Below are 72,089 nucleotides of genomic sequence, written 5' to 3'. Positions count from 1 at the left end.
CGTGTATGGGACGCTGAGACCCAGGCTATATATGCGTATAATGTGGATTGGCAATAGGTGTGTATGGGGAGGGTTCACAAACGAAAAACTACTAACATTAAGGAATAACGTTTGGAACTCCATTCTATGTCTGAACTGGGTGCAAAAAACCTAAAAAACATCACTATGGGGAGATAAGGTATGCACACCAGTGACTATGGAAGGGGAATACATGGAATAGCAGAAACTGCTGTGTGAATACTGACATGAAAAATTCAATAGCTATTTGTAAGAATGAAATGTGAAAAATGGAACCTGCATTACTGCCATGAATATATGAATAAAGAGAAATTTAGCTACTGAATTGATCAATGCAGAAGAGCCCCAACACTACGCCAAAGTATTTCTCTACGTTGGGGTCCCTAGCTTGTGTGTGTCCTCTCATGCAGTTAAAAAACTTACCGTGTATGGGACGCTGAGACCCAGGCTATATATGCGTATAATGTGGATTGGCAATAGGTGTGTATGGGGAGGGTTCACAAACGAAAAACTACTAACATTAAGGAATAACGTTTGGAACTCCATTCTATGTCTGAACTGGGTGCAAAAAACCTAAAAAACATCACTATGGGGAGATAAGGTATGCACACCAGTGACTATGGAAGGGGAATACATGGAATAGCAGAAACTGCTGTGTGAATACTGACATGAAAAATTCAATAGCTATTTGTAAGAATGAAATGTGAAAAATGGAACCTGCATTACTGCCATGAATATATGAATAAAGAGAAATTTAGCTACTGAATTGATCAATGCAGAAGAGCCCCAACACTACGCCAAAGTATTTCTCTACGTTGGGGTCCCTAGCTTGTGTGTGTCCTCTCATGCAGTTAAAAAACTTACCGTGTATGGGACGCTGAGACCCAGGCTATATATGCGTATAATGTGGATTGGCAATAGGTGTGTATGGGGAGGGTTCACAAACGAAAAACTACTAACATTAAGGAATAACGTTTGGAACTCCATTCTATGTCTGAACTGGGTGCAAAAAACCTAAAAAACATCACTATGGGGAGATAAGGTATGCACACCAGTGACTATGGAAGGGGAATACATGGAATAGCAGAAACTGCTGTGTGAATACTGACATGAAAAATTCAATAGCTATTTGTAAGAATGAAATGTGAAAAATGGAACCTGCATTACTGCCATGAATATATGAATAAAGAGAAATTTAGCTACTGAATTGATCAATGCAGAAGAGCCCCAACACTACGCCAAAGTATTTCTCTACGTTGGGGTCCCTAGCTTGTGTGTGTCCTCTCATGCAGTTAAAAAACTTACCGTGTATGGGACGCTGAGACCCAGGCTATATATGCGTATAATGTGGATTGGCAATAGGTGTGTATGGGGAGGGTTCACAAACGAAAAACTACTAACATTAAGGAATAACGTTTGGAACTCCATTCTATGTCTGAACTGGGTGCAAAAAACCTAAAAAACATCACTATGGGGAGATAAGGTATGCACACCAGTGACTATGGAAGGGGAATACATGGAATAGCAGAAACTGCTGTGTGAATACTGACATGAAAAATTCAATAGCTATTGTATGTTATTCATATATTCATGGCAGTAATGCAGGTTCCATTTTTCACATTTCATTCTTACAAATAGCTATTGAATTTTTCATGTCAGTATTCACACAGCAGTTTCTGCTATTCCATGTATTCCCCTTCCATAGTCACTGGTGTGCATACCTTATCTCCCCATAGTGATGTTTTTTAGGTTTTTTGCACCCAGTTCAGACATAGAATGGAGTTCCAAACGTTATTCCTTAATGTTAGTAGTTTTTCGTTTGTGAACCCTCCCCATACACACCTATTGCCAATCCACATTATACGCATATATAGCCTGGGTCTCAGCGTCCCATACACGGTAAGTTTTTTAACTGCATGAGAGGACACACACAAGCTAGGGACCCCAACGTAGAGAAATACTTTGGCGTAGTGTTGGGGCTCTTCTGCATTGATCAATTCAGTAGCTAAATTTCTCTTTATTCATATATTCATGGCAGTAATGCAGGTTCCATTTTTCACATTTCATTCTTACAAATAGCTATTGAATTTTTCATGTCAGTATTCACACAGCAGTTTCTGCTATTCCATGTATTCCCCTTCCATAGTCACTGGTGTGCATACCTTATCTCCCCATAGTGATGTTTTTTAGGTTTTTTGCACCCAGTTCAGACATAGAATGGAGTTCCAAACGTTATTCCTTAATGTTAGTAGTTTTTCGTTTGTGAACCCTCCCCATACACACCTATTGCCAATCCACATTATACGCATATATAGCCTGGGTCTCAGCGTCCCATACACGGTAAGTTTTTTAACTGCATGAGAGGACACACACAAGCTAGGGACCCCAACGTAGAGAAATACTTTGGCGTAGTGTTGGGGCTCTTCTGCATTGATCAATTCAGTAGCTAAATTTCTCTTTATTCATATATTCATGGCAGTAATGCAGGTTCCATTTTTCACATTTCATTCTTACAAATAGCTATTGAATTTTTCATGTCAGTATTCACACAGCAGTTTCTGCTATTCCATGTATTCCCCTTCCATAGTCACTGGTGTGCATACCTTATCTCCCCATAGTGATGTTTTTTAGGTTTTTTGCACCCAGTTCAGACATAGAATGGAGTTCCAAACGTTATTCCTTAATGTTAGTAGTTTTTCGTTTGTGAACCCTCCCCATACACACCTATTGCCAATCCACATTATACGCATATATAGCCTGGGTCTCAGCGTCCCATACACGGTAAGTTTTTTAACTGCATGAGAGGACACACACAAGCTAGGGACCCCAACGTAGAGAAATACTTTGGCGTAGTGTTGGGGCTCTTCTGCATTGATCAATTCAGTAGCTAAATTTCTCTTTATTCATATATTCATGGCAGTAATGCAGGTTCCATTTTTCACATTTCATTCTTACAAATAGCTATTGAATTTTTCATGTCAGTATTCACACAGCAGTTTCTGCTATTCCATGTATTCCCCTTCCATAGTCACTGGTGTGCATACCTTATCTCCCCATAGTGATGTTTTTTAGGTTTTTTGCACCCAGTTCAGACATAGAATGGAGTTCCAAACGTTATTCCTTAATGTTAGTAGTTTTTCGTTTGTGAACCCTCCCCATACACACCTATTGCCAATCCACATTATACGCATATATAGCCTGGGTCTCAGCGTCCCATACACGGTAAGTTTTTTAACTGCATGAGAGGACACACACAAGCTAGGGACCCCAACGTAGAGAAATACTTTGGCGTAGTGTTGGGGCTCTTCTGCATTGATCAATTCAGTAGCTAAATTTCTCTTTATTCATATATTCATGGCAGTAATGCAGGTTCCATTTTTCACATTTCATTCTTACAAATAGCTATTGAATTTTTCATGTCAGTATTCACACAGCAGTTTCTGCTATTCCATGTATTCCCCTTCCATAGTCACTGGTGTGCATACCTTATCTCCCCATAGTGATGTTTTTTAGGTTTTTTGCACCCAGTTCAGACATAGAATGGAGTTCCAAACGTTATTCCTTAATGTTAGTAGTTTTTCGTTTGTGAACCCTCCCCATACACACCTATTGCCAATCCACATTATACGCATATATAGCCTGGGTCTCAGCGTCCCATACACGGTAAGTTTTTTAACTGCATGAGAGGACACACACAAGCTAGGGACCCCAACGTAGAGAAATACTTTGGCGTAGTGTTGGGGCTCTTCTGCATTGATCAATTCAGTAGCTAAATTTCTCTTTATTCATATATTCATGGCAGTAATGCAGGTTCCATTTTTCACATTTCATTCTTACAAATAGCTATTGAATTTTTCATGTCAGTATTCACACAGCAGTTTCTGCTATTCCATGTATTCCCCTTCCATAGTCACTGGTGTGCATACCTTATCTCCCCATAGTGATGTTTTTTAGGTTTTTTGCACCCAGTTCAGACATAGAATGGAGTTCCAAACGTTATTCCTTAATGTTAGTAGTTTTTCGTTTGTGAACCCTCCCCATACACACCTATTGCCAATCCACATTATACGCATATATAGCCTGGGTCTCAGCGTCCCATACACGGTAAGTTTTTTAACTGCATGAGAGGACACACACAAGCTAGGGACCCCAACGTAGAGAAATACTTTGGCGTAGTGTTGGGGCTCTTCTGCATTGATCAATTCAGTAGCTAAATTTCTCTTTATTCATATATTCATGGCAGTAATGCAGGTTCCATTTTTCACATTTCATTCTTACAAATAGCTATTGAATTTTTCATGTCAGTATTCACACAGCAGTTTCTGCTATTCCATGTATTCCCCTTCCATAGTCACTGGTGTGCATACCTTATCTCCCCATAGTGATGTTTTTTAGGTTTTTTGCACCCAGTTCAGACATAGAATGGAGTTCCAAACGTTATTCCTTAATGTTAGTAGTTTTTCGTTTGTGAACCCTCCCCATACACACCTATTGCCAATCCACATTATACGCATATATAGCCTGGGTCTCAGCGTCCCATACACGGTAAGTTTTTTAACTGCATGAGAGGACACACACAAGCTAGGGACCCCAACGTAGAGAAATACTTTGGCGTAGTGTTGGGGCTCTTCTGCATTGATCAATTCAGTAGCTAAATTTCTCTTTATTCATATATTCATGGCAGTAATGCAGGTTCCATTTTTCACATTTCATTCTTACAAATAGCTATTGAATTTTTCATGTCAGTATTCACACAGCAGTTTCTGCTATTCCATGTATTCCCCTTCCATAGTCACTGGTGTGCATACCTTATCTCCCCATAGTGATGTTTTTTAGGTTTTTTGCACCCAGTTCAGACATAGAATGGAGTTCCAAACGTTATTCCTTAATGTTAGTAGTTTTTCGTTTGTGAACCCTCCCCATACACACCTATTGCCAATCCACATTATACGCATATATAGCCTGGGTCTCAGCGTCCCATACACGGTAAGTTTTTTAACTGCATGAGAGGACACACACAAGCTAGGGACCCCAACGTAGAGAAATACTTTGGCGTAGTGTTGGGGCTCTTCTGCATTGATCAATTCAGTAGCTAAATTTCTCTTTATTCATATATTCATGGCAGTAATGCAGGTTCCATTTTTCACATTTCATTCTTACAAATAGCTATTGAATTTTTCATGTCAGTATTCACACAGCAGTTTCTGCTATTCCATGTATTCCCCTTCCATAGTCACTGGTGTGCATACCTTATCTCCCCATAGTGATGTTTTTTAGGTTTTTTGCACCCAGTTCAGACATAGAATGGAGTTCCAAACGTTATTCCTTAATGTTAGTAGTTTTTCGTTTGTGAACCCTCCCCATACACACCTATTGCCAATCCACATTATACGCATATATAGCCTGGGTCTCAGCGTCCCATACACGGTAAGTTTTTTAACTGCATGAGAGGACACACACAAGCTAGGGACCCCAACGTAGAGAAATACTTTGGCGTAGTGTTGGGGCTCTTCTGCATTGATCAATTCAGTAGCTAAATTTCTCTTTATTCATATATTCATGGCAGTAATGCAGGTTCCATTTTTCACATTTCATTCTTACAAATAGCTATTGAATTTTTCATGTCAGTATTCACACAGCAGTTTCTGCTATTCCATGTATTCCCCTTCCATAGTCACTGGTGTGCATACCTTATCTCCCCATAGTGATGTTTTTTAGGTTTTTTGCACCCAGTTCAGACATAGAATGGAGTTCCAAACGTTATTCCTTAATGTTAGTAGTTTTTCGTTTGTGAACCCTCCCCATACACACCTATTGCCAATCCACATTATACGCATATATAGCCTGGGTCTCAGCGTCCCATACACGGTAAGTTTTTTAACTGCATGAGAGGACACACACAAGCTAGGGACCCCAACGTAGAGAAATACTTTGGCGTAGTGTTGGGGCTCTTCTGCATTGATCAATTCAGTAGCTAAATTTCTCTTTATTCATATATTCATGGCAGTAATGCAGGTTCCATTTTTCACATTTCATTCTTACAAATAGCTATTGAATTTTTCATGTCAGTATTCACACAGCAGTTTCTGCTATTCCATGTATTCCCCTTCCATAGTCACTGGTGTGCATACCTTATCTCCCCATAGTGATGTTTTTTAGGTTTTTTGCACCCAGTTCAGACATAGAATGGAGTTCCAAACGTTATTCCTTAATGTTAGTAGTTTTTCGTTTGTGAACCCTCCCCATACACACCTATTGCCAATCCACATTATACGCATATATAGCCTGGGTCTCAGCGTCCCATACACGGTAAGTTTTTTAACTGCATGAGAGGACACACACAAGCTAGGGACCCCAACGTAGAGAAATACTTTGGCGTAGTGTTGGGGCTCTTCTGCATTGATCAATTCAGTAGCTAAATTTCTCTTTATTCATATATTCATGGCAGTAATGCAGGTTCCATTTTTCACATTTCATTCTTACAAATAGCTATTGAATTTTTCATGTCAGTATTCACACAGCAGTTTCTGCTATTCCATGTATTCCCCTTCCATAGTCACTGGTGTGCATACCTTATCTCCCCATAGTGATGTTTTTTAGGTTTTTTGCACCCAGTTCAGACATAGAATGGAGTTCCAAACGTTATTCCTTAACCCTTTAAATTACTGGGTGCAGTCATCCTGACATAATGTGCATTTTTAGATTTAGCATGTAGCAGAGGCCAGATAGCTGTCCCTACTCATACTAGGCTCTTAGCAGAGATTGTACATTGACATTGATGTATCAATAAGAGGAGGGGGAGTGTCAGACAACATGGCACTAGCAAGCAAGCCACAGCAATGATGGCTGCTAAAACAAATCGCAAATAAACAAAAAATGGGACTGTGACAATACAAACATAAAAAAATGGGACTGTAACAATACAGGCATGGCTGAACTTTGTCTTAACTATTGCAGCATGCTGGCTTCAATTTATCTAGCAAAAACCTGCTGAGATTCCCTTTAACTGAAAGCGGAGCTGAAGCAACAATCAAATCTGGTGCCAGCACTGTCCCTGGCTACTTAACCCTCTAAGGCGGGCTTTGCACGTTGCGACATCGCAAGCCGATGCTGCGATGTCGCACGCGATAGTCCCCGCCCCCGTCGCAGGTACGATATCTTGTGATAATTTTCGCTACGCCAGCTATCGCTACGCCAGCTTCACATGCACTCACCTGCCCTGCGACTGTCGATCTGGCCGGCGACCCGCCTCCTTCCTAAGGGGGCGGGTCGTGCGGCGTCATAGCGACGTCACACGGCAGGCAGCCAATAGCGGCGGAGATGAGCATGATGTAAACATCCCGCCCACCTCCTTCCTTCCGCATTGTGGCCGGCGGCAGGTAAGGAGATGTTCCTCGCTCCTGTACACACAGCCATGTGTGCTGCCGCAGGAACGAGGAACAACATCGTACCTGTCGCGGCACCGGCATTATGGAAATGTCGGAGCCTGCACCGATGATACGATAATGATGCTTTTGCGCTCGTTCATCGTATCATCTAGGATTTACACACTACGACATCGCAAGTGACGCCGGATGTGCGCCCTAAGTGTTGTGGTCAATGGAGGCAACGGCATTTAGAAGGCTGGGAATGGCCTCTCTCGTGCTAATGATAGTCAATGTAAGAGGAAGTGAAAGAAAGAATTACCTCAGGGTCTGCCAGGTACAGTGTTACACCTGTTAGACCTTGCTTGTGGCAGGGCATAACAGGTGTCCTGTCAGTGTCCTACAGACAGATCTAATGCCCTGCATAAGTATTGGAGGGTATTAGAGCAGAGATCAAATAAACGAACGTTTATGTCCCATAGTGGCACAGCAAAAATACCTTCTTTTCATCATACCACTGCACAAAAGGGGGAACAAAACACAATCAAAAAGTCAGGTGTTAAAAAAACAAATCTGTCACTTACAACATTCTGTCTCATAAAATCAAGCCCTCACCAGGGTAAGTTGGCAAAAAATAATTGTTTTCTAAAAACAAGTTCATAGTGTGCCAAACCTGGAAAAACCTATACAAATCGGACATTGTACTTGTACTAACATAAAGAATATAGGTTACCTGTCACGTAAAATGACAAGTGAACCGCATATCAACAAAAATTCTTGAACTGTTTTAGTTCATTCTGACTCCTAAAATATGGAATAGAAAGCAATCAAAAATATTATGTAAGTCAAAGTGGTAGTAATAAAAACGTCAACTCATCCTACAAGAAACAAGTCCTCATGCAGCTCTGTTGGTGGAATTTTTTTTTTAAAAAGCTATATATAGCGTTCAAAACATGCGGTGCAAAAAAATATATTTTTTGCAAAAAAAACAAAAAGTGATTTTAGTATGTAGAAGTAGCAAAATATAGAAAGAAACTACTACGGTTTCCTGACTGACCTGAAGAATAACACTGTTTTAACCAATACTGCACGGTGAACAGTGTACAAAAATTACAAACATTCATGAACATATTTGTTCATTGTGTGTCGCAAAGATCAACCTAAGGTTTGGATCACATTTATCCTGTGCTTCACACTGATCGCTTATGTTGGGGTTGCCATCAAAATCTAAACAACATGAAAATGTAATTCAAAGGTAAACTGCTGACAGAACTAGTTACCGTATCGAGGCAGACGGAGTCACGTTAGACTCCATTTGGTTTCTTTCTCTGTGGGGAAAAATATGTATGAAAGTACAGTTGAACAAGGTTTTGTGCACAAAAAAGAAAAAATGGGACATTGCTGAACAGAGGCCATGCACAGACTAAAATGATTATTTGCCTACTTAAAATTAATGGTTTTGTCATGTAATACGGAGATTTAGATCAAAACTGTGAACTGCTCAGCATAGAGCACAGGATAAATGTGAACTGAGACTTAAAAGTTATCAAAAAATGTTGTGCCCCAAAACAATAAGCTTAAAAACAAGCTCCTATTCAGTTACGTCAGGTCCCAAAGGTAATATAGGGGGTTTCCACGTTACTGTTAACACAAAGAATCTAGAAGTAATATAGTTCACCCCCAAAAAATTCAGCAAAATAGGTCCTCCGAAATCCAAATGGTCCCCTTCCCTTCTGAGCCTTATTTTAACTACTGTTTGTGTCCACATTTGTTGGGTGGAGAAGCCAGGTAATTTACAAGGTGTGTGGATCCGGAAGGCACAAGCTGCACACAGTGTATGGGAACTAAGCTGGCATATTTGCATTTTTAACTCTATAACCCCAACTGTACACTGTGTGCAGAATTATTAAGCAAATGAGTATTTTGATCACATGATAATTTTTATACATGTTGTCCTACTCCAAGCTGTATAGGCTGGAGAGCCTAATACCAATTAAGTAAATCAGTAAATCAGGTGATGTGCATCTTTGTAACGAGGAGGGGTGTGGTGTAATGACATCAACACCCTATATAAGGTGTGCTTAATTAATAGGCAACTTCCTTTTCCTTTGGCAAAATGGGTCAGAAGAGAGATTTGACGGGCTTTGAAAAGTCCAAAATTGTGAGATGTCTTGCAGAGGGATGCAGCAGTCTTGAAACTGCCAAATTTTTGAAGCGTGATCACTGAACAATCAAACGTTTCATGGCTAATAGCCAACAGGGTCGCAAGAAGTATGCTGGGCAAAAAAGGCGCAAAATAAACTGCACATGAATTGAGGAAAATAAAGCGTGAAGCTGCCATTTGCCACCAGTTTGGCCATATTTCAGAGCTTCAACGTTACTGGAGTATCAAAAAGCACAAAGTGTGCCATACTCAGGAACATGGCCAAGGTAAGGAAGGCTGAAAAATGACCGCCTTTGAACAAGAAACATAAGATAAAACGTGAAGACTGGACCAAGAAATATCTTAAGACTGATTTTTCAAAGGTTTTATGGACTGATGAAATGAGAGTGACTCTTGATGGGCCAGAGGCTGGATCAGTAAAGGGTAGAGAGCTCCACTCCGACTCAGATGCCATCAAGGTGGAGGTGGAGTACTGGTATGGGCTGGTATCATCAAAGATGAACTTGTGGGACCTTTTCAGGTTGAGGATGGAGTGAAGCTCAACTCCCAGACCTACTGCCAGTTTCTGGAAGACAACTTCTTCAAGCAGTGGTACAGGAAGAAGTCGGTATCATTCAAGAAAAACATGATTTTCATGCAGGACAGTGCTCCATCACATGCATCCAACTACTCCACAGTGTGGCTGGCCAGTAAAGGTCTAAAAGATGAAAAAATAATGACATGGCCCCCTTATTCACCTGATCTGAACCCCATAGAGAACATGTGGTCCTCATAAAATGTGATCTACAGGGACGGAAAACAGTACACCTCTCGGAACAGTGTCTGGGAGGCTGTGGTGGCTGCTGCATGCAATGTTGATCGTAAACAGATCAAGCAACTGACAATCTATGGATGGTAGGCTGTTGAGTGTCATCATAAAGAAATGTGGCTATATCGGTCACTAATTTTTTGGGGTTTTGTTTTTGCATGTCAGAAATATTTATTTCTAAATTTTGTGCAGTTATATTGGTTTACCTGATGAAAATAAACAAGTGAGATGGGAATATATTTGGTTTTTATTAAGTTGCCTAATAATTCTGCACAGTAATAGTTACCTGCACAAACAAATATTCTCCTAAGATAGCCAAATCTAAAAAAACCCACTCCAACTTCCAAAAATAATAAGCTTTGATATTAATGAGTCTTTTGGGTTGATTAAGAACATAGTTGTTGATCAATAAAAAAAAAAAAAAAAAATCCTCGTATATGCTTATTTCTGGGAAAACACTTGGAGTCAAAATAGTCACAAGAATTTCCATAGGCGTGTGATCTCCAAAATAAGGTCACTTGAGGAGAGTTTGTGATGCTTCTGTCACTTCAGTGGCGACACAATTGGCGGGTAAAAACCATTCCAGGAAAATCTGCTCAAAAGTCAAATAGCGCTCTTTCCCCAGTCTTATAACCAAACCAGTAATTTCCGATCACATGTGCTTTTATGCATGCCCCTCTTCCGACTCTCCCAATTCATGGAGACATTCAGTCCAGCCCCTCTCTTCATCAAGACTAGCGTAAGCAATACTAGTCTTGATGCATCATACCATTGTGTTACAAATGTTGGGGTCTATTTTTTCATGTTACTCTTGTCAAAGTGATAGTTTGGGGCTAAAGCAACATTTTTATGTTAAAATTATACTTTTTCATTTTGACCAACTGTTATAGAATTGTGTGAATCACTGCTCCTCAAGGAGATTCGCTAGGGTTACATAGTTTCCAAAATGGGGTAAATTTGTGAGGGTTTCTGCTGTTTTGACACCTCAGGGGATCTGAGTGCAACATGGCACCTGCAGTCTATTCCAGCCAAAACTGCACAGCAAAAGTTAAATTGTGCCTTTTCTCTTCTGTGTGCCCAAACAGTAGCTTCTGACCACATACGATGTACAACAAATCATGGGACTTACCGTCTCCTGATTTCCTTGTGAAACTAAACAATTAAAAGCTAAAGCAATATTTTAGTGGAAAATACAAAACCTTTAGTTTTCGCTTCCTAAATTTATCAGCTTTTGTGAGAACCTGTGAGTCCAGAATGGTAATTAGACCTCTAATTGAATTCCTTGAGGGGTGTAGTTTCTAAAATAGGGTTACTTGATGGGGAGGTGGCGCAGGATGTTCTGCAGTTTTGGCACATGAAACGCTCTTCAACTGCAACATGGAGTATGCAGTCCATTCTAGCCAATATTGGGCTCCAAAATATCAAATAGTGCTCCTTCCCTTCCAACCCCTACCATGTGCCTAGCAGTAGTTTCCACCCACATATTGGAGTATTCAGGAGAAATTGCACAACTGTACTGTCCATTTTCTCCTATTATCCTTGTGAAAATAAAAAAATATGAGGCTAAATAATATTTATGGAAAAAAATGTTTCATTTCACTAATTCCATCTAATTTTGAAGGGTTAGGGTATGTGCACACGTTAAGTATTTGGTGCACAAGTTTTTGCATCTCTTGGCAGGAAAAATGCATGTTCTTGGTGCAGATTTGTTTCCCATTATTTAATACGGGTGATATCTGCAGCAAAAACGCTGAAAGAATTGATATATTAAAAGGATTAAATTAGCACCGAATCTGCAAGAGAAAAATACCTGTTAGGCCCTGTGCGCACTAGAAAAAGGATTTTTCTCAAGAAATTTGAGTCTGAAAGATTAGCGGACTTGCGTTAAAAACACGCACCAATAATGCACCGAAAAAGCATGCGTTTTTACCGTGTATTTGTGCATTTTTTTCACCATTATCTATGGCAAAAAACGCAGGCACCTGCAGAAAAGTAGTGACATGCTCATTCTTTTTCTCAAGAAATTCTGCATAAAGAATTTTGAGGAAAAAAAAACGCAGTGTGCGCACAGCTATTTTATTTTCCATAGTTTTTGCTGAAATCTTCAGAAAGGTTAGAACCATTTTCTCAAGAAATTTCTGCAGCAAAAATGTAAAAAAAACGCTAGTAAAAACGCAGTGCGCGCACAAGGTCCAAGGGCATGCTCACACGAGCATGAAAAACGGACGAGTGCAATGCGAGAAAATCTCTCATTGCACTCTGACCAATGTTAGTCAATGAGGGAGAGCAGTTGGTCAGCTTTTCTTGCATCCAGATTCTGGATGCAAGAAAAGTCGTAACATGCTGCGATTTTCTGCAAGTGCCTTATCACTCGCACCCATTTAAGTGAATGGGTGCGAGAGAAACATCGGACGTCACTCGGATGTTATCCCAGTGCAGTGCGATATATGCACAGGCTGACAATGGAGGAGATGGGAGGATTAACCCCTCCCTCTCCTCCACAGCGCCCGCCCTCAGCTTCACAGCTGTGACCCGATTGCAAGATCAGGTCACAGTCGCATGACACTCTGCTCAGGCTCGCAGCAGAGCCGGCGTCGGGGGTCATTAGCATATCGCCTCGGATGCTATACGCTAGTGTGAGTCCAGCCTTAACTGAGACTTCAGGATTGTCATTCACTTTGCTGGCATCAAGAAACCCTTCAGGTGTTGTGTTTAATCTGCGCTGGGGGATAAAAAAAAAAGTATCTAAAACAATCTTCCTGAATGAGATTTGGATACTTTGAAGGGTGCAGTTTTTACAATCAGTTCTTTTGAGGGGGGTTTCTGACATATAGGTCCCTCAAAGTCACTTCAAAAGTGCAGTGGCCCCCCAAAAAACTATTTTGGGGGCTAAAATTAATCATGTAGCCTAAAAAAAAAAAAAAAAACACATTTCAAAACAATGTTGACTTACACATGTGGTAAATGTCATTTAACAAAGAGCCAGTGAGTTTTCTTATCTTCCCATGTGCACGCTGTCATGTACGGTATTTAGTGCTGTAATATACCCACCTGCCACCATCTTCTCCCACTATAAGCCATGCTCCAGCACTAAGTCACTGCATTTGTGATCTGTCGTATCCTACATTGGTTGCAGTGTGGAGGAGAGGTCCCTTTTTTTAAATGTTCTTAACGTAAATCTATGGGAATTAAGATCGAGGCTCTGCAGACTCATTCTGAATCCCCTAGACTTTCATTGAGATTATAACCGCTAGCAGGTCACATGAAGCCAGAGCGGGGCGGATACCGAAAAAGACGGGACCAGCAAGTATGTGACTACACTAACTACACTTATATGATAGCTTGCACAAGGGAAAATAGAAACAATTCCTGGAGTGGTCCTTTAAAAAGGAACTTGTCACCAGATTTGGTGACTATAAGCTGCAGCCACCACCAGTGGGCTCTTATATACAGCATGTTAGAATGCTGTATATAAGAGCTCAGGCCACTGTGTAGAGCGTAAAAATGACTTTATAATACTCACCTAAACGGTCGGTGCAGATGGGTGTCCCCATTCTCCAGGTGCAGCACCTTCTTTTTCGGCCAGCTTGGGTGCATGACGCGTCCTACATCATGCACAAAGGCGGGCATTGAGGTCTCGCTCATGCACACTACAATACGTTGATCTGCCCTGCTCAGGACAAATCAAATTGCGCCTGTGCAGGACCTCAATGCCGGCCTGTGTGGATGACATGTCATGTACCCCCCAGGCGTCAGGAGGACAAAGATGGCCGAAAGAGGAGGTGCTGCACCTAGAGAATAGGGACACCCATCTACACCGACCGTTTAGGTGAGTATTATAAAGTCATTTTTACGTTCTATACAGCGGCCTGGGCTCTTATATCGTACTGTGTGACGCCGGCATATCGGGCGATATGTCGTCGGGGTCACGGCGTTTCCGGCATCATTAGACATATCGTAGCGTGTGACAGCTACGAACGACTGTGAACGAGCAAAAATACTCATCTTATCGTTGCTTGTTGACACATCATTCATTTTCAAAATGTCGTTCCTCCTTCTGTGCTCCGGTTGATCATCGTTCCCATGGCAGCACACATCGCTACATGTGACACCTCGGGAACGACGAACACAGCTTACCTGCGGCCACCGGCAATGTGGAAGGAAGAAGGTGAGCGGGATGTTATGTCCTGCTCAGCTCCGCCCCTTCGCTTCTATTGGCCGGCCGCTGTGACGCTAAACGTCCCTCCCCCTTCAGGAAGAGGATGTTCTCCGCCCACAGAGACGTCGTCCGGGAGGTAAGTACGCGTGACTGGGGTTAACGACTTTGTGCGCCACGGGCAACTAATTGCCCGTGATGCACAAACGACGTGGGCGGGTACGATCCCTCGTGCTATCGCACGATAGATCGTACCGTGTGACGCCGGCCTTACATACAGCATGTTAGAATGCTGTATATAAGAGCCCAGTGGTGGTGGCTGCAGCTTATAGTCACCAAATCGGGTGACCGGTTCCCTTTAACTATTTTGTGTGGTATCACTAACTGTTTTAAAAGGACTTCAAAATTTGAAAATTGCCAATTTTTTTAAAAATTTTCATATTTCTAATATTTTTCATAAGTAAATGCAAAACATAGCAACTTCATTTTTCATATTTAACACTTTTCAGCTCAATCTGGAACTTAATGGATGAATGCTCTGTAGGAAGATCGAACTTGTGCAAGTCTAGATAGGGCCACCAGGGTCTTCTCTGCCGTTATCTTGACTGTAGACCATAAACAAAAGTACAATGTGTCAGGGAAAAATAAACAAACAGTCTTAAATCACTGGCCTACGTAGAAGCTTTCCAGTGTTATTACCACATAAAGGGACACAGGTCTATTTGGCGGGAAGGCGTTTTTGGCATATCCTGTAAATATGTCAGAAATGCTCACAAGGTAAATAAACTAATCGGAAAAGAATTTCTGTTGAAAATAATTTTATTCGGACATCACAGAAACAAAAAACTGAAGTATTTACTGGGATATTGCCTTAACATTTCAAGGCTTTATTACCATAGATGAACTGTCAGCATGGAATCAGAAGGTAGTAATATATCGTACTGCATTCTGTATATGCACAGTATACAGAAAAAAAACCCAAAAACTTTAAATTGAATGATGAATATTAACCGATATTTTATGGTGCAGAAATCTGTTGTGTTGAAAAGTTAAAATGAAGTGGATATAATTTCATCAAAAGTTATTTCCACTATACAGTAAGTTTAAAGGGAACCGTTCATGTGAAAAAATGCCATTGACTTGCAAATATGGGGTTAATCCGCAGGTTAATAGAGTTCTGAATGTGCCCGATGCCCGCTCTTGGAGCCCCGATACAGAGATGAAATTAACTTTATTCCTTCCAGCATCATTTGGCTTCCAGTCATAGCGATGACCCTAACACAGGTTTTGTCACCACTCATTGTGTGGAGAGCGGTGGCTGGAACCTTACCTTAGGCACTGACTGACAGCTGGCAGCATTAAATCTGGCTGTCAGTCAGGGGGGCACAGTTACAGCCGCCGCTCACTATATACTGAGTGGTGACTGAAACCATGCCGGTGCCACCCTTATGACTGGAAGCAGAAATCCCACACCACTGATTGGCAGCTTTCTGGGTACACTGTGCATAGGCAGAAAACTGACACACTGGGGTTATAGAAAGCTTAGGAATATGGACGACTACATGTCAGCAGGTTTACTAGTCCTCTAGTGATAAAATAACAGTTTTATTAAGAGATTATCAAACTAGAGCAAGACCCCAGTAAGTGACATCGCTAGAATCAGGGTTTCAGTCTCTACTTTAAGGAGCTCCAGATGAGGTGGCAAATCCTCGGTGACAAAAAAAAAGCATTGGTGGGAATATGACCATCATTCGCTATTAAACCTGTAAATTGCATAGCTTATCTTCAAACTATACACCTTGGTAAAATGTCTATATAAAATATTTAAAAATATTTATATGGTCCTTAAGGAAAAAAGGATAGCTGCCCGTGCTCTGCACAAGAATACTAAATCTATGGAGGTGGGATAAAACTGTTAAATAGAGGACGTAAAATGTTAGATCAGTTCACTAGGAAGAAAGCCCGACCTTGTAACCATAAAGAATGTTCCAATATTCCTAGATTACAGTGTAACCTCGGATAGACCTAAAGCAGACAAGACAGACGTAAGGAAGTAAATAGGTTTTATTCAGAGACAGTGTACAAACATATAACCCACGTTATTCCTGCCAGCTTATGGCATGGATCATGAGTGCCCTAACATGGCTGCTATAAATGAATGGCTATTACTGGCTTATACAAGTGACACCTCATATGATCTAGGCTCATACTTGCAAAGCGATGAAAGAATGGGTATCATCCAAGTTGGTCCACTTAAAGGTGTAGTCCAGTACTTTAATATTGATGACCTATCCGTAGAATGTTATTAAGATCGGTGACTGTGTACCAGTACCCCACCAGTAGCTGATCCCAGTGCTGGTGGCTGACGGATGTGATCAGTTGTGAAGCTGCACAGCTCCGCCAACTGTATAGCGGGCATGGCTAGGTACTGATTCGAGTATACAGCTGACGGAGCTGTGCTGCTTCACTCCACAACTGGTCTGGTCCGATAGCCACGGGCACTGGTAACAGCAGAGTGTCGCACCCACACTGATTTGATATTTATGACCCATCCAAAGGATAAGCCATCAATATAAAAATATTGGACAACCCGTTAATGGGTGTTTAGTAAGGTGTCTCTTCTGTTACATAGAGTTAGCACATTTTAGGACAAGTAAAATATATCTTTGTACCGTGTTAGCCAGTAGATTTTAGGAGAAATTTGGTCCAGAAAAACTGAGATCTTTCACATGTAGAATAAATAGTGGCAATATTTCTACTAGATGTCCAATGCCTACATTAACACAACAGCAAATGTGCAGATACGTGCTGCAAAATATACAGTATACTCAGTGAATGCTTTTCAGTGTCTTTATATGGAATAGCATTCAGATTGTGCCATGGCGAAAGAAGGGAATTTTGTTACTTACCGTAAATTCCTTTTCTTCTAGCTCTTATTGGGAGACCCAGACGATTGGGTGTATAGCACTGCCTCCGGAGGCCACACAAAGCAATTACACTAAAAAGTGTAAGGCCCCTCCCCTTCTGGCTATACACCCCCAGTGGGATCACTGGCTCACCAGTTTTAGTGCAAAAGCAAGAAGGAGGAAAGCCAATAACTGGTTTAAACAAATTCACTCCGAGTAACATCGGAGAACTGAAAACCGTTCAACATGAACAACATGTGTACCCGCAAACAAACCAAAAATCCCGAAGGACAACAGGGCGGGTGCTGGGTCTCCCAATAAGAGCTAGAAGAAAAGGAATTTACGGTAAGTAACAAAATTCCCTTCTTCTTCGGCGCTCTATTGGGAGACCCAGACGATTGGGACGTCCAAAAGCTGTCCCTGGGTGGGTAAAGAAATACCTCATGTTAGAGCTGCAAAGACAGCCCTCCCCTACGGGGAGGCAACTGCCGCCTGCAGGACTCTTCTACCTAGGCTGGCGTCCGCCGAAGCATAGGTATGCACCTGATAATGTTTGGTGAAAGTGTGCAGACTCGACCAGGTAGCTGCCTGGCACACCTGTTGAGCCGTAGCCTGGTGTCGCAATGCCCAGGACGCACCCACGGCTCTGGTAGAATGGGCCTTCAGCCCTGATGGAACCGGAAGCCCCGCAGAACGGTAGGCTTCAAGAATTGGTTCTTTGATCCATCGAGCCAGGGTGGCCTTAGAAGCCTGCGACCCTTTGCGCTTACCAGCGACAAGGACAAAGAGTGCATCCGAACGGCGCAGGGGCGCCGTGCGGGAAATGTAGATTCTGAGTGCTCTCACCAGATCTAACAAATGTAAGTCCTTCTCATACCGATGAACTGCATGAGGACAAAACGAAGGCAAAGAGATATCCTGATTAAGATGAAAAGAGGATACCACCTTCGGGAGAAACTCCTGAATGGGGCGCAGCACTACCTTGTCCTGGTGGAAGACCAGGAAGGGAGCCTTGGAAGACAGCGCTGCTAGCTCAGACACTCTCCGGAGAGATGTGATCGCTACCAGAAAAGCCACTTTCTGTGATAGTCTAGAAAGTGAAACCTCCTTCAGAGGCTCGAAGGGCGGCTTCTGGAGGGCAACTAGTACCCTGTTCAGATCCCATGGATCTAACGGCCGCTTGTACGGGGGAACGATATGGCAAACCCCCTGTAGGAACGTGCGCACCTTAGAAAGTCGTGCCAGACGCTTCTGAAAAAAGACGGATAGCGCCGAGACTTGTCCTTTCAGGGAGCCGAGCGACAAACCTTTTTCTAACCCAGATTGCAGGAAAGAAAGAAGGATAGGTAATGCAAATGGCCAGGGAGACACTCCCTGAGCAGAGCACCAGGATAAGAATATCCTCCACGTTCTGTGGTAGATCTTAGCAGACGTGGGCTTCCTAGCCTGTCTCATGGTGGCAACGACCCCTTGGGATAATCCTGCAGACGCTAGGATCCAGGATTCAATGGCCACACAGTCAGGTTCAGGGCCGCAGAATTCCGATGGAAAAACGGCCCTTGGGACAGTAAGTCTGGTCGGTCTGGAAGTGCCCACGGTTGGCCGACCGTGAGATGCCACAGATCCGGATACCACGCCCTCCTTGGCCAGTCTGGGGCGACGAGTATGACGCGGCTGCAGTCGGATCTGATCTTGCGTAGCACTCTGGGCAAGAGTGCCAGAGGTGGAAACACATAAGGGAGCCGGAACTGCGACCAATCTTGCACTAGGGCGTCTGCTGCTAGGGCTCTTTGATCGCGAGACCGTGCCATGAAGGTTGGGACCTTGTTGTTGTGCCGGGACGCCATCAGGTCGACGTCCGGCCTTCCCCATCGGCGACAGATTTCCTGAAACACGTCCGGGTGAAGGGACCATTCCCCTGCGTCCATGCCCTGGCGACTGAGGAAGTCTGCTTCCCAGTTTTCTACGCCGGGGATGTGAACTGCGGATATGGTGGAGGCCGTGGCTTCCACCCACATCATAATGCGCCGGACTTCCTGGAAGGCTTGCCGACTGCGAGTCCCCCCTTGGTGATTGATGTATGCCACCGCTGTGGAGTTGTCCGATTGAATTCGGATCTGCTTCCCTTCCAGCCACTGCTGGAAGGCTAGAAGGGCAAGATACACTGCTCTGATTTCCAGAACATTGATCTGAAGGCTGGACTCCTGCTGAGTCCACGTACCCTGAGCCCTGTGGTGGAGAAACACTGCTCCCCACCCTGACAGACTCGCGTCTGTCGTGACCACCGCCCAGGACGGTGGTAGGAAGGATCTTCCCTGTGATAATGAGGTGGACAGGAGCCACCACTGCAGAGAGTCCTTGGCCGTTTGGGAAAGGGAGACTTTCCTGTCCAGGGATGTCGACCTCCCGTCCCATTGGCGGAGAATGTCCCATTGAAGTGGACGCAGATGAAACTGCGCAAACGGAACCGCCTCTATTGCCGCCACCATCTTCCCGAGGAAGTGCATGAGGCGTCTTAAGGAGTGCGACTGACTTTGAAGGAGAGCCTGCACCCCTGTCTGTAGTGACCGCTGCTTGCTCAGCGGAAGCTTCACTATCGCTGAGAGAGTATGAAACTCCATGCCAAGATACGTTAGTGATTGGGTCGGTGACAGATTTGACTTTGGGAAGTTGATGATCCACCCGAACGCCTGGAGAGTCTCCAGTGCAAAACTCAGGCTGAGTTGGCATGCCTCCTGAGAGGGTGCCTTGACCAGTAGATCGTCCAAGTAAGGGATCACAGAGTGTCCGTGAGAGTGCAAGACTGCTACCACTGCTGCCATGACCTTGGTGAACACCCGGGGGGCTGTCGCCAGACCAAATGGCAGAGCCACGAACTGAAGGTGTTCGTCTCCTATCACGAAGCGCAGAAAGCGTTGGTGCTCCGTAGCAATCGGCACGTGGAGATAAGCATCTTTGATGTCTATTGATGCTAGGAAATCTCCTTGGGACATTGAGGCAATGACTGAGCGGAGGGATTCCATCCGGAACCGCCTGGCGTTCACATGCTTGTTGAGCAGTTTTAGGTCCAGAACAGGACGGAAGGAGCCGTCCTTTTTTGGAACCACAAAGAGATTGGAGTAAAATCCTCGCCCCCGTTCCAGAGGGGGGACAGGGATCACGACTCCTTCTGCTCTTAGAGAGTCCACCGCCTGCAGCAGGGCATCTGCTCGGTTGGGGTGTGGGGAGGTTCTGAAGAACCGAAGTGGAGGCCGAGAACTGAACTCGATTCTGTACCCGCGAGACAAAATGTCTGTTACCCACCGGTCTTTGACCTGTGACAGCCAAATGTCGCAAAAGCGGGAGAGCCTGCCACCGACCGAGGATGCGGAGGGAGGAGGCCGAAAGTCATGAGGTAGCCGCCTTGGAAGCGGTTCCTCCATTTGCTTTCCTGGGGCGTGAGTGAGCCCGCCAGGAATCTGAGCTCCCTTGTCCTTTCTGAGTCCCTTTGGACGAGGAGAATTGGGGCTTGCCCGAGCCTCGAAAGGACCGAAACCTCGACTGCCACTTTTTCTGTTGAGGTTTACTTGCTCTGGGCTGTGGCAAGGAAGAGTCCTTACCCTTGGACTGTTTTATGATTTCAGCCAATGGCTCACCAAACAGTCTGTCTCTAGATAATGGCAAGCTGGTTAAGCATTTTTTGGAACCAGCATCTGCTTTCCAGTCCTTTAACCATAAGGCTCTGCGCAAAACCACAGAATTGGCGGCCGCCATAGAGGTACGGCTCGTAGATTCTAGGACAGCATTGATAGCATAGGTCGCAAACGCAGACATTTGCGAAGTTAGGGACGCCACCTGTGGCACTGCTGGATGTATGATAGCATCCACCTGTGCCAGACCAGCTGAAATAGCTTGGAGTGCCCACACGGCCGCGAATGCTGGAGCAAACGACGCGCCGATAGCTTCATAGACAGATTTCAACCAAAGGTCCATCTGTCTGTCGTTGGCATCTTTAAGTGAAGCGCCATCCTCTACTGCGACTATAGATCTAGCCGCAAGCTTGGAAATTGGGGGGATCCACCTTTGGGCACTGGGTCCAGCGTTTGGCTACTTCAGAGGGAAAAGGATAACGGGTATCCTTAGAACGTTTAGAGAAACGCTTGTCTGGATGAGCGTCGTGCTTCTGGATTGATTCTCTGAAGTCAGAGTGGTCCAAAAAAGCACTTAATTTACGCTTGGGATACAGGAAATGGAACTTCTCCTGCTGTGCAGCTGCCTCCTCTGCTGAAGGAGCTGGGGGAGAAATATCCAACAGTCTATTAATTGCCGATATAAGGTCATTAACCATGGCGTCACCCTCAGGGGCATCCAGATTTAGAGGGGCCTCAGGATTAGAATCCTGATCACCTTCTTCAGTCTCATCACAGAGAGATTCTTCTCGCTGAGACCCTGAGCAGTGTGATGACATGGAGGGTCTTTCCCAGCGAGCTCGCTTAGGCTGCCTGGGACTGTCATCTGAGTCAGAGACTTCAGCTTGTGATGCTTGAGACCCCCTTGAAGTACGGATTAGTTCCAACTGAGGGGGACCAGAGAGCATAGCCACAGCAGTGTCCATGGTCTGAGGAACTGGCCTGGCCTGCAAGGTCTCCAGGATTTTTGTCATAGCCTCAGACATTTTATCAGCAAACACTGCAAAGTCTGTCCCCGTCACCGGGGCAGGGTTCACAGGCGTCTCTGCCTGGGCTACCACCACAATAGGCTCTGGCTGACGAAGTGCCACTGGGACTGAACATTGCACACAATGTGAATCATTGGAGCCTGCCGGTAGATCAGCCCCACATGCAGTACAAACAGTGCACACAGCCCGTGCCTTGGCAGCCTTGCGTTTTGCGGATGACATGTTGCTGCCTCCTTAGAGCAGTACAGGGTGTCCAGCCAAGAAGCGACCTACAGTGCAACTATATATATATATATATATATGGTACCAAGAAAAAAGTACACTAATATATCACTGAGGCACTAGAGGGGCCAGCACTACTGTGCAGCTTACCGCCCGCTTAGGAGCGGTGTGTGGTCGCCAGAAATCCCTCTAGTCTGGGTCTCCCAGAGCCTGCTGCCTCTCCCCAGCCAGATCGCATGTGTAATGGCTGCCGGCGTCCTTGTGGAGAGGGGGGGCGGGCCCTGGGCGTACACCGACGAAGAGCGGGAAGTCTGCTTCCCCTTGTGCCTAGTGAGAGGGCTGGAGCATGTAAATAAAGCTCCAGCCCTCGGCGCTGCCTATTGAGCAGCGTCTCTCCCCTACCCTGATTGACAGGGTGGGGGCGGGAACGAAGCGGCGCTAGGCCGCAGAAGCCGGGGGCTAAAGTTAGAAGCGCCGCCGCCGTAAAAGCGCGGTCGGCGCAAAGCCCCCGGCGCACCATAAGTCGCAGCTGCGCCGCCGCTCCAGGAGCGGTCGGCGCAGTAGTTCCCAATACACAACGTCACTCAGCAAAGCTGCAGTGACCTAACCCCCAGCGTACATCGCCACTGTCCCCGGCGCACTACAACGCTCAGCAGGCCCTGAGAGTGTCCGTGCCTGCCGGGGACACAGAGTACCTGAAAGTTGCAGGGCCTTGTCCCTGAACGGCACTCCCGCTCCCAATCCAGCAGGTTCTATGGGTCTGTGGATGGAGCCCGGCCCCAGGGCTTGGGGGCCGGCAAGATCCCACTTCCACAGAGCCCTAAGGGGATGTGGAAGGAAAACAGCATGTGGGCTCCAGCCTCCGTACCAGCAATAGGTACCTCAACCTTACAAGCACCAACCGCGGGTGAGAAGGGAGCATGCTGGGGGCCCTATATGGGCCCTCTTTTCTTCCATCCGATAGAGCCAGCAGCTACTGCTGACTACAAACAGTGGAGCTATGCGTGGATGTCTGACCTCCTTCGCACAAAGCAGAAAACTGGTGAGCCAGTGATCCCACTGGGGGTGTATAGCCAGAAGGGGAGGGGCCTTACACTTTTTAGTGTAATTGCTTTGTGTGGCCTCCGGAGGCAGTGCTATACACCCAATCGTCTGGGTCTCCCAATAGAGCGCCGAAGAAATAACGAAGCGTGTAACTGGTATACTTCTGAAATGATGGAACTGTGCTGAAAAGTGCGTAGAAAACCATGGAAATAAGAGGCAGCGCAGTCACAGGACGGGCACATACACGTGGTAAGGGGAAAAGGTACAGTAAGGGTTAAGTAGGGATATTAGGGGAGATTTATCAAAACTAGTGCAAATGAAAAAAGGAGACCATAGCAACCAATCAGGTTCTAGTTCTCATATTCTAGTAGCCCATAGCAGCCAGATTCCAGCTCTGATACTAGTGGCCCATAGCAGCCAGATTCCAGCTCTGATACTAGTGGCCCATAGCAACCAGATTCCAGCTCTTAGGCTGGGTTCACACATAGCGACAGCGATGTCGCTGTTACATCACCATTTTCTGTGACATAACAGCGACCTTGTAAGTCGCTGTTATGATCGCTGCTTAGCTGTCAAACACAGCGACGCAGCAGCGATCATAACGTCGCTACATGTGCAGAGAGCAGGGAGCCGCGCACACTGCTTAGCGCTGGCTCCTTGCTCTCCTAGCTACAGTACACATCGGGTTAATTAACCCGATGTGTACTGCAGCTACATGTGCAGAGAGCAGGAGCCGGCACTGACAGCGAGAGCAGCGGAGGCTGGTAACCAAGGTAAATATCGGGTAACCAGGGAAAGGGCTTCCCTTGGTTACCTGATGTTTACCCTGGTTACAGCTTACCACAGCTGCCAGATGCCGGCTCCTGCTCCCTGCTCGCTTCATTTCGTCGCTCTCTCGCTGTCACACACAGCGATCTGTGTGTCACAGCGGGAGAGCGCCTTTGAAGAAAACGAACCAGGGCTGTGTGTAACGAGCAGCGATCTCACAGCAGGGGCCAGATCGCTGCTCAGTGTCACACACAGCGAGATCGCTAATGAGGTCACTGTTGAGTCACCAAAACCGTGACGTAGCAGCGATTTCGGTAGCGATCTCGGTGTGTGTGAAGCACCCCTTATTCTAGTGGCCCATAGCAGCCAGATTCCAGCTCTAATTCTAGTGGACCATAGCAACCAGATTCCAGCTCATTTTTTAGTGGTCATTAGCAACCAACCAGATTCCAGCTCTCATTCTAGTAGCCAACAACAATCAAATTCCAGCTCTCATTTTCTAGTGGTCACATTAGCAACCAACCAGATTCCAGCTCTCATTCTAATAGCCCATAGCAACCAACTACATTTGAACTCTCACCTGGTTACAGAGGGCCACTAGAATATTTCAGCTCTCATTTTCTAGTGGTAATTATCAACCAATCAGATTACAGCTTTCATTTTATGATACACCATAGCAAACAAGTTCCAGCTTTGGTTGCTATGGGCTAATCAGAAATGAGAGCTGGAATCTGATTAGTTGCTATGGGCCACTAGAAAATCATATTCCAGTGTGCATTTTCTAGAAGCCCATAGAAACCAATTAGTTTCCAGTTCTCATTTTTGACAAAAAAAAAAAAAATCCAAATGGTCCGCTACTGCTCAGTTTTAGTTTTGCGGGATTTTTCCTGGGGAAAAATTGCTGTTTTGTTAATACATTTCTATAAAGGCCAAGATAACGCAACTTCAGCTATGTAATCCTGGGCATATGAAGGGTGGCCAGAAAGGCATGATGGGACTTATTCCCGAGGTGTAATTCAATATACGGGAACAACATGCATGGCATCAAGGTCACATGATTTTGCCATTTTCAGCAAAAATTACTACCCGACTTCGTCCCAACCTAATGTTTTCTTCCTACAGACGCAGAGGTGTATAGGTATTGTCACATAGACTGGGGCAGAATCACTGATATTTCGCTACAGTAATTGATACAGGTAAAATATATCTTTGTACCGTGTTAGCCAGTAGAGCTAAAAACTACACTACAGTAAATGGAAATTACAGTTTCATTATAAAACAAAATTCAATGCTGTTATAGGGTGAGCAGGAAATATGTTTAATAATAAAAAAAAAATTAAATCCATAATGCGGACATGTTCAGCCCTCTACCACGCCACTGGTCCTAACTTGCTTTTGGTTACTCACAGCGTGACACGGTTGAGCCCTGTGTTTGGCTGCAGTGATAACCGGAATATATTGCAAGTGACCTCATCACTACAGGGAAGTAAAGAAAAGATAGACAGTGACCACCAGCCTGGTGGAGTTGTGTGGCAGTTAACAGAATAGGTAAGCAATGGTTATTCCTGAAATGGATTCTGTCAGCAGGTTTTTGCCATTTAATCTGAGAGCAGCATATTGTAGGCATTGGGACACATCAAGGAATGTGTCACTTATTAAGGTGTGTGCTGTAGTTTCAATACAATCAGTACTTTATCAAAAGGAGATTATCACTACAGGACTAGGTCTTATGGGCAATCTAGACCAGCCAATCTGTGCAACCCCAAACCCCACCACTGATTGTCAGCTTCCCATGTACACTCAGGATTATGAGCAAGCTGCCAATCAGTGGTGTGGGTGGGGTTATACGCAGCTCTGTAATTTGGGCACTGCTACATCTCCAACAGAGAAAACAAGGATTCTAGCTAAATTGAACCAAGCAGTCCAGTAAAGCCTGGTTTACATGTTACGATTCTGCATACGATATCGTATGCGATCATAACCGCCCCCATCGTATGTGCGGCACGTTCAATTTTGTTGAATGTGCTGCACAAACAAGTAACCCCCGTCACACGTACTTACCCGTCCATACGACCTCGATGTGAGTGGCGAACATCCACTTCCTGGAGTGGGAGGGACGTTCGGCGTCACAGCGACGTCACGTGGCAGCCGGCCAATAGAAGCGGAGGGGCGGAGCTGAGTTGGACGTAAACATCCCGCCCACCTCCTTCCTTCCGCATTACCGGCCGGGAGCCGCAGGACGCAGGTAAGATCTGTTCATCGTTCCCGGGGTGTCACACACTGCGATGTGTGCTACCCCGGGTACGATGAACAATCTGATGTTCAATTCATGAGGAATGAACAACGTGCGTGCGATTAATGTTTTACCGTTCAATCGCAATCACACGTAGCTGTCACACACACTGCAATGTACCTTACGATGCCGAATGTGCGTCACTTACGACGTGACCCCGCCGACACATTGTAAGATACATTGCAGCGTGTAAAGCGGGCTTTAGTGACATTACTGAAATCAAGCTTTCTGCTCCTACATTACTCTGCTGTCAGATTCCATAGCAAAAACCTGCTGACAGATTCCCTTTAAAGCATTTTTCCCATCTCACCTTTCAAGGCTAAAATGGGACTAACCGCTCACAGTGGATACAATGAAACAAAGCTTGATTCACATATGTTGGATAACACTAGCACCAACAGACCCTATTGATTAAGGGTCCTTAATTTGATGGGAGGCATAATGATGAATGCAGCAGTATATCTCCCATCATGTACAATGGAGTTTGCAAGGAAGGCTCCAATGCAAATAAAAAGCCTAAGGGTACGTGCCCACGATCAGGAATAGAGTTTTGGACGCAGCGTGTTTTTCTCTGTGTGATGGGATCGAAAGAAATCCCATGCCCACCGGGCTTCATTTTTCTGCAGCGTAAACTGACATACGGCACAGCTTTCCGAGCCGCAGCGCGTCAATTTATGCTTGCGGAGACGCGAGTGTTCTTTGTGGGGAGAACCCAACAAACGTCCGCTGCGCCCTGAAGCATGATCATGGGCACGGACAGCCATGTTTGGATTGTGTGCGCATACCCTTAGGCAATGTATCACAAGCCTGTATCAAACGGTAAAGATTCGATTGCAAACCGAATCAGCCCGGTGCAGATGACATTAGTCAAGCCGTGGCTCGCCTTTTGTGTTATTTACTACTATAACTGAAGATGGTGAGTAAGATTTTTATTAAAGAGATAGGCAGGTATATTTAGCTAGGTCTCTGCCACCTATGTACTTTCTAAAGTGATTAGAGAAAATATGTTCTATATCTAAAATTGAAGAATATCACCCCATTGGCAAATTCAGCCATGGGCATGATCATATTAGTATCAAAAGAAAAAGCAATAACATAGTAGAAAGGTCCCGTGGAATATTCTGTACATTTAATATCAGCTAAAAGGTTAAAATGGCCTTGGGTGATAAATAACTAATGAAATAAAATACTTTTCGGTGTGAGATTCTGCAGGTAATGGAAATTAAAAACAAAAAACAAATATTTTACATATAAATTCATTAACTTCTGTACAAGACAAATAATCGCCATATTTACAAGATACCCATGAACACAGGAAAAGTTATATTCATGGAACTATATAATTTTTACACTTTTTAATTAGTTAATTAAATTGAACTTAAAAAAATGGACTTTGACCTTCAAGTTGTGTCAGGAATTTTAAAGATGAGCCACATTGAGGGATGGGTCATAACTCGCTTCATCTTCATGATAAAATGTATAGCTCTTATATTACAGGGAAGTATATATGTATATTAGGCGAATGCCATGATCCATCATCCACCTCGGTAGATTGAGGTCAGTCGTTGCAGTTCCTTACAATTATCCATAGTTATCGACTCCGCTTTCACTTTCAGTCTATTATCCCGGTAAACCTTTGCTGCATGTATTAAATCCGCTTCTAAAAGCAAGAAAAGAAAAATCACAAACCAATAAGGTTTAATAAGGTAAGAAAAGTCATTTTAACATCTCAAATGTGAGGCATCAACATTAAGGAGAATCTGTAACCAATTTTCTGCTACCTCATGTGAGAACAGGAAGATGTAGGGGCAGAGACCCCGATTCCAGGGATGAATCACTTACTGGGCTGCATGCTGAGGTTTCGTTAAAACCATCATTTTATCTGCTGCTGATCTAGCAGCTCTCTGAATGCGGAGCTCTGCACAACCCCGCCCACATCACTGATTGACAGTTTTCTATGTACACTGTGCATAGGTAGAAAACTTCCAATCCGAGGTGGGAGAGAGAGGTTATACAGAACTGACATGGACATACATACACGACTATGGAGAACTGATTTACTAGTCTTCTAGTTATAATGTTCTGTTCATAAAACTACTGATTTTATTAAATCCACAGCAAGTGACACATCGCTGGAATTATGGTCTCTGGCACTGCTCTCAGATTATTTGGCAGATTCCCTTTAAAGGGGTTGCCTGGGCATGACTAGTGATAACCTACTGCATCTTAGGGGGTGTGGTAATATCAGATCGGTAGGGAGTAAAGATCATGCAAATTGATTTGCAGTATCTGGTCCAGCCACCACGCCAGTAATCTGTGACAGCTAGATGAGAGCCCCAAGAAGTGCCTCCATACCTGCCAGTATTTGCGGCTCATCTTTGGATTAGCCAACCTGGTTCGAAAACACTCGTGCACCATGCAATAATGACATTGCACGAGACGGTCTTAATCAAAAGAGGAGCTGGGGATGACATCAGATAAAAGGCTGTTTGCAAGGCTCCTAGGCCAGGTCCTGCAAGCCACTTCACACACTTTTTAGGACAGGACATTTAAAAATTTGGACTACGTCGTGGGCCACCCTAGTAGCGGGCCCCTCGTAAGCCCTCCATACAGAATTATGGCCCCCCCCCCCGTAAGCCCTCCATACAGAATTATGGCCCCCCCCCGTAAGCCCTCCATACAGAATTATGGGCCCCCCCCGTAAGCCCTCCATACAGAATTATGGGCCCCCCCCGGTAAGCCCTCCATACAGAATTATGGGCCCCCCCCCGTAAGCCCTCCATACAGAATTATGGGCCCCCCCCGTAAGCCCTCCATACAGAATTATGGGCCCCCCCCCCGTAAGCCCTCCATACAGAATTATGGGCCCCCCCCCCGTAAGCCCTCCATACAGAATTATGGGCCCCCCCGTAAGCCCTCCATACAGAATTATGGGCCCCCCCCGTAAGCCCTCCATACAGAATTATGGGCCCCCCCGTAAGCCCTCCATACAGAATTATGGGCCCCCCCGTAAGCCCTCCATACAGAATTATGGGCCCCCCCGTAAGCCCTCCATACAGAATTATGGGCCCCCCCGTAAGCCCTCCATACAGAATTATGGGCCCCCCCCGTAAGCCCTCCATACAGAATTATGGGCCCCCCCCGTAAGCCCTCCATACAGAATTATGGGCCCCCCCGTAAGCCCTCCATACAGAATTATGGGGCCCCCCCGTAAGCCCTCCATACAGAATTATGGGCCCCCCCGTAAGCCCTCCATACAGAATTATGGGCCCCCCCGTAAGCCCTCCATACAGAATTATGGGGCCCCCCGTAAGCCCTCCATACAGAATTATGGGGCCCCCCGTAAGCCCTCCATACAGAATTATGGGGCCCCCCCGTAGGCCTCCATACAGAACTATGGGCCCCCCCCGTAGGCCTCCATACAGAATTATGGGCCCCCCCGTAGGCCTCCATACAGAATTATGGGCCCCCCGTAGGCCTCCATACAGAATTATGGGCCCCCCCCCGTAGGCCTCCATACAGAATTATGGGCCCCCCCCCGTAGGCCTCCATACAGAATTATGGGCCCCCCCCGTAGGCCTCCATACAGAATTATGAGCCCCCCCCGTAGGCCTCCATACAGAATTATGAGCCCCCCCCGTAGGCCTCCATACAGAATTATGAGCCCCACATAGCCTCTCTTATAAAAATATGTTCCCTTTTCAGGCTTTCAACAACCAACTAAAACTATACCTCTGACAGTCACTTACTCTGCTGTCTTTCCCGCCAGCAGTTATTCCGGACATTAGCCACGATAATCCTCTTCAATGTTCTTCTCCAACTTCTGTAGTAACATCCCACTGTATTCAGACTGAAAGTCCTTGCTGACGTAGTAAGCCACGTGAAGATTTTCGGTCACACGCTTTATGGTTTGACCACTGTAAGAAGAGAGTCATAAACGTAAATTTGTAAAGCAGCGATATCTCTCATCTACTGCAAAAATAAATTAAAAAAAAAGGAAAAGAAAATGAATTTATTGACTTGAGGACAAAAATATATATATTTTTTATAGTAAAAAAGTACAGATAAGGGGGGTCTAGTCTATTGGCTGCCTTATAGGACGCATCTTTCAGGTCTCCTGATCTCATCCTATCGTGAGATAAACCTGCCATTCTGATTGTAATCGCTCACTGGAGCGGAGGAGTCCGCTTCACTTGGGGAATACCCTGCAGCCATGTTCTGGAGTGGACTTACATTCATGCAGTGCCCCTGTGCTGGGGCTTTCCCCCCCCCCCCCCCCGCTCTTGTGTTCTGCCAGGCTCCAGAGCGCTGTTGATTCTGCTCAGTCAAGTGAGACACAGCTGCTCCAGCCTCCTGCTGAGGGACCAAGTTGTGGAGGACAGTAGTGAGAATGAAGTAGAGTGTTGTGATGGATTGACATCATGAAACCCCCGAAATAGTTTGGTGACGTGGCACCATAAAGAAGGATCTAGCGCTTCTCGTAATCCATATTGCATGGCGGTCCAACAATGCAGGCACAGGTTCCTTCTTCCAGCAGTGTTCCTGACCTGTGCCTGCAGAAACTACAGCCTTGAACATTGGTAAAGGCCTTCCTGACTACCGTATTTTTCGGACTATAAGACGCACCCTGGTTTTAGAGGAGGAAAATAAAACTTTAAGCAAAAAAATGTGGTCATGACACACTTATGGGGCGAGGATCTGCTGCTGACACTGTTATGGGGGGTAATGTCCCCAAATTCTCTACTAAGGTACCCCATCCTGGTAATGATCCTCCTACCTTGTATATGATCCTGCTATAAACCCCCATCCTGCTCATATACCAGCATCCTGCTCATATTCCCTCATCCTGCTCATATACTCCCATCCTGCTCATATGCTTCCATCCTGTTCATATACCCCCCATCCTGCTCATATACCCCCATCCTGCTCATATACCCCCCATCCTGCTCATATACCCCCCATCCTGTTCATATACCCCCCATCCTGTTCATATACCCCCCCATCCTGTTCATATACCCCCCCATCCTGTTCATATACCCCCAATCCTGTTCATATACCCCCCATCCATCCTGCTCATATACTCCCATCCTGCTATATACCCCCATCGTGTTCATATACTTCCATCCTGTTCATACCCCCCATCCTGTTCAAATACCCCCCATCCTGTTCAAATACCCCCCATCCTGTTCAAATACCCCCCATCCTGTTCAAATACCCCCCATCCTGTTCAAATACCCCCCATCCTGTTCAAATACCCCCCATCCTGTTCAAATACCCCCCATCCTGTTCAAATACCCCCCATCCTGTTCAAATACCCCCCCCATCCTGTTCAATACCCCCCCATCCATCCTGCTCATATACTCCCATCCTGCTATATGCCCCTATCGTGCTCATATACCATCCTGGTATATGGCCTGTATCCTATAGCAGAGAGAAAAAAAATAAACGTTTATACTCACCTTTTCCTCACTCCCTCCAGCACCGATCATATATTCCTCTCTGCGCCGCTGACCTGCGTGTGTGGAGCCGTTCCCCTGCAGCACGCGATGTCTTCCTGTCTGTGCCGATCAGCTGACCAGCACAGATCAGCTGACCGGCACAGACAGGAAGAAATTGTGTGCTGCAGGGGGCGGCTCCACACACGGGGACGGGTGAGTATACTGATTCACTGCACCCCGCGCTGATGATGACGCGTGGGGGGCAGTGAATACAGCCGCACATGATCACTCCAGGCTGTAATTGCCAGAAGTGATCATGCGGACCGGCTCTTTACTATGCGCGCGTCCCCGCTCGTCCTCCCGCCCACCTGTCAGTGCCAGCTTCAGCGCTGAGAGATGGGCGGGAGGATGGGCGTGCATATGTAATGAGCGGGCCCACGTGGTCACGGCAGGCGCTGCTGCTGCCTGCTCGTGCCCCCGATGGCCCGCTCCACCGCAGCACCCTCGTTTCCCGCCCACAGCCCTATAGTCAGACCATAAGACGCACCCCCAACTTTCCCCCAACATTTGGGGGGAAAAAGTGCGTCTTATGGTCCGAAAAATACGGTATGTCCCAAATTTATTGAAGTTTCCATAAGTCATCTTTTCTGTGCTGGGTTCTCTGTCACAACAGTGGCACATGTTTAACAGCAACACAGCTTACAAGACTATTAACCCCTTCACGACCCGACCGGCCGATTTTTCGCTTTCCGTTTTTTTTTTCGCCATTCTTTTTCTGAGACGTAACTTTTTTATTTTTCAGTCAATATGGTCATGTGAGGGCTCATTTTTTGCGGAACAAGCTGTACTTTTAAATGAAACCATCGTTTTTACCAAATAGTGTACTAGAAAACGGCAAAAAAATTCCAAATGCAAAAAAATTGCCAAAAAAGTACGATAGCACTATGGTTTTTGAGATATTTTATTCACTGTGTTCACTATATGGTAAAACTGATGTGTGGGTGTGATGCCTTATGTCAGTGCGAGTTCGTAGACAAACATGTATAGGTTTACTTTTATATAAGGGGTTAAAAAAAAAATCGGAAGTTTGTCCGAAAAAAGTGGCGCACGTTTTACGCCATATTCCGTGACCCGTAGCGTTTTTATTTTTCGGGATCTATGGCTCAGTGACTGCTTATTTTTGCGTCTCTAGCTGACGTTTTTAACGGTACCATTTTTGCGCAGATGCTACGTTTTGATTGCCTCTTATTGCATTTTGCGCAAAAGTTGTGGCGACAAAAAAACATCGTTTTGGCGTTTGGAATTTTTTTGCCGCTACGCCGTATACTGATCAGATTAATTGATTTTATATTTTGATAGATCGGGCGTTTCTGAACGCGGCGATACCAAATATGTGTGTATTTTTTATTTTTTTTAACCCTTTAATTTTCAATGGGGCGAATGGGGGGTGATTTGAACTTTTAGGGGTTTTTTTTAAATTTTTTAAAACTTTACTTTTTTTTTAATTTTACTAGTCCCCCTAGGGGGCTATTGTGATCAGCATTCCGATCGCTCTGCAGTATCTGCTGATCACAGCTACAAGGCTGTAAACAGCAGATACGCTCTCTTTCTCTTTAGCTGTGCCGCTGGCACAGCGAAAGTGAAAGCAAGTCAGGTGTAGTACAGGAGTCATCACATGACCCTGTGCTACCATGACAACTATCGGGAGTCACGTGATCGCGTCACGTGACTTCCGGTATCGGGCGGTAAGTAAATGTTTACTGCGATCGCGCTTATAATGGCGCTGTCACATATTGACAGCGCCATATAAGGGGTTAAACGGCATGAGCAGATAACGATTCTGCTCGTGCCTAGCAGGCACACATCTCAGCTGTGAAAATCAGCTGAGATGTGTGCCGATCGCAGCATGATGCTGCCGGCAGACCGCGGGCAGTAACATTATGACCGCAAGGACGTAATTTTACGGCCCGCAGTCGTTAAGGGGTTAATCTACTTGTAGACTGTGCGCCCTCGGGGGCAGGGACTTCTCTCTTGTATCGGTCTGTGCCTTGTATAGTGCCTGAATATTGTACTTGTTTAATTATGTATACCCTTTTCACTTGTAAAGCGCCATGGAATAAATAGCACTATAATAATAAATAATAATAATCTATTCATTGTGAACTAGAACTGTCTCTGCTTTTATCAGTCGAATCTGAGAGGCAGATGACATTGTTATGCCATATACCAAAAAGAAAACTAAATGGGAAATTCCAGCCTTGTTCAGCAGATATTTATTCCAATTCCCCTGAACAAGTGCTGTGGAGGACTCCTCCACTTCAACTACTAGAGCTATAGTCCAGGATCCCGGGTGCATCGCATGGTTCAGCCCCGGACCTCTCTGTCTGTAGAGGATGAATTCTGCACATCTCAGCTGCCTTCTCTTCAAAGATTCTCTTGTTCCTCTGCAAATCTTGACCAGAAATGTGCCCACATTCTGTCAGCCATCAACAACTATAAAGCCATATTGGTAAGTGAAGTGGACAAACTCTGGCAGGGCTTTGTGATTTTGAAACATAACTTATAGAAAATTAGAGAGCGCACATGAGAGTTGGAGAACAGAATTTCGGATGTAGAAGATTCTCCGAGACCTATGACTGCTCAAATTGAACAACTAAGGAAACAAATTAATGCTTCTAATGAAAGAGCAGATCTTGAAAAATCGACTCGGCATTAATAATGTTAGGATTGTGGGCCTGCCAGAAAAAACAGAAGGGGCTGAGGCCACATCCTGGATTGAAAGCTGGTTGAAAGATCTGTTGGTAATAGAAGTCATCTGACTATTCTTTATCAGTGAGAGAGCACAGAGTTCCCACAGGACCCGGCCCTACTGGTAGCACTTCTAGTCCATTATTGGCTTTTAGACTATTGCATTACGATGCTAGATATGCCATACTCAGGGATTGACGCCTGAAGGGTGAGGTGCTGTACAATAACAATCTTATCTCCTTTTACATGGATTTCCAAGCTGCTGCCAGAAAATAACATACAAAATTTATGTAAGTCCGTGCCAAGCTGAGAGAGAATGGGTACAGATACTCTGTTATTCCCTCTGACGCTAAGAGTTGTGGATGGGAAATCTAACAGTTTCTACACATCTCCTGTCAATGCGCCGTTGTGGATTGAAATTGACCCTCGTACACAATATGAGAATAGACTGAGGGAGAAAGATCCCACCATAGCGGTTTCTATACCTATTGTTGTGTCGATGCTTGTACGTTATAAAGAGACCTACTTTGTACACGGATCAGTTTTACCACACTACATCGTAATTGCTTTAACTCTTATTTATCTTTATTTCTAGGATCATGGATTTGGGATTTTCAGAACAAATTGGTTCTCCCGATACACTGAAAGACTGTAGTTCCTCAGTGTTTAGGGTCTATGTCTAAGCTTAACCCCTTCAGCCCCCGGGCACTTTCCGTTTTTGCGTTTTTGTTTTTTGCTCCTTTTCTTCCGAGAGCCGTAACTTTTTTTATTATTCCGTCAATCTTGCCATATGAGGGCTTGTTTTTTGCGGGACGAGTTGTACTTTTAAATGAAATCATAAGTTTTACCATATAGTGTACTGGAAAACGGCAAAAAAATTCCAAGTGCGGAAAAATTGCAAAAAAAGTGGGATCGTACAATAGTTTTTGGGATATTTTATTCACAGTGTTCACTTTATGATAAAACTGATGTATCTATGTGATGCCTCAGGTCGGTGCGAGTTTGTAGACACCAAACATGTATAGGTTTACTTGTATCTAAGGGGTTAAAAAAAATTCACAAGTTTGTCCAATAAAAGTGGCGCACGTTTTGCGCCATTTTCCGATACACGTAGCGTTCTTATTTTTTGGGATCTATGGCTCAGTGATAGCTTATTTTTTGCGTCTCGAGCTGACATTTCTAATGGTACCATTTTTGCGCAGATGCTACGTTTTGATCGCCTGTTATTGCATTTTGCGTAAAACTTGCGGCGACCAAAAAATGTAATTTTGGCGTTTGGAATTTTTTTGCCACCACGCCGTTTACCAATCAGATTAATTGATTTTATATTTTGATAGATCGGGCATTTCTGAACGCGGCGATACCAAATATGTGTATAGTTATTTATTTTTTAACCCTTTAATTTTCAATGGGGGGTAAGGGGGTGATTTGAACTTTTAGGTTTTTTGTTTTTTTTTTATTTTCTAAAACTTTTTTTTTTACTTTTTTTTTATTTTACTAGTTCCCCTAGGGGGCTATAGCAATCAGCAATCCGATCGCTGATCGCTATCTGCTGATCACAGCAATACAGCTGTAAACAGCAGATTCAGTCACTTTGGTTTTCCCTCTGCTCTCGGCCGAGGGAAAACGAAAGTGAAACATCATAGCAGCAGGCGTCATCACATGACCCTGTGCTACGATGGCAACCACCGATAGTCACGTGATAACACACGTGACTTCCGGTGGGGGCGGCGGTAAGTAACAAACATGGCCGCGCGCATTTAAATCTTGCTGCCAGACTTTGGCAGCAAGATTTAAGGGGTTAATGGCCGCGGGTGGAAGCGATTCCACCCGCGGCTAGGAGGCACACATGTCAGCTGTTGAAAACAGCTGATATGTGTGCCGATCCACGCCGCCTGCCCGCGGCAGGGGGCGGGGCTTAAGGGGACACGATCCTGGACGGATAGATCCGTCCAAGGTCGTGAAGGGGTTAATGTTAGAGTACTGCAGGAATGATATGCTATTTCTTGTTGGAGAATGATATTTTTGAATGCTATGATGTGGGTTCATTGTGTGCATGGTGATTGCCTTGATTTCTGGTCCTCTCCCAATTTTTCTCCTTTCCTTCACTAACTGTGATCATGTCTGGGTCAGACACATTTTTGATGTTTTGAGATGATAACTCAGTGTGCTAAGCTTAATTTGACATTTAAAAAAAAACCATTGCAATGGATTTTGTTAAGAAACAAGTATCTATCCATCTTTGCCTTATTCTGTCTTGCTCCAAAATGACGTAATTACAGTGACAACCGTCGCCACACCACGTGCGCGCTAAAGAGCCTGGGACCAACGGCTCAGTTAACTGAACAGCCCGAACTACGGGCCAACAGGACGACGCCCGACACTTTTCCCCGCACCCACAAGGGGCCCCGACTCCCCGGTGAGTGCTGAACCCCCGGGATCCCACATCGGCAACCCAGCCGACACTTACCCACCACTCGCCTCAGCCCCTCGCACACATTACTCCACTCTGCTCCACACACCCCCGCATGTATACACTGCGCGCGCGCGCGCACACACACACATACACACACACACAGTCACCTGTCCCCAGCCATGCAGACCCCAGCACTGATGTCCTCAGCGCCATGGCCCCGCTCGGATCAAACCCCCCCCGCAATCCGCCCCCGCACACATTACCCCGCTCGGCTCCGCCCCCCACACTCCACCCTCTGCACACATTACCCCGCAGGATGGGGGCACATGTCAGGATGGTGGCTGCACCACGATGGGGGCACATACCAGCATTGGGCCACATCACCGCATCAGCCCACATACCAGGATGGGGGCCACAAGGATGGAGACTATACCAGGATGGGACACAGAATAAGGCAATTATATGCAGCATCCTGGTCTGCCTGTCTGTCTTGCTCCAAAATGACGTCATTACCGTGACAACCGTCGCCACACCGCACGCACTAAAAAGCCTGCGACCAACAGCTCAGCTAACTGAACAGCCCGAACTACGGCGTGACCGGACGACACCCGACACCTTTCCGTGCACCGACACGAAGCCCCGACTCCCACGTGACTGCTGCACCCCCAGGAGCCCGCACCGGCAACCCAGCCGACTCTAGACTACCCGATACGTTAGAATCGGGCCACCTTCTAGTCATATATAATTTGCTTACAGGAGATGCATCTCAGGCCAGAAGATTCTAGCCCTAAAGCGAGCCTGGTTTAGTAGTGGATACCATGCCACTTATAATAACAATTTGCATGGGGTCTCTTACATGAGGCTAAAATCAATCCCAATTGAAATTACACAGATTGCACGTGATCATTTTAGGAGTTATTTTATAATACACTAAACACAATTTTTTCTTTTTTACTGGTTCACATTTATGTTCCCCAACTCTTTGACTTGGCCTTTTTTGGAATTGATCTCCTAAAAGGTTGCATCATTTCCAATTAGCACTATATTACGGTATGCATGAGTGACTTTACTGCAGTTGATGATGCAAATATAGATCGTAAAGGCATTTTATTATTACCTGGGCTATGTACCACGCAATCTTTTACCCTTAGTGAATTATACGACTAGGGGAATTTCTGATCATTCCACATTACACTTACAAAGGCCTATTGAGAGATACAGAAATAGTTAAAGTAGTTAAACCAGTAACCTGGAAGTGGTTGATTTAGATAAACTATGGCTACCAGTTGCAGCAAGATCTGTCCAACAATGTTCAAAAAGGTTCTCCTGAAAACTAGTGCATGAAATCTATTTCCAGGAATAGATCTGTGATGTTCAGGAGCATGTAGGAGATCTAGAAGGTTAATGACAGATCTTCACATGGTCTAGACCTACCGGTTATTTCGCCTGAATTTTCTCCGGTCCTTACAAGGGCAGTACCCAAATGTAGGATCACCACTAATGACATTCAGTATCCAAAATAACCTCCCGACACGTTTCATCCTCTATGAAGAGGATTCATCAGGGGATCTACTGGAGGTGGCATAAAATAGAGCAGGGAGAACAAGGTCATCGGGACTACAGCAGAGGACATGCTGAGTGCCGCGAGTTCCTCTCTCAATAGGTCTGCTTTAGAGGTAGATTGTGGTCATGCGATCTACCGTATTTTTCGGACTATAAGACGCACCGGACCATAAGACGCACCCTGGTTTTATAGAGGAGGAAAATAAAATTTTAACCAAAAAATGTGGTCATGACACTGTTATGGGGCAAGGATCTGCTGCTGACACTGTCATGGGGGTAATGTCCCCAATTCTCTACTAAGGTACCCCTTGTTCTGGTAAGGATCCTCCTGCCTTGTATATGATCCTGCTCATATACCCCCATCCATCCTGCTCATATACCCCCATCCATCCTGCTCATATATCCCACATCCATCCTGCTCATATACCCCCCATCCATCCTGCTCATATATCCCACATCCATCCTGCTCATATACCCCCCATCCATCCTGCTCATATACCCCCCATCCATCCGGCTCATATACCCCCCATCCATCCGGCTCATATACCCCCCATCCATCCTGCTCATATACCCCCCCATCCATCCTGCTCATATACCCCCCATCCATCCGGCTCATATACCCCCCATCCATCCGGCTCATATACCCCCCATCCATCCGGCTCATATACCCCCCATCCATCCTGCTCATATACCCCCCATCCATCCTGATCATATACCCCCCATCCATCCTGATCATATACCCCCCATCCATCCTGATCATATACCCCCCATCCATCTTGCTCATATAACCCCCATCCATCCTGCTCATATACCCCCATCCATCCTGCTCATATACCCCCATCCATCCTGCTCATATACCCCCATCCTGCTCATAATATAACCCCATCCTGGTATATGGCCTGTATCCTGTGGCACAGAAAAAAAAAAATATAAACAATTATACTCACGTTTCCTCACTCCCTGCAGCACCGATCAGTTTCCTCTCTTGTCTCAGTTGCAGCGCCGCTGTGTGGAGCAGTCACCGTTGTCTGCAGCATTGCAATGTCTTCCTTTCTGTGCCGGTCAGCTGATCTGTGTGGACACTAGCGGCACGCACAGCGATGACGTCATCGCTGTGCTCACCGCTCATTACACAGATCAGCTGACCGGCTCAGACAGGAGGACATCGCGATGCTGCAGGGGAACGGCTCCACACACGGTGACGGGTGAGTACACTGATTCACTGCCCCCCGCGGTGATAATGATGCACGGAGGGCAGTGAATACAGCCGCACATGATCCCTCCAGGCTGTAGTTGCCAGGGGTGATCATGCGGGCTGGATGTTAATTATGCGCGTACCCCCCGCTCAACATCCCGCCCAACTGTCAGTGCCGGCTTCAGCGCTGAGAGATGGGCGGGAGAATGGGCGTGCATATGAAATGAGCGGGCCCACGTGGTCATGGCAGGCTGCTGCAGCCTGCTTGTGCCCCTGATGACCCGCTCCACTGCAGCACCCTCATTCCCCACAGCCACATTCAGACCATAAGATGCACCCCCCACTTTCCCCCAACATTTGGGGGAAAAAAAAGTGCGTCTTATGGTCCGAAAAATACGGTGTAAGTCAGATGTAATGAATTATAGGTGGTAAATATCTTCCCATATACAAATGACATCCAAATATGGGTGTATAACCTATTAACTACCAATATGAATTATTCCAAATCCATATGGACTGCTGAGAGCAATAGCAGGCTACATGCATTGGGCAATCTGCCATAGATAGATCAGTGTGAATGGTTTACTAGCATCTGCTAGTAAAAACAGGCATTCAAACAATAAGTGGTTGTATCGTACCTCTGGTTGGTCCTTGTAAATGGACCCTTAACGCTACTCTCCATAAAAAAACAGGCACTTACTTCAGCTCAATGGGATAACACAAACATAAATTAATTTCACTTGGCATTGTAAATTCATCTACAGTAAAAAGAACAATGTCATGGTTTCTAGGAATCTAATATGTTACTTACGATCTGGGATATAAACTGTACGGCGGATTGGAGACCAATAACTGGCTAAGCAAGGACACAAGTATTAGTACAATTATAGGCAGTAGTTGGATAAGCATGGAGAAACCACCCTGTAAGTGCAAAAACAAGAGACGGGCATTACAGATGCTATTCTTATGATGACAGCCTTCCATACATTTAGTACAAACAGTGAAATGGGAAAAGCTTACAGTTGAAACCAGAAGTTTCCATACACTATCTAAAAATACACATATGCATGTTTTTCTCACTATCTAACATGAAATCAGAATTAACCCTTCCCGTTTTAGGTCAATTAGATACCAAGATTATTTATATTTTCCAAATGCCAGAATAATGAGAGAGATAAGGTTTTAAGGCATTTTTCTTACTTATTGCAAAGTTAAAAGTTTACATACATTTCATTAGTATTTGGTACCATTGCCCTTAAACTCTATGACTTGGGCCAAACGTTTTGGATATCCTTCCACAAGCTTCTCACAATAGTTGGTAGGATTTTGGGCCCATTCCTCCTGACAAAACTGGTGTAACTGAGCCATGTTTGTAGGTCGCCTTGCTTGCACCGGCCTTTTCAACTTTGCTCATAAATTTTTCATAGGATTGAGATCAGGGCTTTGTGATGGCCACTCCAAAACATTGACTTTGTTATCCTTAAGCCACTTTGTAACCAGTTAGGCAGTATGCTTCAGGTCACTCAATTTGAAGGACCCGTTTCCACCAAACTAAGTTCCTGGCTGATGTCTTGAGATGATGCTTCAGTATTGCCACAATCTTTTGTCAGACCACAGTACATGTCTCTAAAAATGAAAGTCTTTGTTCCTGTGTGCTTTTGCAAACAATCTAGAGTATTTATGTTTCTTTTGAAGTGATAGGCCACTCTGCCAGGAAGAAACTTTCAGCCCATATTGATACAATAGTCGTGTCACAATGGATAATGACACAATCCTACCAGCTTCTGCCAGAATCTTCACAAGGTCTTTTGCTTTTGTTCTTGGATTGATTGCACGTCTGTCCAAAGCACATTCATCTCTAGTAGAACCCATCTCCTGCCTGAGTGGTATCATGGCTGGACATTCCCATCTTGTTAGTACTTGCGTATAATTGTTTTTACAGATGAATGAAGCACCTTCAGGTATCTTGAAATTACATCCAAGGATGAACCAGATTTGTGCAAGTTCACAATTCTCTGCCTCAGATCTTGGTTGATTTCTTTTGACTTTCCCATGGTGCTACACAAAGAAGCAGTGTGTTTCAGATGTGCATTAAAATACATCCCCAGGTGTGTCTCTAACTCAGATGTTGCTAATAAACCTATTTAAACCTATCAGGAGCTTCCACAGACATGACATCCTCATATGGGCTGTCCCATATTGTTGAAATATATAACGTGGGTGGAAATCTGGTATATACCGCGCTAATACTCAATAGTATATTAATATGATTCCTTTATTGTTTGTACAGGTCTACGCGTTTCAGAGACATCCGTCTCCTTCCTCAGGTATTGTTCCTTTGATGTCCTGAAGAAGGAGACAGATGTCTCTGAAACGCGTATCATGTTAATATACTATTGAGTAGCAGCGCGGTATATACCCGATTTCCACCCACGTTATACTACATACTCTATACCTCGGGGCTGCGGCTGATACCACCACCCAATGTGCTACATAGGGTTTGTGGCTTTCACATCCTGAAAAGTTGAGTGTACCGTGATCCCTTTTGTGTCTGATATCCCTACCAGGTAAGACCTTATTGCGCTCTCTCTTCCACAGTATTATCTATCTGGATCTTCCATATTGTTTAAAGGCATAGTACTCGCAGTGTATGTAAACAGAAAGTAGTAAAAATGCCTTAAAACATTCTCTCTCATTATTCTGGCATTTGGCAAATATAAATAATTTTGTAAATCCTAATTGACCTAAAAGAGGAAAGGTTTATTCTAATTTCATGTCAGATAGTGAGAAAAACATGCATATGTGTCTTTTTAGCTAGACATGTAAACTTCTGGTTTCAAGTGTATATCAGCAAAGATACTTACATCCCCCCGTTCATCTTCTCTTTCGTGACCGCTGTGATGTTGGTGCTGGTGGTGGTTACATGTTGTCCGTCCATTGGAAAACGTCCGAACATTTCCTGATGAGAATAAGATACATTTGTTTCTTTTCTAAAGTTTACTTACAGGAACAAAATGTCTTGTCTGTATGGCATCACTTGCATGCTCATGGCACCTATACCTAAGGGTATGTTCACACGTGGCATAATGCATTGTTTTTGCTATGTGTTTTAGCTTATTGGGTGCCACAAATATGTATTTTACAGCAAAATCAATGATATTTCTCAAAACTAATGCACACAATGCTTGCTTTTTTGTTTTTAAAGAATATTAGTAGGCCTGCTGCACTTTTTTTGTAAAATGCAGCATGTCAATTGTCTGGGGTTTTTTTTTACACCACTCTTGAAGCATTTGCACCCTCACTGAAAGCAAGGATGAACTCTAAAAATGCTTATAAAACGCTGCATAACCTTTGTGCAGCATCTTGTAAGAACATTTGTAGTATTTTTGTAATATAAAAAAAAGTTAGTCTTTACAAAATGCATATTGTACCTTGAAGTATTCATACCCTTGACCTTTTCCACATTACACCCACAAACATGTTTTATTGGGATTTTAGGTGATATACCAACACTAAGTAGCAAGTATTTGTGAAGTGTAAAGGAATGATTACGAGGTTTTCTAAATATTTTAGAACTCTTAAAATGGTGTCAAGCATTTCTATTCAGCCCCCTTTTACTGCAATTAAAGTTTAAGTCTTTTGGGGGTCTGTACAGTTTTGCACATCTCGAGATGTCGTTTTTAATGATACAATGTTTGCGCCGATGCTACGCTTTCATTGCCTCTTATTGCATTTTGCACAAAATTTGTGACAACCAAAAAACGTAATTCTGGCGTTTATGCTGTTTATCGATCAAATTAAATCGATTTTATATTTTGATAGATCGATCATTTCTGAATGCGGCAATACCAAATATGTGTATATGTGTATATTTTTAGTTCTTTTTAACAGTTTCATTTTTAATGGGGCGTATGGGGGTGATTTGAACTTTTAGGGATTTTTTTTCTTTTCAATTTTTTAAAACTTTTTTTTTATTATTTTACTAGTCCCTCTAGAGGACTTTAAGGATCAGCAGTCTGATATCTTGTTCATTTCTGTTGATCAGAGCTGCACAGCTCTGATCAGCAGAAATCCAGCGTTCCTGTGATAGTCAGCACTCTGTCTGCTCGCACAGGAAATGCACCATGATAGCGACATGAGTCATCACATGACCCTGAGCTACCATGGCAACCATCGGCTCCCTGTGATCGCGTTATGGGGCCTCCAATGGCGCCAGGGAAAGGCGATTTCCCTGCCGCGGCCAATTATATTGTGCTGTCAAATTTTGACAGCGCAATCTAAAGGGTTAACAGGTGCAGATGCATTGCGGATCCAACCGCACCTGTTAGCTGCACATGTCTGCTGTTCAAATAAGCAGACATGTGCAGGGCTCACCGCCGACTCACCGCACCAGCCAGCAGTGATCACCCCGACATGATTTAGGACGTACCGGTACGTCCTCGGTCATGAAGGGGTTAAAATCTTGCCACAGATTCAGGTTTTCCTCAAGGATTGCACTTTCTTTAGCGTCATCCATTTTCTCAACCCTGATCAGCAGGGACAGGGAAGCTGAAGAAAAGCATCTCAACAGCATGATGCTGCCACCACCATGTGTGATGGTAGAGCTTGTTTTCATGGTGATGTGTAATGTGAGTTTTCTTCCGCCACACATAGCATTTTGCATTTAGCCTTAGGCTCCTTTCACATTGCGTTTTACCTTCCGCTCACAGGTCCCGTCGGAGCATCTGTCCGAACCGCCCCTCCCCCACTCTGCAAAGCGTGTTCCGGACGTATGTGCCCGACAGGGCCATTCACTGTTATGGAGCGCACTGCGTTAGCGTGTGCTCTGTTTTGTGCCATTTTTTGCATATATACGTTTCTGCAGACGGACACCCGAACGTAGTGTCCGGCAGAAACGTATATATATAATCATCCTTAACACTAGAAGTCCCAGAGAGGAGTCATTTAACATTTCTACCAACCATTGGAACCCTATGGAGCTCGAATTTCTGGAACTACTAGTGTTAAAGGGAAGGTGTCGTGTTTTTTTATTTTTGTATTAATAATAGTGATTATGACATCAATTATTTTTAATACAAAATTAAACTCACTGTTTATTTATTCTATTTTTATTGAAACACTGGGGGCTGCCATCTTGGATCCGTGTGTAACAACAGTTACAGCATTTATGGCAGCGCCCTGGGCATTGGATCTCAGTGTCGCGATCCGACCCCTAGACTTAACATGGAGAGCTCCTTGCTGTGACCTGCACACGCACCTTGGGCTGTCCAGATCACAGTAGAGGGAAGAGATCGGCGCCATCATTGTGCAGCTCACAGCGTATGCTGTGTACTGCACTTTCCCAGTCACCCAGGATGTGGTATCGGCGCCGGGCTGCCACCACTCTGCCCGCCACTCTCCCCTCCGCCGCTGCCCCCCGCTCTCATGTGCTCACTTCGGGCCTCCGTTTCTCAGCTCAGCAGAGCACAGCATACTGAGGAGCCTGGTATACACAGGCGGGCGGCAGAGCATTGCATGCGGGCGTGTGGCAGAGCATTGCTGGACTGGGGCGTGCAGAGCAGGGCTGTGGAGTCGGTAAGCCAAACCTTCGACTCCGACTCCGACTCCTCAAATTCTCTTGCACCGACTCCGACTCCGGCTCCGACTCCGACTCCTACATATATTGCTTATAGTTAGGTGAAAAATTTATTGTAGTACATGAATATGTGTATGTGAACATCAGACATTTAATAATTTTTATGATACAATAATCAAGATATTTGGATAGAACATAAAATATATTTATTGGAATACAACTTTAGAACACAAAAAACTGTAATAAATTGTAAATATGTAATACACTATGTAATATACAGTAGATTACATATATATCTTGTGTGTGTGTATATACACTGTATATATATATATATTATATATATTACATATTTACAATTTATTAGTTTTTTTGTGTTCTAAAGTTGTATTCCAATAAATATTTTATGTTCTATCCAAATATCTTGATTATTGTATCATAAAAACAATTAAATGTCTGATGTTCACATTGTACTACAATAAATTTTTCACTTAAATATAAGCATTATACTAAATGTTGTTATTTAGTAAAATATTCAGCACATTCTGCATTGCACTCCTGTCCCCAATTTATTATATATTTTAGGAGTCGGAGTCGGTGCATTTTATACCGACTCCGACTCCACCAAAATGAGCTCCGACTCCGACTCCGACTCCACGACTCCGACTCCGACTCCACAGCCCTGGTGCAGAGTGCTATGCAGCTGTCCTTGGTGACACTTTAGACATTAGGATCATTTTACGGTCACCATCAAAATGGCTCCGCACTGTGATCCTAAACTTCATCTTCCCTTATCCTTTTGGAAACCCTGAGAACAGGAGAATGGGAACATCACACACAGGAGAGCAGATTCTGCCCACTTTTACTGCAGCTGTAAGGCGAGCTAGTTCTACAGTAGTTATACAATAGGATTTCAGCAGCTGCTCCCCCTAGTGTTTTGAGTGGAAAATATCAAACTTAATTTTTTTTATATTTTGCTCAATTAAAAACAAATAATATTTAAACAAAACATTAATACTTTACTATTTTTCAGCTATTGAATTTTTTTTTTTATTTTTAACGACACCTTCTTTTTAAATATAGAAAGGTCCGATTAGCATTGCCAAAAAAACATTTCAAGAAGCCAGCCCAATTCTGTAAAAGCATTCTTTGGACAGATGAAACAAAGATCACCGTGCACCAGAATGATGGGAAGAAGAAAGTATGGAGAAGCCTTGAAATGGCTCATGATACAAAGCACACCACATCCTCTGTAACACATGGTGGAGGCAGTTGATGGCATGGGCATGCATGGCTTCCAATGACACTGGGTCACTAGTGTTTATTGAAGGTGTGACTGAAGACCAAAGCAACCGGATGAATTCTGAAGTGTACTGTGCTATACTTTCTGCTCAGATTCAACCAAATGCAGTAAGATTGATTGGATGGCATTTCACAGTACAGATCGATACTATTCGCGAATATTCGATGCGCAATGTAAGGCTATGGGAAACTCGAATAATTTCACGTTGGACCGAACGGCGAGCTGTGGTGACTGAGGAAAAGGCTGAAATGGATGGGAAAACGCAGAAACAGTATGGGCACACCCTATAGAAGGTGCCTGACTGCATTTCTGGTGTCTTGGAATAACGTGGTCAGAGCAGCACGCGGTTTTTACGTAGTCACCAGAACAGCTCGCAAACCAAATCGCTTTTTTGACAAACAGAACGCAGGTCTTTCGGTGTCTGTCTGTCTCTCCCTCTCCCCACCTCTCTTATACTCACCGATCACTGACTGATCACCGGCATGGCGCTGCACGGCTGGCACACTGCTCCGGCGGCTTCTCCTGCTTTTGAAAATGCCGGCTGCTCATTATTGTATCTCTTATTCCCTGCTTCCACCGCCCACCGGCGCCTATGATTGGTTGCATTCAGACGCGCCTCCACACTGAGTGACAGCTGTCTGACTGCAACCAATCACAGCCGCCAGTGGGCGAGTCTATGTTGTGCAGTAAAATAAATAAATTTATTAAAAAAAAAAAAAAAAAAAAAAATGGCGTGCGTTACCCCCAACTTTGGTACCAGCCAAAGTAAAGCCACACAGCTGAAGGCTGGTATTCTCAGGATAGGGAGCCCCCCAGCCTAAAAATATCATCCAGCAGCCACCCGGAATTGCCGCATCCATTAGATGCGACAGTCCCAGGACTCTACCCGGCTCATCCAGAATTGCCCTGGTGCGGTGGCAATCGGGGTAATAAGGAGTTAATGGCAGCCCATAGCTGCCACTAAGTCCTAGGTTAATCATCGCAGGCATCTATGAGACACCCCCCAATGATTAACCTGTAAGTGAAAGTAAATAAACACATACACCCAAAAAATCCTTTAGAATAAAAGACAAAAAAAACACCCTCTTTCACCACTTTATTAAAATCGTCAAATACCTCTTCAGGTCCGGCGTAATCCACACGAGGTGCCACAACACATCCAGCTCTTCTACAGGAGGCTGACAGGAGCGGCCGTAGAACACCGCCGCTTTCTGTCAGCTCCACGCAGCAACTGAAGTGAGTCGTGCGATCAGTGGTGACGTCACTCAGGTTACTCGCGGCCACAACTCTCAGGTGGAGGACTGCAGCTGGCCGCGGGTAACCTGAGTGACGGCACTGCTGTCGCTTGGCTCACTTCAGTCACTCAGGGGATTTGCAGTAACCGATGAGTCCTACACCTGTGATTGCAAATCAGGCCGCGGCACACACACAGAGCCGCACGATGACAATGAAGTCGGGTGATGTTCATTCTGATCCCGCAGCTCCGTCTCGCAGCCAGCCATGTTCTATGACAGGTGTGGGCAATTAATTTTCCCATGGGGCCGCATGAGATATTTTGATTGGTTTAGAGGGCCGGACTAATATAATTAACTCAGTTCTACCCAATATACTACATTACTACACCCCCTCCATATACTACACCTGTAATAAACTACATCACTACACCCCCATATACACCTGTATTATACTACACTACTATATACTACACCTGTAATATACTACATTACTACACCCCTATATACTACACCTGTATTATACTACACCACTATATAATACACCTGTAATATACTACATCATTACACCCCATATACACCTGTAATATACTACATCACTACACCCCCATATACTACACCTGTAATATACTACATCACTACACCCCTATATACATCTGTATTATACTACACCCCTATATACTACACCTGTAATATACTACACCCCCATATAATACACTTGTAATATACTACACCCCCATATAATACACCTGTAATATACTACAACCCATATACTACACCTGTAATATACTACACCCCTCATGTACTACACCTGTAATATACTACACCCCCATATAATACACTTGTAATATACTACACCCCCATATAATACACTTGTAATATACTACACCCCCATATAATACACCTGTAATATACTACAACCCATATACTACACCTGTAATATACTACACCCCCATATAATACACCTGTAATATACTACAACCCATATACTACACCTGTAATATACTACACCCCTCATGTACTACACCTCTAATATACTACACCCCCATATAGTACACCTGTAATATACTACATCACTATACCCCCATATACTACACCACTATATACAACACCCCCATATACTACACCCCTATATACTACACCTGTAATAAAACTACATCACTACACCCCATGTAAAACTCCACTATATACACAACACCATATACTACACCTGTAAAACTACACCACTACACCCCCAGTATTAGTCACCAGTCCCTCCCATTGTCCCCTCCTCAGCTTATTAGTCACTACTTACCTCTCCCTTGTTATCGTCCCCCTCCTCAGGCACCTCCGTACAGGCTCCCCGCTGTGCTGCTCCTTCTCCTGCCAGGCGGGAACTTTTGAAATGACACATGCAGCGCAGTACCCACGTCAGAGCGCACGCGCGTGTGTCGCAGAGAACGTGCCAGCAGGGAACAGAGGAGAGACTTCTGAGTTCCGCTGCCTGCACTGACTGTGCGGAGCTGCAGGATCTCTCCCTGCCCGGCACGCTGCAGCCCGGCTCCACTGCACCGGCTGAAGACGGGCGGGCCGGTCACATAGAGTAGGCAGGCCGGATGTGGCCCGCGGGCCGCCCCTTGCCCAGGTCTGTTCTATGAGGATGTAGCAGAGCCGAGTGGGACCGCACTGTCAAAAATGCATCCAAAATGCATTCACAACGTTTTCCCCCCCACAGTTCTTGCACCCAATGACACTATCGCAGTACAGTCACAGATACTGGCTGGTGAGTGGTATACACCCTTAAAGCAAATCTGCCACCAGGTTTTTGCTCGTCCATCTGAGAGGAGGATAATGTAGAGACGGAGAGCCCGTTTCCAGTGATCTGTCACTTACTGAGCTGTTTGCTGTCTTTTTGATAAAAAAAAATCAATGTTTTCTCTGCTGCAGATCTAGCAGTTATACAGAGCTCATGAATATGCTGGACTATCTAGCAGCACGCCATGTAGTCCTCTAATGATAATCTACTGCTGATTAAACAGTGATTTTAATCAAAACTGCGCTAATCAACCCATTACATGACACATTGCTGGAATCAGGATCTCTGCCCCTATGTTATGCTGCTCCCAGATTAGGTGGCAAAAACCTGGTGACAGATTCCGTTTAATGTGTACTACCCTACTTAATATGTCGGCATCTTATTCCAAAAGATAAGCTTGTACCTCATGTCACAGTTATTTCCTCCTAATTTTAGCTCTTACAATCGGGGCCTTGTTCATAGTGTTTGAATTGTTCATCAGTTTTTCACCATGTATTGTCTAAATTTGTTCAGGTGTACAATGCTGAGGTATATGCTGGCGCTATAAGCAAAGAGTAAGACAAACATACCTGATGGAAAACCTCCTCCAAAGAACATGTTAAACAGATCTTCTGGCGTTATATCGGCTTCAAATCCCCGGTGGTAGTCAAAGCCGCCGTTTCTGTGGTTGCTGTGCACGTTCTCCTCACTTCCAGTTAGGTCATATTGCTTGCGTTTCTCTGGATTGCTTAGTACTGCATATGCATTTCCAATCTCTATGGGAGAACACCAAGTAATCCATTAGTCCACTACAAAAGCACACGTCACCGTGGACCACTTAATAAGCAGCCCAGTACACACATCAAGACAGATAGGTGTAATTCAAGCTTTTCTAATGACATTCCTATATGCCTCTGTCACATGATAACTAGCCTGAATTACAGTACAAGCCTTTATGTAAAATATTGGTGTTACCAAATGGTTACATACACTGAATAATGATGGCCATATGCGACTATTCCTCCTTCCTAATATGCCCGTGACGTACCTCCTATAAGAACATAGAATTCAGGCATGTTGAAATCAAACATGCCGGATCCTTTGTTACCCTAACATTAGACCTTGGTAAGAGTCAGGACACCTCCAGTAACTGGCTGAATTGACAGCCAGCCAATCTAATGTGTATCGCCAGCTTTAAATTAGTTGTTCCTTTCATGAAGGGTTAATTCCTGGCTGCAACCTGTTCTAAAGAAAAACCTCATTGTCCTCACCTTCCCCGAGTAACCCGGCAAGTCATGACACTGATCCCAGTGGTGTCTTGCATTAGATGCGGCGCTGACGTCAAAGTGACGACAGCCAATCAGTAAGCTCAGCGGATTGATTGGGGCAGTCTACATACAACGCCCCACTCAGTACCACTGAGCTTACAGATTGGCAGTGACTGTGGCGCTGTTGGTCCGTTGACAATGTCGCAGCCTGACACCAGGAGCAGAGACAGACTCAACGCTGAACCCAGGGACGCTGCCTAAAACATGCAAACAGTATTAGAGAATCAGTAGATTGAGGGCTTGTCAGGTCTTTTGATAAAAATCTGCAGACACATAATGGCTGCAGACTTTCGAATTCTGACAGCGTGCAGAACTCATGCTGTCAAGATTCACCAGTATTACCGGCGAGAAATAGCAGTCAAGTGCCCGATGACGTGCCGACTAGACATGCTCAGCTTCTTACAATTCACTTGTATTGAGAGAAGCCAAACACGTCTAGTCCGAATGCGACTGGACGTCTACAAATTGCATACTTAAAATCACGTGACCGCCCACTCTCACCAGCAATATCAGTGACTCCTGACAGTGTGCGCATCACATATTGTAAGGATTCAGAAGTCAGTCACATTGAGTGACTTCAGACTTATCAGAAGAAAATGTTAACACAAACTGCAGCTGGGGAAGATGGGTAGTCCAAAATCATAAAAACCTTTTATGTTAGCCACTTTATACAGATGTATCAGATTCAGCATCTGTGAGTGTTTATAATGTGACCACACACCAATCAGAAAATTAATCATACATAAGACTATTGAGTCAGTTAATAATGAATGCAATTCTATCCAGTCCTCATATGCCCACTACTACCTTCACTGTAAATAAGAAAAACATACGCACGTCACAGGACAGCCTTGAGTGCAAGATAATAAGCTCAGGAGATGGTAATCAGTGTGTGGGTAGCATGGAAACGGACACAACCTGCATGAGCGACGCTCAGCAATATCACAGTGCTAGGATATGTCCACACAGAGTCATGAGCTTCAATATACCGTATTTTTCGGACTATAAAACGCACCCCTTTTTTTTAGAGGAGGAAAAAAAATTAAAAGTAAAAAAATGTGGTCATGACACACTGTTATGAGGGGGGTGGGTCTGCTGCTGACGCTGTTAATATCCTCAAATTCTGTACTCCTATCCCCCATTCTGGGCCCCTTCCAGGTAGACATGGCCCCCATCATGGAATTTGTATGTTCTCCATCCTTATGTGTGTGAGCCTCCAACCTGGTGTGTGTGTGCATATGTGTATACTAAATGTATTTATTGCCTTAATTTTACAGATGTGATGCTCACCTAACTTTGTTTGGTCCTTCCTCTGCACTAGAAGCAAAGTCTCCCATATCTCGAGGACCTGCAGTGATGTAATGTAGAGGCGGGGCACTGAGCTGTTCTGTGCTGCTCTGGCCCAGCCCTCTTCATTACATCACTGCAGGTCCTGCTGTTACGGGAGACTTTGCTTCTAGTGCAGAGGTAGGATCAAAATGAAAGCAATGTGAGCACTCAGCACAGAGACTGCGGGCTGTGCTGTGCTGTGATGGTATGCCAAGCTCTGGCCCGGACACTGCAGTAATCTGCACTTTCTCCGGGCCAGACATGACTGCAGCGGCACCTTGCTCCTGCCTTGTAAACAGCGGACACACAGTCTCCGCAGCCGCTGCAGGAAGTCGGCGGCTGGAGCTCCCACATGTGTTCGCTGTTTACATTAAACAGGTATTGATTTGCTGCTGCTCACACCCGTTTCTAGTCACTGACTGCAGAAAGAGGTGGGCGGGGGAGCAGCTAATGAATATTCCTTTACTTTAAGTAGCGGACACATGTGGTTTCTCCAGCCGCCGGCTTCCTGCAGCAGCGACCCTCCCTGCCTCCTGTGATCCCACTACATAGCGCTGACTCCCCACAGCTCCCTACCCCGCAGGTACCCCGTTTTGACATTCAGACCATAAGATGCACCCCACACTTTCATTCGAAATTTGGAGGAAAAAAAGTGTGTCTTATGGTCCGAAAAATACGGTATACTGCGCTGTTTGATTTCTACAAGAATGGAAAACACCCAGCTAGTATTTTATAGATGCTACTGTGAGGGACAATTTGATGCTTGCACAGAGGCTCTGCATTACAGGGCTCTCAGGAAACAGATCATGGGATTAGAAAATGATGATGCCCATGCAGACTGACCACACCAGCCGCACTTACTCTTAAACGCCTCCGTGGCTCCTGGAGCATGATTTTTATCTGGATGAAACTTGAGTGCAAGTTTCCGATACGCTTTCTTCAAGTCCTCCTCTCCTGCATCCTTACTCACTCCCAGCACCTCATAATATGTTTTACAGCACTTTATCCTGCAAAAGAAACGCAAGGTAGACATATCAGAACCCAAGGAATGACCTTCAGGCTTTTGTAATGAATGATGGCAGCAGGGCACAGTGGCTAATGCTGAATAACACCTACACAACACGCTTGCAGACTATGACAATATTTACTATCACTCTGTAGGAGAGACTTATTCCAGATTTGACATCTGCAGTGGAGTCTCAGCAGTTGTGTGATGGCCTCATAATAATAGAAAAGCTGTCATGCTCCGGTCAGGAGACACACGATCAGGCCGTGTATTGTAGCCTGAGATCGGAATGAATGGAGCAGAGGTGCACATGATCAACAACCACTCCACTCATACAGGGCTCTTCAGAGACCCGATTCTCAGATGAGAGGGGTCCAGTGGTTGACTCCCAGAGGTTAAGAAGTTACCACTAATGTATGCATAGGAAATAACCTCTAAAAATGCAATAATATAGACAGTGCCTATGCTCCCTCTAGGATTTAGATCTGTTTATATAGCGGGATCCTAGATTAAAAGATAACTTGTCAGTAGGATTTTACATCCTAAGCTAATTAAATTTAAGTAGCCCTAAGACAAGTCCTGCAATACCTTTACATGGCCAATCCATTCCTCCGTTACTGAGAAATCAGTGTTTAAATTGGCATGTCAATAAGGCTGAAAAGCTCTATGTAAAACGGAAGTCTCTGTCACTCCAGCTCTATTTCCAACCCAGCGCTGCCAGCTCCTACTTAACTGACTGCTCCCTGAAGTCACACAGAATAGAGGCTGTCAGTCAAGCAGAAGGAGGCGGTGCTGGGTGAGAGATAGAGCTGGAGTGACAGAGGCTACAGAACTACAATAGTCATTTGCATATCAATCCAAACGCAGATTTCTCAGTAATGGAGAAACGGACTGGCCATGTAAAGGGACTGCTGAACTTGCCTTTGAACGAGATAAATGTGCATATAGTTTGAAGGTGAAATCCTGCCAACAGATTCCCTTTAAAATAATAAAAATAAAATACTTGGTTAAATTTGTTTAACAAGTCTAAAAATTTAGGATCTAAAGAATATATTTTTGGGTTACATTTACGAGGGGCTGCTGATAAGTTTTTGGCTTTACACAGAAAGAAACGAGATAGGATGATGAAACTTTACACTTATTCCACATACTCTCCACTGATGTGAACACACTTCTTACATCGGTATTCCAAGTTCTGTAAGCCTAGCAAAAAGAAGGATTTTGGTTGTGCTTTAAACCAGCCATCCGTAGCAGCCATGGCATCAGAAATGGTGTGAACTTTGGTACCCTTGAGGTGTTTCTTCAGGTTGGGAAACAGATGATAGTCAGAGGGAGCTATATCTGGTGAATAAGGTGGGTGGCCAACCATCTGGAAGCCCAGCTCTGCCAGTTTTGCCGTGATTGCTTGTGCAGTGTGAGCGGAGGCGTTGTCTTGCAGTAACAAGATTCCTTTGGACAGCTTGCCGTACCTTTTGGCCTTCAGAGCTGCCATCAATTGGTCCAAAAGTTCAATGTAATAACTTGCATTGATGATGGAACCCTTTTGAAGGTAGTCCACTAGCAGCACGCCCTCCTTATCCCAGAACACAGACGTCATCACCTTAGTGGCTGATTTTTGCACCCTGAACTTCTTTGGACGAAGAGAACCACTGTGCCTCTACTCTTGACTTGTCCTTGTTTTCAGGGTCATACAAATAAATCCAGATCTCACCCATAGTGACCAGTCGATCCATGAAGTTCTTATCAGTCTGGAAACGCTGACAAATGGACCAGGACGTTTTCACTCGCATGCTTCTCTGATCTGTTGTCAAACATTTGGGGACCCACTTTTCAGATAGCTTCCTCATGTCCAAATGTTCATGGATAATGACACAAACATGTTCACAGGAAATCCCCATGATGTCTGCTATTGCTTTAGCTGAAATTCGTTGATTCTCCAGTATGAGGTTGTGCACAGCATTGACGATCCCCGGACCATCAACCACTCTCGGTCGTCCAGGACATTCCTCATCATTGATGCTGAAGTAGCCAGTTTTAAATATGGCAACCCAGTTCTTAAATGAAATGAAGGGCATTGATCCCAAATGTCTGCGAGATATCACCATGAATATCCTTTGCGGACCTTCCTTGCAAAAACAAGCATTTTATCACTCCTCTGCTCTCAGTTGCTGTGAATATCGCGTTAGACTCGACCATTTTGTTCTCCCACGTGCGTAGAACAAAATTTTGAACATATTAGGCACGTAAGACTTTCATGTAATGTAATATTTGTTACCATAGAAACAAAAAAAGATCACAAAGCCAAATACTTATCAGCAGCCCCTTGTACCAGCATTTTAATCACTATACGGAGTCCTGCGTGCGTACCTACACTTTACAAACATTCATATCATGTTGATTTCTGATGCAGTCATTTATTTACTGACATGTGACAAGCATGTGACATATTGAGTGTTTGTAGTCACCCCTCTCCATACAGGGCAGGGGGTGCTATACACCTGGCACCTGCCTCTAAGGATATGTACACACATCGCTAACAAAACACTCAAAAGAATGAACAAATTTATGTATGAAAAAAAAAAAAAAAAAAAAACTTCCTCTTTGTATATTCAGGCTTATGAGCATCTATTAGCAGCCTCAGGTTTCCATACCCAGCATGTAAAAATCAGTCATATGAAGCCTTTGGGGGTTAGGTTGACTGATAAATAAAATAAAAAAAAAAAAAAAGTTATAACTCTTAAAGGAAAGAAAAAAAAAATTATGAAAAATCTCTCAGATGACAAGGGGACAAGACATGGCTAAATCTTATTACTCCGCATACCTTTTCACACCGTCCACCTGGTCCTTTGTAAAACTTTTGCCACCATCGCCCGTGGCACTGTCCTTCTCTGCACTGGTTTTATTTTGTTCCACCCCATTCGGCATTTTTCCACACTTTGGTCCATTCGCCGTCGTTTCTTCAAGCTTTTCAAGCCTTACTAGCAGCTCTTATAAGAACATAGTAAAGAAAAGAAGAAAATCACTGGTGAGCATAAAAAAAAAATAAATTATCACTTCATACATTATAATGCAAAATTATCTGGCATAATGAGAATTACATTTCTAGGTCCTTTTTACAGTAAATGGCCATTTGATTTCTAGCGGTCATATTATATATAAATCCCATCAGCCCAGAACAAGCATTTCTGACTACAATGCAGCAGCACGCAGGTAGAGGAATGCGCGATCACTAAGAAGGGCGATTTGTGACCCTATAGTTACTGTACAGAGATGTAATAGTGTGTGCCCTCATCTCCCCAGTAATCGTTTTGTTACTGGTTCCTATTCACTGGCCCGTCCTGGGTTCTAATCTCCTTCCTCCTCAACAGGTTATCTATTTAGATGTATAGTTTCCTTTTTTCCCCCTCTAACTTTAATCATTCCTCAATTGCAAGTTTAATCATTCCTATCGATTTAAGCATCTCTATGGGCGTTATGTAATTGCCATACATTTTGGGCCCTTACAAAGCCATTATTGTCATGTTTGAAACACGTCGTGTTAAAAACAAAAAACCTTTATCGTCGTCATCATCATCAAAGAGATGGTTTACTCCAGCAGCGCAGCATATTTAACGTATTTTATTCAACTATCCAATACCAAATAGGGGGACCCTCTGCCTCCAGTAATGGAGGTTTAGCTATGTGTGTGAGAATCACTGGAAATAGAGAGCTGCACAATAATAGGCTCCAGTATACTCCTGTATATTTCACACACACACACAAAAAAGAAAGTACCGTATTTTTCCCTTTATAAGACGCACTTTTAGTAGGGGGTGCGTCTTATAAACCGAATATGCGGGGGGGGGGGGGTGTATACATACATATATATTATATATACATACATATATACATATATATACACACACACACACACACACACACATACATATATATATATATATACACACATATATACATACATATACATATATACACACACATATATACATATACATATATACATACATATACATATATACATATGTATATATAATATATATGTATACACCCCCCCCCGCATATTCATACATACTAATATATATATATATATATATATATATATATATATATATATATATATATATACACACACACACACACACACACACACACACACACACACACACACACACACACACACACACACACATATATACTATATATTATATATACACACACACACACTGCAGGGTCCGCTCTGGCTGGAGCCATGCTGGGGGCAGGTGACAGCTGCGAGCAGCAGCGTTTGATCTCCTGCTCCCGCTCATATAATATGCACAGCCGCTGTCCAGCAATGTGGTGCTGAAACTGCATCACGCTGAGGGGCTGGGGCAGCAGGGCATATTATATCTGCCTGTGCTCCCTTTTCACATGATCCCCCCCCTGTGTTAGATATGGCCCCCGTGCTGCTGCCCATAGTAAAATAAAAAAGCTTTACTTACCTCCAGCGCTGATCTCCCGTCTCCTGCTGCTGCTGTCTGTGATAAGGCACGCAGAGATGATATCACTGTGCTGTGCCGATCACATGACCGGCAGCAAGAACCAGGAAGTAAGAAAGCCGGAGCTCAACTGCGAGGTGGGAGACACGAGAAGGGACAGCGCTGAGAAGGTAAGGAAAGAGTGTTTTATTTTATTATGGGCAGCAGCATGGGGGCATATCTAACACAGGGGAGATGTGCCATCTATAGTGGCCATGGGCAGCACACATGGGGGGCATATCTAACACAGGGGAGATGTGCCATCTATAGGGGCCATGGGCAGCACACATGGGGGCCATATCAAACACAGGGGAGGTGTACCATCTATAGGGGCCATGGGCAGCACAGGGGGACGTGTCCCAGCACAAGGGGGCTATATTCAATATAAGGGGGCCATATCCAGATTAAGGGGGGCTAATTTTAGGATGGGGGGCTATGAGGGACATATACCCTATATGATTTGTTAGACGGACACTGGCATTATAAGATGGACCCCATTTAACATTAAAAAAAAAAAATCTCTTTTCCTTCACCAAATTTGGGGGTGTGTCTTATAATCAGGTGCGTCTTATAAAGCGAAAAATACGGTAATTCAAAGAAAGTCGACATCACCTGCTTTATCGTCGTTAATGCCTTATTCCTGAATTGTGAAAGCTTACCGGTGGATGTATATTTTTTAATACAACAGGAAGACCATGTTCATAACTAGCCAGGTTTTTATAGTGAGAGTTTTAATTTGTAACTAATGATAGGCAAATCTAGTCCAGATCTGTGGGGGCTTTAAAAGTACCAGAGCGCCGGGCGGGTAATGATCTGGGTACAGCAGCCCAGGTAATAAAATATAATATATTTAAAAAAAAAAAAAAAAAAAGAAAGGAATAAAGCAGGCACGCCATACTTACAGTCTCCGGGGAGGCTGTTACTGCTTCCGGGGCCACTCATTAGCTTCACATATTCATGGCTTCTCCTGCCCACCGGCAGTCCTGGCGTCTGATTGGTTGCAGTCAGACAGCACCCCCAGCCTGTGTGACAGCGTGTCTGTCTGCTTTCAATCAGAAACGCTGTGTGTGCGTCTATATTGGTGTAAAAATAAATTTAAAAAATTGGCGTAGGGTTCCCCCATATTATAATTCCCAACACAGATAAAACATACGGCTACAGGCTGCAGCCTCCAGCAGCAACCAGAGACGTGTGAACTGTCGGTGGGCGGGGGAAGCAGTGAATATGTATTAAGGGTAATGAGCGACCCCGGAAGTAACGTTAGAGCCGGCGGAGAGTTGGTGAGTATAACGCACCTGCTCCAATCCCCCTATCCCTTCTACCACCATCTTAGGCCTGTTTCACACGTCAGTGATTCTGGGACGTTTGTGCTTTTTTTAAAACGTACCAGAATCACTGACATACGCAGACCCATTATAATGAATGGGTCTGCTTACACGTCAGTGATTTTTTTCACTGCACGTGTCTCCGTGCGGCGTACCCGCGTGTGCGTGATTGCCGCACGGAGACATGTCCATTTTTTTCTGGCATCACTGATGTTCCACGGACCACGCAGTGGTGTGGTCCGTGAAACACGTGCCAGAAAAAAACGTGCTTTTAAAATAAAAAACATTTTTACTCACCCGGCGTCCAGCGATGTCCTCTGCAGCCTGTTCTCCCTGCTGCTTCTGAGCCGGCTCAATATTGTTGCGCATATTCATTATGCGCGACACAGCCGACCCGGAAGCAGCTGCTGCAGGGGTCACCGCCGGCCGGATGCTGTACCGCGGGAGCGATCAGCACCATGGAGAGCGGGAGCGCGCACAGGTGAGTTGTTTTCTAAGTGCAATCACGGGCCACGGAGAACGGAGCCCGGATTGCACTTAGACAACCCACGTGTGCCGTGATTCACGGCACACGCAGGGACATGTGCGTGTTTTAGACGCCAGTGAAAAACATCAGTGTTTTTCACGGACGTGTGAAACGGGCCTTAAAGCGCAAGATTATGGTCCCCATAAACTTATATGGTGACTGTCGTCCGGCCAGATATCCGGGATCAATTCTGGGACCGAACCAAGTTTTTTTTTTTTGGGGGGGGGGGTTAAACCCGGTTAGAACTGCCAATCTCGGGTATCTGCGAGTCCGCCCATCAGTATACACGATTCATCCTCTCCCTCTCTTCTTTAGCGTCCCTGTGAAGTCAGATGTGCGGCAGGAAATCTTGTGCCTGCGCATTTTGCCTGTCATCCCTCCCCTGCACTGTTCAACCCTTCTGCGGGCACAGGCATCAATTTTGCTGTGCACAGGTGTCGGGGAGTCTCTAATGCTTCACAGTGCAGGGAGAGACCGCAGGCAGAATGCACAGGAGTTCCGGCCACGTCTGACGTCACATGGACACTGAAGAGAAGGGGAGGAAGAATCCTGTATAATGAAGACCAGAGGCAGGCTTATCTTCCAGGCAGCGCATGCCCCAAAACCCGAAAGATAGAAGATATAAAAGAGGATTTTTGCTAAATGACCCCAGGAGGAATACATATATGGTTAATTTCAATTCTATGCCCATATTATTAACCAGGAAAACTCAAGAGTGACAGATTCCCTTTAATACCTTGAGGGCAGAGACAGAAATGATCAGCCTTGCCAACTTCACTTGTCCTTGTTACATCACCAAGTTGCTAAACAAGCTCAGGTGGTACTGACAAGATCATGGAGGAAAACTGAGGCTTTGCCCACCTAGACCCAGTAATGTGAGGAGCCGTCTCTTATGTAACGGCTGTTACAGCAGTAGCAGCTTTGCTATAGGACAAAGTGACAGACATTGTCTTAGATCACCCCCTTGTGCTTATGATATCCAAATTCAGTCACTGTGATCCTTAACCAAAAACAAAATTAAACAATTGTCTTAGGCTACTTTCACCCTTGCGTTAGTCGCAATCCGCCGCTTTGGAAAACAGCGGAATCCGTTAACGGCTTGCGCTGTTTCCCATAGACTTGCATTGACGACGCATTGCGACTAATGTGTCTGCGTTGCATCCGCCGCGTGACAGATCAGTTGTGGAACGACTGACTGTCAGGCGGCAGTAATGCAGCATGTAGCGTTTTTTGAGCGGTGGAACACTTTTTTCACTGCACATGCTCAGCTCTTATGTTTCTCTCTCGGCAGCCGAATGATTAACTGATCGGCCGGCTTTTGAGAGCCATCAGCTGATCGGCCGGCTTTTGAGAGCCATCAGCTGATCGGCCGGCTTTTGAGAGCCATCAGCTGATCGGCCGGCTTTTGAGAGCCATCAGCTGATCGGCCGGCTTTTGAGAGCCATCAGCTGATCGGCCGGCTTTTGAGAGCCATCAGCTGATCGGCCGGCTTTTGAGAGCCATCAGCTGATCGGCCGGCTTTTGAGAGCCATCAGCTGATCGGCCGGCTTTTGAGAGCCATCAGCTGATCGGCCGGCTTTTGAGAGCCATCAGCTGATCGGCCGGCTTTTGAGAGCCATCAGCTGATCGGCCGGCTTTTGTGAACTATCAGCTGACTGCCTGGCCGGGATCAGCTGATTGTTTACAATAGTCTGCCACCGGTAAAACAGTAAAAAAAAAAAAAAAAAAAAAAAAAAACACAACGGATCATTGTTTTGCAGCATCAGTCATATCAGTTGTGCCGCTATCTGCAATGCATCCGTTGCATCAGTCACACAACTGATTGTGACAGGCGCTGCACAAGTGTGAAAATTGTGTAAAGCCCGCCTTAGACTCTGACATCGCTAGCAATTGCTAGCGATGTCGAGCGCGATAGCACCCGCCCCCGTCGTACATGCGATATCTGGTGCTTGCTGCCGTAGGGAACATTATCGCTACGGCAGCTTCACACGCACATACCTGGTCGGCTACGTCGCTGTGACCACCGAACAATCCCTCCTTTAAGGGGGAGGTGCGTTCGGCGTCACAGTGACTTCACCGCAACGTCACTAATCGGCTGGCCAATAGAAGCGGAGGGGCGTAGATGAGCGAGACATAACATTCTGCCCACCTTTTCCCCTTCCGCATTGCCGGTGGATGCAGGTAAGGAGATGTTCGTCGTTCCTGCGGTTTCACACACAGCGATGTGTGGTGCTGCAGGAACGACAAACATCGTATCTGCAGCAGTAACGACATTATGGAAATGAACGACGTGACACAGATCAGCGATATTTTACGCTTTTGCGCTCGTTCATCGTCACACCTAGGATTTACACATTGCGATGTCGCTACCGGCGCCAGATGTGCGTCACTAACGACGTGACCCCCGACGATATATCGGTAGCGATGTCGACGTGTAAAGCCTGCCTTAGTCTACAGCTCTCCTCACCAAACATGAGGCTTCGATCTCAGCTCACCTCTTCGAGTATCACCATTAAACATATTGTTTTGAACCGAGAGATGCTCCTGTCACAGGGTCCAAAACGGATAGAGATTGTGGCAATTGACGAAACAATTACATGACGAGCAATAGTACAGAGCGACGAGGAAAGAACCATCAAGAGGTATCGCATAAGCTCCAGCCAGGAGACTGGGTTCTGTGAATAGACATGTCCAAAGAAGTTTGGAAACAAGATCTGACGTTCCTTATCAGGTGCAGTTATCGCAGACGTCTGTTAAGTTGCGAAACGAGTTGCATTTTTGAATGACACCATTTACCACATACTGAAGAACAAGAGAAAAATTCCACGGATGATGAAATAAATTTATTTATTTATTTTTAAAACAAAGGAAATTTTGACATTGTATGGTAAAAATGACTGTCCTCATCAGTACAATTATGGTGATAACAAGCCTATCTAGTTATTAGTTTAGTGGTGAACAAAAAAAACTTTTTTTATTATCGTTGCCATTTTCCAAAACACTTTCATTTTTGGGTAGATGGAGTCTTGTGAGGGCTTATTTTTTGCAGGAGACATTTTATTGATGCCATTTTGGGGTAGATCTATTTTAATCGCTTTGTTACAAAATTGTTGTAGTATTGCGGTGACCAAAACCACGCAATTTTGCAGTTTTTGGATTTTTCTTCTGTATATGGTGTTTTTATATCGGGATAATTATTTTTATATTCTTCTGAGCGTGGTGATGCCATGTGTATTTTTATTAGCTATTTTTAAATAGGAGAAAAGGGAGGCAATTTGAACTTTTATTATTTGATTTATTTTTTTTTCTTTACTTTTCACTGTATTTATTAGTGCCCTTAGATGATTTGAACCTACAGTATTGCTGCATATAGTAAAAATCACGGCCTCCTTTGAAGGCCGGCCAAAGGCAGGGTTCCGTAATGACAAGCATGGACGTCTTCAACAGACCCCTAGATGTCATAGCAACCGATCAGCGACCCACGATCACGTCATGGGCGCATAGATGGGCACAAAGAATGACATGACCGCCAATCCCGGCTCAGGTAATGCTGCTGTGAGAGTTTGACATTTCAAAAATATAAGTCCACTAGGGCAGGGCCCTCACCCCTCCGTACCGGTCTGTCATTGTTAGTTTGTTCACTGTAGTTTATATCTATATTTTGTATGCAACCCCTTCTCATGTACAGCACCATGCAATCAATGGGGTTCTAGAAATAAAAATATAATAGTTAAGGTTTGAGTATCCTCAATGGTTCCAGTGTAAAGGGCAGAGGCCAATGTATTTATCAACCTTCCTCAAATAGATGTCTGACTTGAGTTCAGCTCAAGATCTTAGACGCTCGCAAGAAAAGATTTATGAACTTGTGTTTGGAATATGAAGGAAAGATTACATTGTATGTTATGCACCTTCCTAGTTTGGCCGTGAGGATCTGTTGCTTTAAAATAATACGCATGTTGAATTTAGGAAAGGTCATGCCATTTTGTCAGGTTTTTCTACCTGCTCTCCCCCCAAGCTATGGGTATAAATAAATATTTGGGTCTACGTGCGTCTCTGCCTGCATCGAAAACAGCCAAAGTGAACTCTGTGCAGACTGGAAGAACAACTCAGACCTACTACTCTGACACCTCATGGGAATGTTACAGTGCTGGCCAAAAGTATTGGCACCCCTGCAATTCTGTCAGATAATACTCAGTTTCTTCTTGAAAATGATTGCAATCACAAATTCTTTGGTATTATCTTCATTTAATTTGTCTTCAATGAAAAAAAAAAAATTGTCATAAAGCCAAATTGGATATAATTCCACACCAAACATAAAAAAGGGGGTGGACAGAAGTATTGGCACTGTTTGAAAAATCATGTGATGCTTCTCTAATTTGTGTAATAACAGCACCTGTAACTTACCTGTGGCACCTAACAGGTGTTGGCAATAACTAAATCACACTTGCAGCCAGTTGACATGGATTAAAGTTGACTCAACCTCTGTCCTGTGTCCTTGTGTGTACCACATTGAGCATGGAGAAAAGAAAGAAGACCAAAGAACTGTCTGAGGACATGAGAATCCAAATTGTGAGGAAGCATGAGCAATCTCAAGGCTACAAGTCCATCTCCAAAGACCTGAAAGTTCCTGTGTCTACGGTGCTCAGTGTCATCAAGAAGTTTAAAGCCCATGGCACTGTGGCTAACCTCCCTAGATGTGGAAGGAAAAGAAAAATTGACAAGAGATTTCAACGCAAGATTGTGCTGATGGTGGATAAAGAACCTCGACTAACATCCAAACAACTTCAAGCTGCCCTGCAGTCTGAGGGTACAACAGTGTCAATCCGTACTATCCGTCGGCGTCTGAATGAAAAGGGACTGTATGGTAGGATACCCAGGAAGACCCCACTTCTTACCCCGAGACATAAAAAAGCCAGGCTGGAGTTTTCCACAACTTACCTGAGAAAGCCTAAAACTTTTTGGAAGAATGTTCTCTGTTCAGATGAGACAAAAGTAGAGTTTTTTTGGGAAACGCCATCAATATAGAGATTACAGGAAAAAAAAAAAAAGAAGAGGCATTCAAAGAAAAGAACACAGTCCCTATAGTCAAACATGGCGGAGGTTCCCTTAGGTTTTGGGGTTGCTTTGCTGCCTCTGGCACTGGACTGCTTGACCATGTGCATGGCATTATGAAGTCTGAAGACTACCAACAAATTTTGCAGCATAATGTAGGGCCCAGTGTGAGAAAGCTGGGTCTTCCTCAGAGGTCATGATTCTTCCAGCAGGACAATGACCCAAAACACACTTCAAAAAGCACTAGAAAATGGTTTGATAGAAAGCACTGGGGACTACTAAAGTGGCCAGCAATGAGTCCAGACCTGAATCCCATAGAACACCTGTGGAGAGATCTGAAAATGGCAGTTTGGAGAAGGCCCCCTTCAAATCTCAGGGACCTGGAGCAGTTTGCCAAAGAAGAATGGTCTAAAATTCCAGCAGAGCATTGTAAGAAACTCATTGATGGTTACCGGAAGCGGTTGTTCGCCGTTATTTTGGCTACAGGTTGTGCAACCAAAGTATTAGGCTAAGGGTGCCAATACTTTTGTCTAGCCCATTTTTGGAGTTTTGTGTGAAATGATCAAGGATTTGATTTTTGTTTCATTCTCTTTTGTGGTTTTTCTTTGCAAGCAAAATAAATGAAGATAATAATACCAAAGAATTTGTGATTGCAATCATTTTTTTTTTTAAGAAACTGAGTATTATCTGACAGAATTGCAGGGGTGCCAATACTTTTGGCCAGCACTGTAAGTGGAGAGACCCTGTTGAGGAAGAAAAAGGTATCCTGTACTCATACATCAAAAGCCCGGCAACACAAATGATGGAAGGAGGTTACATTTTGTGATGAATACTTGATCACCAAAAGCATGTGGAACTGTAGACAGAATCTGAGTAAAGTGTTAATTTATTAAAGCACAGGGTCCTATTACTAGGTGAGACGCTAAGTAACTGCATATAGTACAGACAAGATCGCCTGAGCCAGTCTACACTGTCAGGAGCCTACTCAGGTCACAAACTAAGACTTTGGAATGTCTACAAGATGTTTACATACAAACACATACATGTAACGTACCCAACAAAAAGGGACAAACAAACCAAAAATGATAAACAGGTGGGACGCCATCAGGCCTCTCAGCCCCCATTACTATAATAAGGTCTGTTAGTCTTCTGTCATCTTATCCATCACTTTACCAGGCTAGAAAACAACAGCACAGCATGCAAAGCAGGCGAAAACCAAAAGGAACGACACCTACAAGAGATGGACAAAAGTATTGGGACACCTACGAGAGCTTTTTCATGACCTTCCATTATGAATTCATAGGCATTAATATGGCGTTTGTACCCTCTTTCCACTCTTATGGGAAGCCTTTCTACAAGATTTTGGAGCTTGTAGGCAGGGCTGTGGAGTCGGGAGTCGGAGCTCATTTTGGTGGAGTCGGTATAAAATGCACCGACTCCTAGAATATATAATAAATTGGGGACAGTAGTGCAATGCAGAATGTGCTGAATATTTTACTAAATAATATTTAGTATAATGCTTATATTTAAGTGAAAAATGTATTGTAGTACAATGAACATCAGACATTTAATAATTTTTATGATACAATAATCAAGCTATTTGGATAGAACATAAAATATTTATTGGAATACAACTTTAGAACAAAAAACTAATAAATTGTAAATATGTAATATATATATATATAATTACATATTTACAATTTATTAGTTTTTTGTTCTAAAGTTGTATTCCAATAAATATTTTATGTTCTATCCAAATAGCTTGATTATTGTATCATGAAAATTATTAAATGTCTGATGTTCACATACACATGTTCATGTACTACAATAAATTTTTCACCTAACTATAAGCAATATATGTAGGAGTCGGAGCCGGAGTCGGTGCAAGAGAAATTGAGGAGTCGGAGTCGAAGGTTTGGCTTACTGACTCCACAGCCCTGCTTGTAGGAATCTTTGACAAGTCATCCAGAACATTATAAGCGAGTTCAGACACCGATGCAGGACGGAGGGGCCTGGTTTGCAATCTATATTCTAGTTCATCCTCAAGGTGTTTGATGGGGTTGAAGTCAGGGCTCCGTGCGGTCAGGTTTTTCCTCTCCAAACTTACCCAACAATTAGAAAAGGGTCTTGCTCAAACCGTTCACACAAAGTTGGAAACATACAAAACATTTTGGTTGAAGCAATACGATTTTCTTTCACTGGCCACTAAAGGGTACTTTGCACGTTGAGACATCGCTACTGCGATATCGTCGAGGTCAAATCGAAAGTGACGCACATCCGGCGCCGGTAACGACGTCGCAACGTGTAAATCCTAGATGCGCCAATAAACAAAATCGCAAAAGCGTCGAAAATCTGTGATCTGTGTAGCGTCAGTCATTTTCATGTCGCACCAATAGGAAATACGATGTTGTTCCTCGTTCCTGCGGCAGCCCTTTTCACTGTGTGTGAAGCCGCAGCAGCAAGGAACATTTCCTTACCTGCCTCCACTGGCTATGCGGAAGGGAGAAGGTGGACAGGATGTTTAAGTCTTGCTCATCTCCGCCCCTCCGCTTCTATTGGCCGCCTGCCGTGTGACGTCGCACGACCCGCCCCCTTAGGAAGGAGGCGGGTCGCCGGCCTGAGCGACGTCGCATGGCAGGTAAGTGCGTGTGAAGCTGCCGTAGTGATAATGTTCGCTACAGCAGCTTTCACAAGATATCGCATCTGCGACGGGGGCGGGTGCTATCGTGCTCGGCATCGCTAGCCGATGCTAGCGATGTCGCAGCGTGCAAAGTACCCCTAAGGGTCCATTTACAACACAAACTGACTGATGGCACTATCTGACCACAGATTGGTAAACATTGGAAGAACATAAAAATCACTTTATAATTCTCACCTAAACGGTCGCTGCGGTGCAGAATGGTCGGACGGGTGTCTCTGTTCTCCGGGTCTGGCACCTCCTCTTTCGGCCATCTTTGTCATCCTTCTTCTGTAGCCGCGGTGCATGACGCATCCTACGTCATACACACTCGTCATTGAGGTCCTGCGCAGGCACACTTTGATCTGCCCTGGCACCTGCGCGGGACTGGCGAGTGTGTATGACGTAGGACGTGTCATGCATACAGGCTTCAGAAGGAGATAGAAGATGGCCGAAGGAGGAGGCGCCAGCACCGGACAATGAAGACGCCCATCTGACTCAAATCCACCGCAGCGCGACCATTAGGTGAGTATTATAAAGTGATTTTTACGTTATACACAGCGGCCTGGGCTGTTATATACAGCATATTAGAATCCTGTATATAAGAGCCCACTGGTGGTGGCCGCAGCTTATAGGCCCCAAATCTGGCGACAGGTTCCCTTTAAACATACTCTGATGATTTTTTTTGTAAAGGTTGTGGAGACAAGTCCGATTTTGCTCCAAGTCACACATCAACCAGTGCAGATCTAAGGGTCTCTGAGAAAAAAATTGTCATCCGTGTGCTGTCCATTGTTATCAGACTTTTCAAGTGAGAAAATTGAGTAACCTCATGAGAGAAAAACATATGGAACGCTGCAAATTGGGGAAACAGACTGATTTATTTTTGCGTAAAACATAAATCAGGTCTGAATGAGCCCGTAGGCTAAGCACACGGTTGCTTTCACATTCAGTTTCTCTGTTGTGTTTTAAAAAGACAAACAGAATTATGTGAATAAGTGATTAGTGTCATCAGCTATGCAGAGGCGGATGGGCCGCACTGCATAGTATGGCACTGTCTGGGTTCAATATGGCAGTTCAAGTATCAGGGCATATTAGCCCAATAGACAAGATAAGATGGTAGTGTGCCACAGACACCTAAAACCTAAAGACACTTAGTGTGCCACAGGGCATTGATAGCCGATCACTGGAGGACAGGAGACATCGGTGCTAATGATGAGTGGGTGGAATCGTCACTATTCGCGCGGATAGTACGGTATTCGGGTTACTCGTTACGTTTTCAGTTTTTGTGCGTTCGCCTCGCTATATTCGCATATCCCCCCAGCAGGTTTGGCGCCTGATTTGCAGCCAATAAACATGCTAGGCTTTTAACGAATCATAGTAATACCGCAGCAGAGAGACAGAGGGAGAATTCTCCAGGCTCTCCCCATTCACTTTCAGCACTTTCCCATCCATTTCAGCCTTTTCCTCAGGCCCTCAGACCTCTTTGTTGGGTCCAGCAGAAAATTACTCACATTTCCCATGGACTTGCATTGTACTCGCTATTCGGAGCAAATACACGAGTATTACAAAGTATTCGTTAGGAGTATAGCAATTACGAATAATACGGTACTCGCTCATCTCTAAACGGTGGGGAGTACACAGCAGCCACAGGAAGCTTAGCTGCAGCAGACGACACATTAATACACTAGTGGGGCAATAGCAGGCCCGATATAGCGACCCGAGCTGGAGATCTACATTACAACTCTACAATGACAGCTCTGCAAGCAGTGGCTGCAGGTCCCATATAGTACTGCTTACCTCAGGCCTGGGGGCAGGTCCTATACAATCCACCCATGTCAGTCCTGGCTGCAGGTCCAATATAGCCCCCCACCCCCCCATATGTCAGTCCTGGCTGCAGGTCCAATATAGCCCCCCCATATGTCAGTCTTGGCTGCAGGTCCACTATAGCCCCCCCCCATATGTCAGTCTTGGCTGCAGGTCCACTATAGCCCCCCCCCATATGTCAGTAGTGGCTGTAGGTCCCATATAGTACTGCTTACCTCAGGCCTGGCTGCAGGTCCTATACAATCCACCCATGTCAGTCTTGGCTGCAGGTCCACTATAGCCCCCCCATATGTCAGTAGTGGCTGCAGGTCTCATAGTACTGCTTACCTCAGGCCTGGCTGCAGGTCCAATATAGCCCCCCACCCCCCCATATGTCAGTACTGGCTGCAGGTCTCGTATAGTCCCTTTGTGTCAGTCCTGGCTGCAAGTCTCATATAGTCCCCCCAAATGTCAGTCCTGGCTGCAGGTCCCATATAATCCCCCCAAATGTCAGCCCTGGCTGCAGGTCCCATATAGTCCTGCTTGTCAGCCAGCCTGCAGGTTCTACTCCCCCCCCAAATGTCAGTCCTGGCTGCAGGTCCCATATAATCCCCCCAAATGTCAGCCCTGGCTGCAGGTCCCATATAGTCCTGCTTGTCAGCCAGCCTGCAGGTTCTACTCCCCCCCCAAATGTCAGTCCTGGCTGCAGGTCCCATATAATCCCCCCAAATGTCAGCCCTGGCTGCAGGTCCCATATAGTCCCTCTTGTCAGCCAGCCTGCAGGTTCTACTCCCCCCCCATATGTCAGTCCTGGCTGCAGGTCCCATATAGACCCTCTTGTCAGCCAGCCTGCAGGTTCTACTCCCCCCCCCCATATGTCAGTCCTGGCTGCAGGTCCCATATTGTCCCCCTGTGTCATGCCTGGCTGCAGGTGCCATATTGTCCCCCTGTGTCATGCCTGGCTGCAGGTGCCATATGTGACAGTGTACAAGTCCCCCTGCCGCCATGCTCCCGTGTGGTGACAGCCCTGCGCCTGCTCCTATGTATACATGGACTGTCGTGCACTGCACAGGCCGCTCACCTCGGGCTTCCGTGCTCGGGTACAGCCGCTCCGCTTTTCTCAGAAATTTCCGGCCTTTCTCCAGGTCCCCTTCCAGCAGGGCCGCCTTGCCGATTTGCAGGCATCGGTCAGCCTCATCCTTATTGCTCTCCATGGTCCCGGGGCTCCTCTCCTCCTCCGGCCCCGGTAGGTTAGACGGTAGGAGGAAGAGTGGGGAGGGGCTAAGCCGGACGGAAGCGCCACCTCTCTGTCGCCATATTACTACTCCCTTGGTTTCTGGTCTCAGTAGTGGTAGCGCCTCCTTGCGGCCGCCATCTTGCTACTCCCACATGTTGTGTTCTGTGTGGCTGCTGATGAAGTCGTCGCTTTCTTACCACACCCACCGTCATGTGTACACGGAAGTGAAGGGTCTGGTTTTATTAGGGGTTAGTACACATGGAAAGGGGGTCTTCCTGGGTGTAGCTATTGAGGGTGTGTGGACATATGTCATTTTCCGTCACTGCCATTTCTTTATTTTCTCCCTTTCCAGGAGCCATCATGTCTTATTTTTCCATTCACATGGCTGTAGTTGTTGTTTTCTTTCATGACATTCATTTTACCATTCAATGTACTGGAAAGTAGGAAAAACATTCCAATTGCAGTGAAAGTGCGGTAATAGGGCACTTCTGCAGGGGGTTTTGTTTTCATGGTGTTCACTATGGTAAAAAATGATCTGGCGATGTGATTCTCCGGGTGAGGACGAGTACACAGACGCCACATCTTTATAGTTTATTTTTTTTATTTAAAGGGAACCTGTCATATGTAAAAGCATTATTAAAGAGGTTGTCCACTACATTTACATTGATGGCCTAGCCTTATGATAGGTCATCAAGGTCTGATCTGCTGGGGTCCGACACCCAGCACCCTCACCGATCAGCTGTGGCCGCAGCTCTGGAGCTTCTCCGTCCTCTGATACCGGCTGGATACTGCACATCCGCCTCTAATTCAAATCTTTAGAAGGTAGATATGTACCGCCCAGGTGTTGGTTGGGCTGCTCGGATCCGGGATCGTGGGGGCCAGGACCCGGGTTGGCGGACACTTGGATCCATGAAAGGGGAGTATTTACAGGGGATAAGTTTGTGATGCCACCTGCGGTAATGGGAGTACCGCCGCTGCTGTAAGGAGTACCGGGGCAGATGGAGTTAAGCAGCCTGATATTAGTCCCTCCATAGGTAGGGAAGGCCCCGGGCTCAGGAATGTTGTTGATGGTGATTAGTCGGGAGCACAGGGTGCAGGGGGAGTGAGGTACTCACTGTGGGTAGTCGTAGTGCAGGATGACGATTATAAAGTAGACACACACGCTGCAAATAAACCAAGTTCTCTGTGCCACAGTCACTTCTGGGGAGCCCGTCCCACCGGTGTCACTTGATAGTCCAGAGCCCACCTCAGTGCACAATTTAGTTGTCTGTCCGTGGCCCCTCGGCTTGAAGCTGTTAGGGCCCCGCTACCTTTATGAAGTGTAGCTGTGCTCTTGGGAGCTGGCACTTGGGACTTTAGTGGGCTGCTTCTGGCTTGAAAACCCTGCCCCCCACGTTCTGCTGATGCCCCCAATCTCTGAGCTCTATGGAAAGGTCCCTGAAGGTCTCCTCTGCAGGTTAATTGTTAGGACGTTGAATCGGCTCCTGACCTAGGGTCCTGTACCACATCGTACTCGGTACTGGTCAGTTTCGGCTTGCTGGTGCCGACAGTCCTCCTAGACTATGTCCGTCGCACCCTTTCCAATGTCACTGCAACCGGTCCGCGACTCCTCTGGTCCCGGACCACCATCTACGACCCACCCACGGTC

At 45.0% G+C, this 72,089-nt stretch overlaps 1 protein-coding gene across 1 annotated transcript; it reads right to left on the bottom strand.

Annotated features, from left to right (window-relative positions):
- Positions 1–25,401: 25,401 nt before the first annotated feature.
- Positions 25,402–70,499, bottom strand: DNAJB14 (DnaJ heat shock protein family (Hsp40) member B14). The gene is given in 9 exon segments (XM_075350773.1): positions 25,402–28,060; positions 30,150–30,192; positions 30,194–30,317; positions 40,572–40,681; positions 42,625–42,719; positions 50,232–50,417; positions 53,160–53,305; positions 56,126–56,291; positions 70,286–70,499. Coding segments are annotated over 9 exon segments (1,128 nt in total). The 5' UTR covers positions 70,419–70,499; the 3' UTR covers positions 25,402–27,935.
- Between the last annotated feature and the right edge of the window lie 1,590 nt (positions 70,500–72,089).

The sequence above is a fragment of the Anomaloglossus baeobatrachus genome, chromosome 1 (genome assembly GCF_048569485.1).
Source record: "Anomaloglossus baeobatrachus isolate aAnoBae1 chromosome 1, aAnoBae1.hap1, whole genome shotgun sequence".
Classification (NCBI taxonomy): Eukaryota; Metazoa; Chordata; class Amphibia; order Anura; family Aromobatidae; genus Anomaloglossus; species Anomaloglossus baeobatrachus.
Note: the sequence above shows the minus strand (reverse complement) of the source record. Positions and strands in the feature narration are given on the sequence as shown.